This window comes from Lithobates pipiens, unplaced genomic scaffold (assembly GCF_037356315.1).
Source record: "Lithobates pipiens isolate NorthernLeopardFrog02 unplaced genomic scaffold, aLitPip1_a1.2 Scaffold_8, whole genome shotgun sequence".
NCBI lineage: Eukaryota > Metazoa > Chordata > Amphibia > Anura > Ranidae > Lithobates > Lithobates pipiens.
Window position 1 is genome coordinate 611602562 of NW_027507903.1, and position 72089 is coordinate 611674650.

At 44.4% G+C, this 72089-nt stretch overlaps 1 protein-coding gene across 1 annotated transcript; it reads right to left on the minus strand.

Annotated features, from left to right (window-relative positions):
* Positions 1-3407: 3407 nt before the first annotated feature.
* Positions 3408-42841, minus strand: LOC143962326 (uncharacterized). The gene is made up of 4 exons (XM_077471626.1): positions 42814-42841; positions 35390-35764; positions 18128-18502; positions 3408-5644 (listed from the first exon to the last, which is right to left on the minus strand). The coding sequence occupies exons 1-4, from the start codon at positions 42839-42841 to the stop codon at positions 5532-5534; spliced, it is 891 nt and encodes a 296-aa protein (XP_077327752.1). The 3' UTR covers positions 3408-5531.
* Between the last annotated feature and the right edge of the window lie 29248 nt (positions 42842-72089).

Below are 72089 nucleotides of genomic sequence, written 5' to 3' on the forward strand. Positions count from 1 at the left end.
TAAAGCCTGCTCCTGCTGCACTCTCTACATCTTGAATTCTCTCAGTGCCCCGGAAGCATGTGACCCCCAGCTTATATGCAAGTCCTGGCCCTGCAAATACAATTTAATGATTGGTCCAGAACTCTCCAGATAAGCTGCCTGCCACTCAGGTCCCAAATCCTGCCTCCCTTCTAGAACATTTCCACTGGAAGGATGAGGAGACTTCCTTGAGCCAGAGTGTAGATGGCCACACCTCCATCTATTCTAACATTCCCACCTCCCAAATAAACAACCAGGCCTAGAAAATGTGCAAGGCCCTGTCTAAATTTACCTATCACTATTTACAGAAACAGACTAAGCACCCACCTAAATGGGGTGGGTGCTACATATGTATAAGCCAAAAGGCTGAAGGTCTATTTCTTTGCACAAGTACAATGCTGAAAACCCCTGTGATGGAAACCTGTCATTTAGATTTTTTGAATTTTGAACAAGCCCTAAATGGAAATATTTTGTCTGGTCTGTACTTGCTAATGAGGGCTACATTTGAGCTGTACCGCTCCAATAGACAAGTAGACAGTCCAAAAAATATAGTCCAAAAAAAGCAACTAAAATAGCAGGCACTCGAGTAAAGCCCCGTACACACGACCAGACTTTTCAACATCCAAAGTCTGACGGAATGATTCCGGCAGACTATTCGATCGTGTGTGGGCTGCAACGGACTTTTGATTCGCAAAAGTCTGACAGACTTTAGAAATGGAACATGCTTCAAATTTTTCCGCCAGAACTCTGCCGGACCCAGAAATCCGCTCGTGTGTGTGGTAGTCTGATGGACTAAAACCGACGCTAGGGCAGCTATTGGCTACTGGCTATGAACTTCCTTATTCGAGTCCAGTCGTACGTCATCACGTTCGAATCCGTCGGAGTTTGGTGTGATTGTGTGTGGCCAAGTCCGCTCATTCGGAAAGTCCGTCAGAACTCTGTCAGAACTCCGGCAGAACTCCTTCGAAAGTCTGTCGGACATAAGTCTGGTCGTGTGTACGCGGCATAACAGGGCATGTATTGATAAATCCAAAGAAACAACAAAGAGGCTGCTCAAACCTCATATGAACTTGGGATGGAGATCACTCAGAACAGCTGCATTGCCAGTAAACTGCACTGCCATGCTCCATATCCTGGTCCTAGAGAGTGGGATAGTGCATAATAATGTGGTCCCAACGCAGGATATTATCCAAGAGAGTTCTGGCAGCCGCTGGAGTCCCACAATGGAGATGGGCAGGAACTAGAAGTGATATGGCCGTCCGACCAGATAAATTATCACAACCTAGAGGTAGAACCAAAATGGAGGAGGATACAGCTTCGGGATATGGAGCACAGCAGCTGTTGAGCAGCAGTGAGTCCTTCTTACAATGGTTGGCTATTTATTTTGTCACCTATGTGTACCAATTTGACATTCTTGATTGGGATTAATAAACTTGTGGATTTTAATTATTCCTTCTTTTTTTTTTATAAATTCTTTATTTTTTCATCTTTTCTTTCCATAGATTTCACATTACATTTCGTTATACATCTACAACTTCTTTAACAGCTATAACAGTCTTATAATATTTCAATCCATACCTCAATTCCACGTCATCCTCCCCCTTCCCTCACCCTTCCCTCCCAGAAAAATAAATAAATAAATATAAAAAAAAAAAAAAATGTTTGAATTTTCACTATAATCCCCCCCCTCACTCCCCCCCCCCCCCCACCACCACCCGCCTGCTCTATCATATTTCGAAATGTTTTACATCATACTTTCTCTATAATTTAGATATGGAGCCCAGATCTTCTGATATTTCTCATCTTGATCTCTCATTGTCATTGTTAAATTTTCCATTTGTTGGATTTCTGCAATTCTCTGAAACCACTGTGCTCTAGCTGGAGGGTTGCTTTTTTTCCACAGAACCGGGATACATGCCCTTGCTGCTATCAATAAATGTCTCAGCAAAGAATTTTTGAATCTTTCTATTGCCATTGGGATGTCCAGCAGCAGAAAAGTTGCCGGTTTATCTCCCAGGTCAATTCCTGTAATCCTTACAATAGTATCGGCTACCATCTCCCAGAACACTCTAATTTTTGGACATTCCCAAAATATATGTAATAATGTTCCTTCTGCTCCATGACATCTCCAACATGTCTCTGATATCTGGGGGTAAATTTGATGTAACACTTTTGGTGTTCTATACCACCTAGTAAGGATCTTGTATCCCCCTTCTTGATATCTGCTTGCCATCGAGGCCTTTTGATTAAACAACAGCATCTTATCCTTTTGTTCTGGGGAAAACGTAGTCCCTAAATCTCTTTCCCAAGCCTGTAAAAAGGGCAAATCTTGTGAAGTCTCCTGTTCTATTAACATACTATAAAAATAAGACATCAGATGTCTCAGTTCCTCTCCTTTCAAACAGATCTCTTCAAACTCAGTCAATGCCCTTATTTCTACGTATACCTTTGATTTAGATCTAATAAAGGCTTCTAATTGCCTCATTCTGAAAGGGTCTAGTCCTAATGTCATTCCTTTTTCAATATCTTTTTTAGTCATTAACCGATTGCCTACCGAGAAATGACAAATTCTACTCATACCTCTATCTTGTATTGTTTTAAACTTTGGATCTGTCATTCCCGGTAGAAATGCTGGGGTACCAAGGATAGGAAGGAGCGGACTGGGAATTCTTGAAATAGATGTTTTCCTGAATACTCTTTTAGTTATTCGTAATGTCTCCCCTAGTATTGGATGTTTTCTCAATCCCATTGGTATTTCTGTATCTGGAATCCACACTAATCCTTCCAATGGGATATCTGTCGCTGCTTGTTCTGTCTGTATCCACGGTTTTTAGTTTTTAAGCCTACACCATTCCACTACTCTAGTTAAGTGTGAAGCCTCCTGGTATTTTATTGGATCTGGAAGTCCTATCCCTCCTTTTCCTTTGGGGAGTACTAAAATATCTCGACGTACTCTTGCTGGTTTCCCAGCCCAGATGAACTTCATAAATCTTGATCTAAGATCCTTAAACAAACTTGAAGGGATCTTAATTGGTATAGTTTGAATTATATATAACAGTCTGGGCATCACATTCATCTTAATAATATTGGTTCTCCCGAACCATGTAAAAATCTCTTTGTCCCATTTTTGAAGATCACTTTTGATCTGTCTTACCAGTGGGATATAGTTAAGTTCGAACAGTTCATTTAGATTTTTTGACATTTTTGTTCCTAAGTAACTTATATATGAATTCGTCCATCTAAAATCAAATTGCGTGGACACTGCTTGCAACTGAGGCGAATCCATCTCTACTCCCATTGCCTCCGATTTTCCATAGTTTATTCTAAAGTTGGATATTTTCCCATATTCTCGTAGCTCCATTAGTAAAGATGGGAGAGATTATTCCTTCTGAATTGCCTGATTATCTTCTATTCCAGTGGTCTCCAATCTGCAGCCAGGGGGCTAGACGTGGCCCTTTTGCTTGCTTTTATCTGGTCCTTGGAACACTTTTTCTTTCACTGACAACCAGTGAAGGGGCACAGTTCCTCCACATGACACCAACAATGGGGCCCGATGACACCAATGGTGGGGCACAATTCATCTAGTTGAAACCAAAGATGAGGCATTGTTTACTTCAAATGAAGCATGTTATACTCCTGATGGCCACAGTATGGCCCCCTTAAAGTCTGAAGAACCGTAAACTGGCCCTTTGTTTAGAAGGTTTGGAGACCCTTGTTCTATGCAAAAGCTACTACTTTATAAGGACTGTGGAACATTACACAATGCGGACACTCATTTTTGTTTTTATATGTTTAGATAGATATCTAGATAGATAGATAGCAAGATATTGCACCTAAAATGCACTTTTTGATGTTGGTATAATGCAATGATAAATGCCTTGCCATCACCGCACTACCTTATTGAGAGAGCTGCTATTAACAATAACATTACCCAAAATGTGATTCCTCTTCTTGATTACAGTGTGTAGGGTAGACCAAGTGCACTCTTGCAAAAAGAGTAGGGGAGCATGTACATAATATCAAAAAAGGAAAATAAGTTCACAGGGTACCCTGCCATTAAAAAACAAAACAAAAAAAAAAAAAAACATAGGAAGGATTCAAAAAAGCTGAATTGGGCCATTCTGCAGGTACAGGTAAATTGGAGGAGTGGGTATACCAGGCATTTCTTGGATCATACAGAAAGGGAGTGAATATTCAGGTTGAGGACATTACACCCATAAGACCTGAATGTGGATTTTAAGATTACCTGCTACGTCTGATTAGAGTAGAAGTTATTGTAAGAGCCGGTTCACACAGGGGCGACTCGTCAGGCGATTTAGCCGCCTGACAAGTCGCGTCCCGATCTGTGCAATGGAACCGTTCTAATCAGAGCGACTCAAGTAGCTCTGACTTAGAAAAAGGTTTCTGTACGACTTTTGGGGCGACTTGCATTGACTTCTATACAGAAGTCATTTTTTGCAAGCCGCCGCTAAAGTCGGATCCCGGTCGCCTGAGACAGTCGCGCTGCAAGTCGTACTGCCTCAGTGTGAACCGGGTCTAAGGATCTAGCATGCTAAAAGAACTGGACATAGGTAATCAAAAATAATATTTAGGCATTTTTAATCTTTTAAGGCTTAGGTATTAGCGTTACCTAGCCCTCTAGAAACATATCCTATATACTATAATTATTATTTCTCTGCTAGAATTGGAGACATGGGGAAAAAAGGGTTGTTGAATTAGGTATGTTCCCTGGGTTCCTTTGGGGCTATGCACATTAGGAGAAGCAGCTGTACCTGTGCAGCCACTGAATCTCAATTGACAGCTGTTAATGCCTACATGGGGATGCCCAGAACACCTGCACATTCCCATGCAGGTAAAAACATCCCTCATGCAGGACACGGGTGCATACACCCAATGTGTATGAGGTCTTTCTATAAATGATTAAAAATTCTAAAAATGTATCCTGAAATATAAATAATTTTGCGCTTTCCATTTTACTGTTAAAATCCCACCTATATATGTTTAATAAATCACCATGCAAGAGAGTGGTCTGGATTTTAGGAACAGTATGGCCTGAGATTTTAAACTATTTGAGGTCTCACTGAAGAAGCGAGAGAGAGCACTGATTGCAGTGATATCATGAAGCTCCATAAAGAAATAGTTTGATGAGTTTGGTGTGGTGGAACTTCAGTAGCCTGCACAGAGCCCTGACCTCAACCCAACTAAACACCTTCAGGATGAATTGGAACTTGTGAACCAGGTCTTCTTGTCCAACATCATTATTACATGAGCTCATAAATGCTCTTTTGTCTAAATAAGAAACATTTCCACAAAACACTTCAACATCTTGTAAAAAGTCTTTCCAGAAGAGTGGAGGCTGTTATGATTACATAGTGGAGGCCAAGACTGTAATAGCCATGGTCTTGGAGTGGGACATCCAACAAGCATAGGGGCAATGGTTATATGGCCAAAAGTTTCTCGCTAGATAAATGAGATATACTTTCTTGTGCTTAAAGATCAATCTGTTGTTGTCATCAGTTTTTTTTCACATAGATGGCAGCCGGTATTGAAAGTAAAAGAATTAGGAAGGCTTTGAGCCCAACATAAGCTCCAAGTATTGCATCCCCTGTAAGACACAATGTATTCCCTGTAAGATAGAAACAAAAATGAATGTCAGGCAGCATAAAGATATTCATAAGCTTAAATATTGTAACATAACTCACCATCACTACTTTATTAAATTTTAAATTGATTCCTCCTCACTATGCCTGGTTGCCCATAGCCAATTTCTTTGATGCTCCATTAGTGGCAGACCCTCCGATGTCATCACATACAACGCAGGACCAGCAGTCCTAAATTGTATGTGAGGACATGGTGGGCTGACCACATTGGAGGGAAGAGGAAAGCTCCAAATATCAGGGGCGCAAGGGAGAAATTATGTTTAATTGCCTTTTAATGTTACCCTAGACAAAAAAAAAATGATTTAACCCTAGCATTGCAAGAGCAGTGCCCCCACGGCAAGGATAACTTCAGATTGTTTTTCTAGAGTTCTGTTCAAACACATCAAACATTATTTACCCATTTTATCAGCACACACAGCTATGGACTGGAATCATTTTTATGTTTTTTAGCCATGGGTCTATTTAGTCAATAACTCTGTTGCTGCTTATCATATTTTTAGAATGTGGGGGTGTAAGTTCTTGATTTTCAACTTCCTTTACAGACCAAACTATCCAGCAAAACTGGCAGCTAGAGGGTTCAGACAAACCATTTAACACTTATGCCGCGTACACACGGTCGGAGAATCCGTCGAAATGCGTCTTATCGGACCGTGTCGTCAGATAATCCGACTGTGTGTGGTATGCATCGGATTGATTCTGTCCGAATCTCCGTCGGACCCAATTTTCCAACATGTTGGAAATATTTCCTGGCCAACTGGGCCGGTCGGACATATTCCGATCATGTGTAGAGAATTTTGATCGGACCAAGTGCCACGCATGCTCAGATCAAATTCCTACATCAAAGCTATTGGCTACTAGCCTGAATGTAGTCCCATCGTAACGAAATTACGTCATCACGTTCTGAAAGATCGGATTTTTTGCCAACTTTGTCCGACCGTGTGTATGCAACAGTTTCGGACACAATCCGTCAGACTAAATCTGACGGACAAAATCCGACGGATTTGGTTGTGGAAATCTCCAACCGTGTGTACAGGGGCTTACAGGAATACTTTCAATGATCACCTTTTATCCCTTGTACTGGGGACATTTACTTTTTGGGCTATCTGGAACCTATTTTCCACCATACAGTTCCCTGGGGACCTTTGACATCATATAACCTGCTTTATTTGTTAGACTCCATAAGCTTTGTAAATCTATTATACTTTGAGAACTTTGTTATGAGCATGGGTGTAATTTTGTATATTTTTGCATATTTGTATATCCATTATACCTCTGTTTTAGAATTTTCCTGATCTGTGGTCCAAGGGCAAACCCCTGAAGAAGATAATTTAGGTTGAAACACGTCAGTGCCTTTTGGAAGTGTACAATCAGAAAATATTGCCATATGGTGTACTCTCTTTTTATCCACTGTTTACTGAAAATATGATGCCTATAAGGGATATTTTTATGATTTCAAAATAAAAATACAATTTTACTTTATTTAATGTGTTGCTTTCCTTTGCTCTTACAAGGCCCTGGTCCTTTCTATTCCCCATTTTCCTTGTGGATTCCTCTTCTAGGAAATGAATCATCTTTTTATACCTTGCTGTATATATTGCAATATGTTTCCTTTTTATATGTAGTGAATTTTTTATAATAATGAAAAATGTTAATGCAAAAAGAACCGGCTGATAACCCAAAGTCAAAGACTACTGCAAATTAATCCTATGAATACATTCATTACATTATTAAGTTGAATTTAACTCCACATTTCCAAAAGACTTTGTTGGGCCGTGTACATACAACATATACGAATGGTTTCCCAAGTTTAACCCCAATACAAAAAGAATCTTATTAGAATATTCAGACTATGCTCACAAGAAAAAAAATGAATGGATTCAAATGAATTTCAATCATTCGTTATGTCGTTACGTTTTTTTGGATGCTTGAAACATTAACAAAGTGCCCAAACTATCGCATTTTGTCAACTGTATGAAACAAATGAATATGAATGAATTTGTGTTTTCATTTCAATTTATTTTGGATTCATTACTATTGTGATTTGGATACGTCCAAATCCCCAAATCATGTAAATTTCTTCTGAATTTCAAAGAACAAATTGCATATGTCTACGGCTCACTGCACTCAGAAGTAGCCGGGTGACAGTTCAGGATTACCAGCAAGTCAGGCTGCAACTGAGAGACATAAAACACCTCCGCTCTGAAACAATGTCTAGGATAAGTTTCGTCCTTATAGAGTTATTTACATTTTCCCCTCCTCACATGTTGGTTTCTAGAAGCGGCAAATGGCTGCTAGAACTAAGCCCCGAATCACAGAGGGCGGTCATAAGTTACACCATACCCTGGTGCTCCAACAGACCAACCGAGAAGTGAGGGAAGGTATATATACATAGTGATATAGTTTATAGTTAAGGGCCTGGTAGACCATATTAAAGGAAAAACAAGACAAAAGTCCATCCAGGAATCCCACGCAGGGGTTTAACTTCATTAAGCACTCATAAATGAAAACATACCAAGCCACCTGGCTCTCTCATCAGCAGTTCATCTGCTTGCTCTCAACAGAGTTTATGCTTTCCAGCCCCCTGGACCCACTGATTTCCTTAGTCTTCCCGACTCTCAAAGCTGGCCAGCCTTTCCCAGTCCCTGGGCAAAGAATCCCCTTAAATGGGCTACAGTCTCCCACAGGGCAGACCACTCTCCAGACACTGGTCTGTCTTCACACAGCCACAGCAAGCTGCTCACACTTCACCTTCCTCCACCCTCTGCTCTCACCAGCCCCTCGTTATATAGGCTGTGTGCACCTGGACACACACCCTGTTGACTATCCACAAGACCCAGACACAGGGTTGGAGATCCCATCCCACCCAAGACTCTGAAGGATCTCCAAACTACAGAGCCCCATAGGGAACTAGCAAAACCTGGAGAAAACCTGGAGAAAACTGCCAGATATGTTTCAAATATACGCTCTGTAGCTCTACACTCAGCCAATATGCAGACTCTGTGTCCACTTTAACCCTATTTTCATAGGGTCAGAGCCTCGCTCTTCCACATATCCCCCCTCTTGTTTCAATCCGGAGAAACACCTGCACCCACCATAGCAGTTGGGACACCTCTGTGCTGGTCATCAGCCACATAGGCCCAACCCTTTTTTCGGATGCGCTTCCAGGCATGCCCTACCCTGGATCACAACGTGTTCCTACAGTTCTGTATCCTCAGCCTACTCCCTCTGTCCTTGGGGTTCCTGAGCTCACATTTCTTTTCTGGTGGCCCACTGCCTTTCCTGCTACTTCCTTTCAACTCAGTTTCCAGATTCTGTAGGGAACCTGCTCCAGACACTACACCAGATGAGGAACCACCTTTTCCCTCACTGGTACCTGCTTTCCCCATCACAATAGGTCTCTTGGGTTTACCAACTCCTTTGCCATTACCCTTGACCACCAACTGCCCAGAGCTCAACATCTGTGTATCACGTTCATTTTCTAAGAAATTATTCATGGTCATATGAAGGTCATTATTTACACTATTTAACATTCAGTAATGCGCCACCATTTCTCCAATTACCAATGCCGTCAGTTCTTTCTTGCTCGGGGTTTGTTAGGGCCAGGCCCACGGAGGGACAACACACAGGTGAGCAGATATCCCCTATGGGACCTTCACAAGGCTTCACTTCACCTGTTGTCCAAATCTCTGTGGGCAGTTGTCCTAACAATTGAACAACGCATGACCCATTTCAAGCAGTACCAATTTTTGCCAGCTCACACTTTTCCATGTCACAATTTATTTTCCTCTCTATACTATATTTGAGAGCGTCTCCGGGTACCCAAATTTGTACCTCTCTGCAGGTGACAAACAGAATCTCTGCTTTTGCCGTGCCCATATATGGCCCTTCCTTCTTAGGAGGTCTAGCGGGTAAGGCAGTACCCACGCCATTTACTATACCCTGCTCAGACGCACCTTGGACCGCACTAGCAGAAATGTCTATCACCGCATCAGGTAGAGAGACCTCTGATGTCTCCAGCAGCCCCCTAGAGCGCCTTCTGTACTGAACCGTATCCGGAAGCACCATCACAGGGAACTGTGAGATCACTTGCCAGACTACTAATAAGCACCGTACCACCTAGTTCCACTGGTGATTAATGTTACCCAGAACAGCTTGCATTACCTGGCTCCACCCTTTGGTAACATGCAGCACTACCACATCTGACTGTAATGGAGGCACCCAGGTATACAAGGAATGTGTTTTCATCAGTTCAAGCAGTTCCACTAGCGTATCTGTAATTTCTACACATGTCACATCAATATGCAAAACATGTTTGGGGACTTTTCCCTTATCAGAGACATGGAGGGGCTCATTCACTGCAGCTTGAGGCCGAGACATTTAAAGGGGCCTCCACCTCACTGGAGGTATCAATCACAGCCCGTTGCTCTTCTGGACCACTGTCAGACACATGTCTCCCACTCATCCCCTCTAACTCACCAATAAGCCTCTGCAAGTCAACATTTATTACCTTGTCACCTTGACACTTGAAATTTAGCGGCTGGGTTGTGAACACCACATCTGCCATGCATGTGCCCTAATCCAGCCCTTCCGACTGTAGGGAAAAAAAACCTTGCAGGGACCAACGCACCCTTAACCATCGGTTACTCTGCAATCTCCCTGTCTGGCATAGTAGTTGTTGTATTTACACCCCTGTCGCCCAACTGTCCCAATCCATTGCGGTTCCATTATGAGGGCTCAACAGTACCTCACCATCTGCTCTAGGAGGCACGTGGGATTCTGCTGCTTTTACTCTTTGCTAATGCTTCATCAAAAAAGGCAGGCTGCAATACACCATCACCACCTTGCTCTGGGGGCGCTAACACACTCAGCTGTTTACATCCAGCTTTGGCCAGCTGACTTAACCCCTTACCAACTGGGTTACACATATGGTAAATAGGGATGAGCTTCGAGTTCGACTCAAACTCATGTTCGACTCGAACATTGCCTGTTCGCCTGTTCGGTGAACAGTGAACAATTTGGGGTGTTCTCGGCAAATTCGAAAAACCGCAGAACACCCTGTACAAGTCTATGGGAGAAATCTAAAGTGCTAATTTTAAAGACTAATATGCAAGTTTTTGTCCTAAAAACTGAAGTTTTTTCGGGAGCAGTGACATAGACATAGACTTTAATAGGGTTCTAAAGTTCACACGAAGTTTAGGTCTGTTCGCAGGTTCTGGTGCGAACCGAACCGGGGGGGTGTTCAGCTCATCCTTAAAGCGGAGGTCCACCCTAAAATGGACCTCCGCTCATCGGAATCCCCCCCCCTCCGGTGCCACAATCGGCACCTTTCAGGGGGGAGGGGGGTGCAGTTACCTGGATAATCCAGGTAACTGCACCCACTTTCAGGCTAGCTCTCTGCGGAAAGGGGCGTACGTTACGCCCCTTTCCGCAAGCGCCCGCCCCCTTCAGCAAGTGCCCCGCTGCCTGCTGGGAAACACACAGCTCCCAGAGGCAGCGGGGACCGTCCGGATTGCGCCGCGCGGCTCGCGCATGCGCAGTAGGGAACCGGGAAATGAAGCCGAAAGGCTCCATTTCCTGATTCCCATACCCAAGATGGCGGCGGCACGAGCGAGCGATCGGCTTCGGGTGCCGACATCGCGGGGGCGCTGGACAGGTAAGTGTCACTATTTAAAAGTCAGCAGCTGCAGTATTTGTAGCTGCTGGCTTTTAAAAAAAAAAAAAAAAAACGCGGAGTCCCGGTGGACTCCCGCTTTAATGGTAAATGGACTGGTCACACAAACTCTCACTGCATGGTGTAGACCCAGTCTGTTCCACCAGAGCAAATTCAGTGCTGTCCTGTAAAATCTCTGGCTCAAACGCATGGAGAACCCCTAAGACTTCCATGGACAACCCTGTGGCTGTGTGTCTGGTTGCCAAGGGAGACATCCCTCTTTCCTCATTACTTTTGAACACATCACAATAAGAACATGTATCATCAGCAATACCTTTACCTTCAGCATTCATAGACATAGCAGTGTTATAAGCTTTAAGAGGCTGGTTTTGGTCAGAACACTTCCTCTCCCATGGCATTATTTTGCCTACTAGGGCAACTCCACAGTTGTCCTTGGAAACCACATGCCTCACCACTGCGGGCTCCTGGGAGGTTTCCCTGGGCATCTCTGCAGCACCTGTCACTAGGGAACTTGCACTCAAACTGTATTGGTCACCCCTAGGTTACCACTTCCAGCACATTACACCAGGAACATTCTTTTTTGAGTTCTTAACCTTGCTGCAGGTTGAGCTTCAACCTGTGTCTCCCCACTACTCAGGGTAGCACACTGCAGAAAGTCCATTTTTACACCTTCTGCCAATCTCCCAGCCAGATATACTCCCACTTCACTGGGATCAATCCCACAAACTGCAACAGTCTTACCATAATCTGTAGCAGGTAACTCTGGCTTCATTTGAGTACGTTGTCTATCCTTTATCGCACTTTTACATTGTTATACAAGCTTTGTAGCAAAGTGTTATTTTTTCCGTGTTGTCACATGAAAAGATAGGGGTGTACTCACTTTGGTGAGATACTGTATGTAACGAAACGTCCCTACACTCCACTTGAGTGCTTTTGTCATATACCACTTCCTCCCAGTCTGAATATAGATATCAGATATTCCAACCGCTTGCCGCAGTGCTGTATGGGCCGTGAGCGCCACTCGAATTTGGCGAGAACGGCCCATAATGTTCTGGTTTCGCCGAACGGGTGAACAGCCGGTGTTTGAGTTGAACATGGGTTCGACTCGAACACTCAGCTTATCCCTAGTGAGGAGTGCGGAGTGTACGGCGGTGGGTAGTATGTGCAGGATGGTCTCTTTATTTGTATTTATTTATTTTTTTTTACAATTAATTTTTTTTTCCCCAAAATGCTTTTTGGGGGCTTTTTGTAGGGCAATTGACAGTATCAGAATTTTTTCATTTTTTACATTTTTTTTTTTTTTTGGCCCAGCTCAAAACATTCCGATGGGGAACGAAGTTATAAAAGTTGTACGTCACAGCAAAAGCCTGTGAGGAGGTATTTGACAACCTCAGCGCTAACCAGGCCACGCCATCAAAGCAAATATTTAAAAAAATGGCAGTACTAAAAGATCAATGGGGGCAAACAGAAAGATGAACAATACAAATAAAGATGTATATCTAAATAGGAAGAAAAACAAGACAAAAGGCAGCTCAAAAAACAAAACTAAGGAAAAGGAGCATTCTATCCAATAGAGATAGTTCAGTTGACCCCCTTGTGTTCTCCACATGTTACAGTTCACAGTTTCAGGAGATAAAATGCATAATTTCTAGGTACCTCTCTGTCTTACATAGTGATTCTAGCTATAGAATGTTGATGAGAATAGGGGTCAGGTATATCGCAAGGAAAGCACACACTATTGGTAATATGGTCTGCCCTAGGATGTATGTTTCAAATCCATCTACCAACACATGGTTACATGGTTATGGTGTAATCATTGGAGCATGTGGTGATTGCATGATGATCACCCAAGTGTCTGCAACATGACCACTTGGCAGCTCCACACCTGAACATTCCAGTGGAATGTAACTTACTGTACATACCACTGGAATGTTCAGGTGTGGAGCAGGCAGGTGCTCATGTTGCAGACACTTGGGTGATCCTCATGCAATTATCTCATGCTCCAATGATTACTTCACCACCATAAGGCTCAGTTCATATGGTCATGACTTGGGATCGGATTTGTGAGACCCCAACTCACATGACATGTGAAATCCCATTTTATTCAATGAGAGCTGTCTTAATTAGCACTACTGAAGTCGCTCTGACTTTAAAAAAGGTTCCTGTACTACTTCAAGGCGACGTCTATCTGACGTGTGTCCAAAGACTTTGATAGAAGTCACCTCCAAGTCAGATCCTCATCTTAATTGATGCGATTTGGATCCAGCATTACAAGAAGATTACACATGTGATCCCTAAAATTGCTTCAAAGTTGCTTCAAACTCTCATCAAGTCGCACTCAAGTCGCCTGATAAAGTTGCACTGTAAGTCAAATGACTTTCAGGTTGCGGCAGTCTGAACCGAGCCTTACACAACTTATCAACTGCCAGATGAAATTTGCTGTATGTACACTATAGTGACATGCATTACATGCAACCTTCAATATGGAGGCAGGGACACCAGATGTCTTTGTGTCAGAATGAGAGCTAATTTTTCCAATATAAGTACCAATAAGTAGGGATGAGCCGAACACTCCCCGATTCGGTTCGCAGCAGAACATGTGAACATGAACAGGCAAAAGATTTGTTCGAACATGCGAATACCGTTAAAGTCTATGGGACATGAACATGAATAATCATAAGTGCTTATTTTAAAGACTTATATGCAAGTTATTGTCATAAAAAGTGTTTTTTGGACCTGGGTCCTGCCCCAGGGGACATGTATCAGTGTAAAAAAAAGTTTTAAAAACAGACGTTTTTTGGAAGCAGTGATTTTAATAATGCTTAAAGTGAAACAATAAAAGTGAAATATTCCTTTTACCTAAAGGGGCTGGTATGGAATTTGGGGGGACCCCCACACAATTTTTTTTTTTACATTTTGGTTTGGGGTTTCCCTTAATATTCATACCAGACCCAAAGGGCCTGGTAGTTGACTGTGAGGGAATCCCATGTTATTTTTTTCAATGACTTTTATCTGTATTGCCAAGACCAACAATTCATTATAGCCAGGAGTAGCCCTTTAACCCCAGTTCATTTGTTGTTTTTTTAATAACGTGTTTAATAAAATTCAACCTTTTTTTAGTTTTTTCATAACCCTTTATTACATGCTCGAGGGAGATTTTCTTAGTTTTAATTTTTTGAGCTATTTTTTGTCTTGTTTTTCTTCCATGTGGATATACATGTTTATTTTTCATCTTGCCATTCGACACCACTGGTCTTTTAGTACTGGTGTTTTTTGAATATTATTCTTCTTACATACACTCTTTTTGCTCTGTTATACCAGTACTAGACAAACGTTCAGCTGACACATTTTGTCTATCCCTAAGATCAGCCCGTGGTCCGAGAGCCCAGAGGAGGAAGGGGGCCAACCAGCACTGCCTGCTTGGACTTTTTTTGTCTTGGACAATCAATCTTTTTTGAGCCCGGCCGGGCCCCAGTGTGCACTAGCGAAGATTAAAGGGAGGGGGGCCTAGTCCGGGTAGAAGAAGCAGGGCTGCCTGATGTGACAACTTTCATAGAATCGCTGGGCGCCCACAGAAATTCACACAAAGTCCCACCTCCAGGATCGGCCCCTTTGATAGACACACTGGACCAATGGTGGGACCAGTGTGCAGGACTTTGTGTGACTGCGAGCACCGGAAACACAGAGCGATTAACACGCCGAGGCTTGGAGGAACGGCGTCTGTCCCCTTGCTGGAGAAGGGATCTCATGGCTCCAGGAGCACACATGCAGGCTGTAAACTGTCTCTTCAGCTGGGAAGCCACAGGTGCTGGCTATTACCACTAGCAACAGACAAAAAACAAGCTCGGGACTGCCGCACTCTTCAGAAGACCACTTTCTCTTATTGGAAAATCACATGACAGCTCAACGAACAAGGAAAAATTGCTGACATTTCGCACTAGCTGTAGTGCTTATTCATAGTGAATAAGCACTATAGCTAGTGCAAAACGTCAGCAATTTTTCCGTGTTCGTTGAGCTGTCATGTGATTTTCCAATAAAAGAAAGTGGTCTTCTGAAGAGTGCGGCAGTCCAGAGCTTGTTTTTCGTCTGTCTGTCCCCTTGCTATTTGCTGTACATGTTGGTGCTAACTTAATAACACCTCACAATGTAAGTGTGCACTTTATTATTATAGGCATTTGTTAATAAAAACATATTGTGATTTGCTTTGCTTTTACCAAGCTTTACTGTCATACAAACATAAGGATACACCAAGGGAAGTGAAAGATCATCTCTTTGAGGTATACTACCTTCCAAAGGATCTGAGCATACAATACTTGTTATACTTAGTTATCTGGTGAGTTTGTATTTCTCCTACACGAGTGATGGTGGCGCACCATAACTAAAATTACCTGTCACTACACAGACTATTTTTGGCGTTTGGATTTTTCTTTGAGGTCATTTACTGATTTTGGTGGTTATTTAATATGCACTAAATAAATGTATATGGTGTTATTTTCACTTTTTTTTTTTGAGTTACATGTAGCGCCAAACTTTTTATATAACTTTAAACTGTTTGGAAGGTGATACACTCACTCGAGAAAGGGGCAGCCCTACTCACATTCTACTGCACTTTTACATATATTGCTTGGAGCCATTACTTATTCATTTGAATTATACGATTAAAAACAAAGCTATCCTAGCGGCAATCCCTGCTCTGTGTGATGATCCGGCTGGCTCCTCTTCTGCACAGGTGAGGCTGCAATGATGGGCACAGGTGGGGCTGTGCTCATAAGCACAGATGAGGCTGAGTTGATGGGCACTGGTGAGGCTGTGCTTTTGAGCACATATTAGGCTTCGCTGATGGGTAAAGGTGAGGCTGCACTGATGGGCACAGGGGAGGCTGCACTGATGGCCACTGGTGAGGCTGCATTGATGGCCATTGGTGAGGCTGCATTGATGGCCACTGGTGAGGCTGCGCTGATGGGCACTGGTGAGGCTGCGCTGATGGACATTGGTGAGGCTGCGTTGCTGAGCACTAGTGAGGCTGCACTGATGGACATCGATCAGGCTTCACTGATAGGCATTGGTGAGGTTGCATTTATGGGCACTAATGAGGCTACGCTGATGGGCACTGGTGAGGCTGAATTGATGGGCACTGGTGGGGCTGAACTGATGGGCACCAGTAAGGCTGCATTGATGAGCACTGATCAGGCTGCATTGATGGGCACTGGTGATGCTGCATTGATGGGCACTGATCAGGCTGTGCTGATGGGCACTGGTGAGGCTGCATTGATGGGCACTGATGGTCACCATCTTTATAAAATTTCTGACTCTCAGATGGACACAGAGAGGACCCACACAAGCATACAACATCATTACATGTTGCACCATGTGCCCCCACACAGTGGACCTGCTGCAAACCTTCTAGTTCTACCATCCTGGATAGGGCAAAGGCCGCCACCTCCCTCTGAGTCCCTCCCTTGCCTCAGCATACAGTGCCCAGAACAGTAGAAGAGGAGAGGACACACCAGCCAGCCACAGCAAGCCCAGGGTGCCAGTCAGCCAGCCACCCATGCCAGTGACCCACCAAAAGCAGGGCCAGGGTACCAGCCACCCACCCATAGTGACCCACCCACAGCAGGGCCAAGGTTCCAGCCAGCCACCCATGGTGACCCACCCCCAGCAGGGCCAGGGTGCCAGACAGCCAGCCACCCACTGTGAACCACCCACAGCAGGGCTAGGATGCCAGCCAGCCACCCACAGGGACCCACCCAGAGCAGGGCCAGGGTGCCAGCCAGCCACACATGGTGACCCACCCCCAGCAGGGCCAAGGTGCCAGCCAGCCACCCATGGTGACCCACCCCCAGCAGGGCCAGGGTGCCAGCTAGCTAGCCACCCATGGTGACCCACCCACAGCAGGGCCAGGGTGCCAGCCACCCACGATGACCCACCCACACCAGGGAGCCAGCCAGCCACAGCAGGGTGCCAGCCACCCACAGGGCCAGGTACGGAGGACGCAGGCTCTAGCTACAGCTACAGTACCCATAGTTAAGGTAATAAGAGTGCTACACAGTGCCAATTTTATTTCTACTTTGTGAGAGGTTGGGACAGAGTTAATGAAGGTGTTAATTTTACACTCTGTTAGAAAGTGCCCCCCCTCCAGGTCCCATTATACTCCTTTGTAGTCTCTGATGGGACCTGGAGAGGACTATTTCTAACAGACTCTATAATGGACAGTGAAAGGGCCTCTGTTAGAGAGACCCCCCTCCAGGCCACATTAGATTCCTTTGTAGTCTCTAATGGACACTGTTAGAGAGAGACCCCACCTTCAGGTCCCATAAGACTCTGTTGAAAACTCTGATGGGGCCTGGGTGGGAAACTTTGTAACAGACTGTCTAATGGACACTATTAGAGAGAGACCCCCCTCCAGGTCCCATTAAAAAATAAGGCAGGTATTGTACATTGCGCAAAATGTAGGGGCGGGTCAGGGGTGGGGCCAGGGTGAGTCATGGACAGGGCCTGACAGAGGGCCCTTGCCTTATTCTGGTCCAGGGGCCCTAAGTGTTGGCAGTCTGCCCCTACCCATGATTAAGCGCAGAGGGCGAAGTGAAAAACGTTGGGGGGTGCAATCTGGTTGAAGCCCGGGCTGAGGCTGTCATACACTTCCTCACAGGATTTTGCTGTGATGTACAACTTTTAGGATTTCCTTTCCCTACAACATGTGACTGTGGTAGAATGAACTCTAAATACATCCTGTTTTGAATAATACTTTTAGACATTTTTGATGGTCAGTACGTACCTTTAACTATTAATCGTATTAATCGTGTCCCAGGACCTTCTTCTAAGATTGTATCTATGCGGTTTGGACTTTCTCGTCCCCCAAAGCATTGTCTAAAGATCACTCTGCAGTAGAAGGTGGTGTTATCTGGCCCATGGAAGTCTTGCAGGTGAAGGTTGGACCCATCCACCAATCTGGTCTTGCCCTTGTAATCCGGGTGTATGTAGTCCAGGTTTGGATGGTAGACGTAGCTCTCTCTAGCATCCCCAAAAATCCAATAGACTTCTGTTCGTAAGATATCATTGTTCTGTTGTAGAGTAAAGCTGCAGTTTATTGTAACAGGTTGATGGAATTCCACTTCCTCTGGCTGAATGATGTTTAAGGTGCTTGTTTTACCTTAAAAATAAACAAAGAAGTAATTAGAAAAGACCTCTGTGAAGCGCGTTGGCACGGACCAGATTGATTTTGATTGGTCACAATTGTCACATCATCAGAATCCATCTCTAGTCCATCAAGTAAGTGCTAACAAAGAAGAGCAGGGATTTCAAGTCACCAGACTACTAGAGCAGCTACCGGGGTGCTGACTGCTAGGCAACCCCGGAGGCAAGTAAAGCGGGGACCGGGGAAGGAGGGGAGCATGCCTAATGTTAGTTCACCTTTACATTTTTTTCAGTAAAGGTGAACTAACCCTCTAAAACAAACTCAGGTGAGTTTTGTCTTGATTTTTTTTTTGAGCTGGCAATCTAATTTCATTCTAAACTGATCTGGACAGCTGTACAGCCACCCCTCACTTTTAGGGCTCTTTTACATGAGCTTTAACCTCTGAAGAGCAATCCACTTTGGATTGTTTTTCAGCTGGCATTTGACAAGCAGTGAGGAGGTGTTACGCCACCTCCTCATTGCCTGTTTTAACCTCTAAAAAGTATTGCATGTTATTGCAGGGCTGCCCCATTCAGTTGAATAGATCATAATCAGTGGGCAGTATTGCCAGCTGAATGTGATGGGGAGATCATTTTTGCTGTGCTTTGCTTTTGTTTTGCATCATGACCAAATAGAAAATACTAATTTATTGCCTGGATCAACCATCAATTATCGATTAAAGTAAGAAAAAAAGTGTATAGTTTATCAATCTTTCATCTAGATGGTGTAACCAAAAAGATACATCATAACCACAACATGTGTAGCACCCTCTACTTAGGTAGGTGCTAGATATAGTTGTTTTGTTGTCGGTGCAGGTAAATTTAATCAGGAATAGCAGTAGGCTAGGCCTGTTTGTTTTTATCTGTGGGCTGGCAGTGGCCTAGAGTAGGCTGGTGACTAACAGGCAGCAGTCACTTCTTGGTTGCTCCCTCTGGCCTCCAGAAGTTTCTGGAAGCAGAGGAGGGGAAGAGAGGTGGAGCTGTCTGGGGTGTGTTAAGAAGCCCTGATCAATCCCCCGCCGATAAGGGAGGGGGCATAGTTATACTTGATAAGATCAAATATGAGGAGGAAATGGAGAATATTCTAAGTGAGCCAGATACATATTGCAAATTACCTAACAACCCTACTAATGTTTACAAAAAACAATTAAAAACCCTCATCGATAAGGGTTTTGAACAAAAAATTTTGAACAAAAAAGAAAAAGCCTTCTTGGTCCCGATATCCCCTAGAATACCTACCATCTACTATCTGCCTAAAATCCATAAGAGCTTGACGGCCCCCCCAGGCAGACCAATCGTGAGTGGCATTAATTCTGTCACAGCACGTATAGGCAGATACATAGATTTCTACCTTCAACCATTGGTTAGAAAGATGCCCTCATACATACAAGACACAGGGGATACCATTAGAAAACTGGAAGGCATGCAAATCCAAGGACAATACATCATAGCTACCGCGGATGTAGTATCCTTATACACCTGCATCCCACAGGATAAAGGAATCGAAGCGGTACGTTTCTTTTTAGATCAAGAACATACGTTAGTTCCCTGCCAACGTGACTACATTATAGAATTATTAGAATTTGCTACCAGCCACAGCTATTTTTGGTTTAACGGTCAGTATTACTCCCAACGAAGGGGCGTGGCCATGGGGGCCAAATTTGCGCCCAGCCTGGCCAATCTTTTCATGGCCAAATGGGAGGAGGATGTCGTCTATGCTCAACGGAGCCCATCATTGATGTTGTGGGTCCGGTACATAGACGACATCCTCCTCCTATGGGGGGGCACCCCCGAGGCACTTTGTGAATTTTTTAGCGGTCTGAACAACAATGACAGGGGAATTTCTTTAACCTATCAGACTAGTATGGAAAAAATACAATTTCTAGATTTAGAAATTGGAATTACAACACGGGGCTTTAGTTTTAAAACCCATTTTAAGTCTACCGACCGCAATAGCTATATTGCCATGGATAGCTGCCATCATAAAAGCTGGCTCACCTCCGTCCCTCGTAGTCAATTTATTAGACTACGTCGTAACTGTACTGATGATTTTACCTTCCTAGATCAGGCAAATTGCTTAAAACAACAGTTCTTGGATAAGGGGTACCATGCACCCACTCTGGAAAAACAACTACAGGAGGTCGCACATATAAATAGGGACACTCTTTTACAGGTTAAAACCACTCGGAATGACAATGATAAATTTAAGTGGTCTTTCATAACCACTTTTAACATGCAATATAGGCAAGTAAAAAAGATCTTTAATAAACATTGGGAGGTTTTAAAAAAGGATCCTGTGCTTGGCCCCAATCTTCCTGAAAGAGCAAATGTTTTATTTAGAGGGGCTCCAACTCTACAAGGCAAAATTGCCCCTAACATCATTAATCCTCCTATCCAGCCTACCTTTTTCCACAATTTGACAGGCTATTTTCCGTGCAGAAAATGTAGCGTGTGTCAACATAATGCATTGACACAACGTAAAATCTCAGAATTTACATCTACAGTAACTGGGAGAAGATATCCAATTAAATGTTTCTGCACCTGTAAAACCAAATATGTGGTTTATTTAATAACCTGCCCTTGTGGGAAGCAGTATGTCGGTCGTACCACCAGAACTTTTTCCACAAGGGTCGGTGAACATATCTCTTTGATCAGAAGTAAATTGTCCAAGCACACGGTGCCGAAACACTACAGGGAGTGTCATAATAATGATTTACGTGGCACACATTTCATTGCGATAGATAGATATACCCCACCTTGGAGAGGGGGGCCTCTGACTCGTGGGGTTTCTAGACTTGAGACTTTCTGGATCTATGAGCTTCAGTCCCACTCCCCATTCGGGATGAATGTGGAGTGGGACATTAACGCTTTCATAGACGATTCATAGGATCTTGTAGCATTATTGGTAATTTGCTATCCGGCATCACATATGTAAATCTGTGGGTATATTTATAAGTATTTTATTTTATATTTTATATTTTTTATTTCATTTACTCATTTTATGACCAGATTCATTTTATCTTATTCATATTTTTTTATTTTTTTGTCTTATGGTAAAACAGTTACTTAGATCAAACAATCACTATTGTATGGTATATTATGTACAATGCGATATATTTTATGTGTTGATTTTGTATTATTAAGTTTCATTTCATTAATGGCCACTAGGTGTCATCACGCCACCTTTTTAAGAGTACCAGAGAAGAAATAATTCTCTCTCGAGACTCAGGCTTTGTTTTCATTCCCTTTATGTACCGGAAGTGATGTTTATTCACTTCCGGTTCCGGTGTTCGCTGATGCACACTTCCGGTTCCGGTTCACAATTGGGGAAATAGTTGGTGACATCCCTCTACGTCCATTCGAATGGCAAAAAATTTATATAGAGGATTGGTCTCCTCCTTTTCTTGTTATTCAACACCGCAGTGTATAAAGGGGTTTTTCCTTTTTTCTTCATACACTGATGTAAATGGGCGGAACGCACATAATGTGAGGCGTGGAACGCACGCCAGGCCGAGGCGTGGAACGCACGCTAGGCCACCATTTTCATCTACACCGGAAGTGGGGCTATTTATCACTTCCTATTTCCAATTCCAACTTTAATTTTAAACAGATTGGACATATAGGTGGAATGCATAATAATCGAGGCGTGGAACGCACGCCCGTCCGCCATCTTGGAAATACCGGAAGTGGGCATAATTGCGACATATGGGGGAATGACTTCATTTTATGGTGTGAGTACCTATATAAGGCAGTATGGCAGTAGCGGTAGCCCACCCCAGATGATGACCCGTGGGTCGAAACGCGTCGGGAGGACTTCGCTACTGCCACCTTTTCTCTCTGACATGCTGTATTGCCCATCTTGGAAATGTGAGTTTTAGCAATATTTTCTTATTAAAGAGTTTTTTTAAAAAAAAAAAACGTTATTATGCCATGTTGGCTTTGTTTCTTCATCTTCCATGCCTGAGTTGTTGTTGGATTTGCACATGAAGAACTGTGACTACATCTAGTCGTTTGTTGGGATCGTAAATGCCATGATTGATACGTCCATTATACTGGCTGAGATCACAAGCTTTGATTGACCCCTGAGGCGTATGTCTACTAGGGTCATATAGATCTGGTAAGCTCGTGCCCTATAAGGTGGTGGGATCGTCACAGGGTGAAATATTACTTCCCTCGATCACAATATCACAGAATTCTTGTTGTCATCATAACACATCCGGATTGACATCTTGCACGCTTATTTGGACTATATATTCATATATGGACTTCATCACTGTGATTATCTATCTGTAGTTACCGGTTGTTTCACCACTGGGACAATTATTCACACAGCTTCTATACAATAATTTTTGTTTTTCTTGTTTACACACATATTTGGAAGTCACTTCATATGTACTTTCAAGTTTTGTTGCCACGTAGCACCACCCCCGTTTCTTTGGGGTATTTTTATATATTTTGATACACATGAGCACATACCATTTTGTATCACCTTAAGGTATATATATATATATAAGTAGAGCGCTTACACTACACTTTTGACATGTCTTTTAGCTGAAAGGGTCCCTAATTTTAGCGTGTCAGCAGCTGGTCGCTTATATCTTCTTATTATTTTTCATTTTTTATTTTTCCTTTTTCACTTTTTTATTTCCATTTGCGCAATATTGTTGTTGTATATCTCTTTATCTGTGGGCTGGCAGTGGCCTAGAGTAGGCTGGTGACTCACAGGCAGCAGTCACTTCTTGGTTGCTCCCTCTGGCCTCCAGAAGTTTCTGGAAGCAGAGGAGGGGAAGAGAGGTGGAGCTGTCTGGGGTGTGTTAAGAAGCCCTGATCAATCCCCAACCTGGATTGGCAGGGGGCAGGCATCCTTAAATACCTGGGGTCAGCCAGTTGTTTGGGTGGAAGAACTGAGGAGGAGTTGTTTGGGTGGAAGAACTGAGAGAAGGAGTGTTAGGCTGTCGGGGCCTTAGAAGGGGCCTCCCAGTTTGCGGGGGGGGGGGGGGGTGACCTTGGGCCAGGGGCTTGCAGCTGTGATGGAACCCCACACAACTTAAGGGGTGTCTTGAACAGGAGCAGGAGAGGACACTGCCATGCAAGTCTTCAGGAGTGATCCACCAGGTGTCTGTGAGCGACAGACACAGTCGATAGAGCTGGGAGAGGCATGCCAGGAGTGGATGTAGTGCCAGCAGGAGAGACTGAGATGTAACTGGTATTTAAGTGGGGAGGCTGCAGTTAGGAGGGCTGTCAGAGTCTGCATAGGACTGACTGGGATCAGTAGTCCACCTTATTGCAGCTAGTACTAAAAGACTTTCCTTTCAGCAAATGGCAGTTTCTAAGGTCTGACTGTGAGAGTTGGGCCTACCATGTCCTAGCTGTGCCAGGACCCAAGTATTGGAGAGAGAGAGAGAGAGAGAGGGAGGGGGGGAGAGAGAGAGAGAGAGAGAGACTGCAAATATGTGTTGTGCTGGTGGGAGCTGGAGCTCTAGAAAATGTAAATAGAGTTTCCAATTGATCATCATATTGATTTCTGCTATTGATTATGGGCATTCCATAATTCCCTTTACCCCATCCAAGTTCTAATCCTTCAATAAAAATACGAAAACAAAGCTGATTGACTGTTCATTGTCTGGACACCGGTGGCAAGAAAGCGCCCTGAGGCGATTCAGTTCGTATAGGTAGCGCTATACAAGTCATTCATTCATTCATGGAGAGTGACTGCAAGTGAATGCCAGGCTGGGTAGGACGACAGGTGGAAATACTAAATTCTGCAGTCCCTACGGGGGTACCGATACACATGCATATACCCCCATCCACTTCCTTTGCAGTCTAAGGAGGAGCAGTTGGGGGCTGTAAAAATGTAGCACAACTGTGTTTTTATTGCCCCCCCCAACCATAGGTGTAAACATAGCACTACAGCCAGGGCCAGAGGGAGGGGGCAGAAGGGACATGTCAAGGACACAAATGCCCTCTGAAAACTTTCAGCCCCCCTTCCTCCCTCAGATCCCCCCTAAATCTCTTTATTTCAAGCTGGAAAAAAAACGCTTATCGGATAACCATTGTGGTCATCAGGATTGGTGGGCAGGCACATGCCCAAAATCCAGTTGCCAGCCACTAGTACATCTCTTTAAACACTGTATACAGACATCTTAGACTTGAATCATCAAGAGGATTTTTCATTTGTCAAACCAAGCGTCTACATTGAGCACTTTGCCATACCTAAGAATTCTTTGCTTCTCTGGGCTCCAACTGCCGGTGAAGAAAATTGCAAGGCCTTGTATTCAGAATGCTGTTTCTTGATTGCTCTTAACGGGGACACGTTAGTGGTACCCATATTACTTAATCTCTTATTAGGATAAAAGGTAGTATAGGCCAACCCGGGGTATAGTAGTAGTAGTAGTAGTAGTAGTAGTAGTAGTAGTAGTAGTAGTAGTAGTAGTAGTAGTAGCTAATGACCCTTTAAAGAATCTGTTGGTCCGGCGGGCCAGACAATCCGTCCATGTGTGGGCTCCGGCTGACTTTTTATTCCCCAAAAGTCTGGCGGACTTAGAAAGTATTTTTGACTAAAAAATTGTCCGCCGGACTAATCCGGCCATCTGTGTGCTAGTCCGCCGGACTTTTGAAATGAACGGACTTTCCCACACAGGGAGGAAAGTCTGTTCATTTTGAACGTGGCTCCAGGTAACCGGGACTAGCGAAGGAAGTCAATGTTGCCGCCTACAACGGCGAGATTGACACGTCGCTGGCCCCGTCACCTGTTATGGACTTAAAGGAGAGGCCCTAAGCCATGGGAGTCCCCCCCGAGTCCATATCAGACCCTTATCCGAGCACGCAGCCTGGCCGGTCAGGAAAGGGGGTGGGGACGAGCGAGCACCCCCCCCTCCTGAGCTGTACCAGGCCACGTGCCCTCAACATGGGGGGTGCTTTGGGGAAGGGGGGCCGCGTGGCCCATCCACCAGGGTTAAGAGGGGGTTAATTGAAGAAGGCAGGTACTTCCCCTTCAGACCTGCTTATGGTCAGGTGTGCTGAAAGTGTCAGTGTGGAGCTGTTGAGTAGGAGAGAGAGAGACACAGCAGCGCGCTGTGTGGAAACGTCCATTGCTGGATGGTGTACCTGCTGGGTGAGCTTAAACCACAAAAAAAGACTTTAGCTCTGTTTGGAGCCAGGAACTGTTAACTCTAAGCCTGTGGGCTGATGAACTGTGAGCTGTATCTGTGTGCACATCCGTGTCATAAGACAAGTCTGTCTGGTCTTATGTTTTTTTTCTGTTTTTCTGAATAAAAGCCACTTTTATTTTACTGGACTGCCTCTGTGCCAGCTCCTCACCCCTCTGATCCCCTACAATTGGTGGAGAATGCGGGCAGTTTGAGGGTTCCAGTCTAATCCCATGTTCTGGGTTAAAGCTGCACAGACAGTGAAATCTTCTGAACAAGCCATGGAGGAGCTGGTTAAGCAGCTGGTACTGGCTAATACGCAAGTGCAGGCCCACCATCAGGAGGCCCAGGCTCGGCAGGAGCAGATCCTGATGCAGACAGTCGCTGTACAACAGGAAACAAATCGCTTACTGAGTGAACAGATAGGGATTACAAAAGATGGTGACCCAGCAAGCTGAAATTATGAAAGGTGACCCCGCTGTAAAGAGTGACCCCCGGAAGGCAGTGCAGCAGACCCTGCAAAAGATGACGGCCTTAGACAACGTGGAAGCATACTGTACCTAGCTATGTTTGAGTGGGTTGCAACAAGGGAGGGTCTGCCTGATAAAGACTGGGCAGATGTACTGGCTCCTCTCCTGACCGCAGACCCTCAACAAGCATACTGTGACATGGTCCCTGAATCAGCATGCAATTATAAGCTCCTGGAAGCAGAAATCCTAGCAAGGCTGGGAGTGACTGTTGCTTTAAGGGCGAGCTGAGTCCATGGCTGGTGGTTTGACAAGGCTAAGCCTGCCCGTGCACAGCTCTACCACCTGATGCACTTGTTCCAAGATTGGCTGAAACCTAAGGAAAGGACACCCTCTCAGATTGTGGAAAGAGTCGCACTCGATCATTTCCTGCATGGACTACCCAGGGAGCTCCATCGATGGGTGGCTCAGTCCGAGCCTCAGTCACTGGATGAGATGGCTACAGCTGTTGAGCACTACAGTTGTGCAGAAAAGTTCCAGGAGAGTCCCTCTGTCACAAAAAAGCTGGCCCGTTTCAAAGAAGTGCGTTCCAGCACCAGTGTGCCTCCCGGTGATCACATAGTGGCTGCTCGGAGGGATAATACAACTGCCAAGAGCACCCCAGGACCTAAGCTTCCAGGGAACCGTCAGGGGGAACCCTGTGAGGTTCGCCATTGGTCCTGCCATCAACTGGGTCATCTGGCGGCCTAGTGCCCAAGTCGGGAAGAATGGAGTGCGACATGGGTCGTCGTCGCTCCATGTATATCCATGCATTATGTGCTGCAACCAACCTAAATCCGCATGAGTCTGTGGTGCGGGTCAATGGACAGGAGCTGGTAGCACTCCTTGACTCTGGGAGTGACGTTACCCTGCTCCGATAGGACGGATTGCCAAGAAAGCTGGTACCAAGGGAACAGGTTGGGGTCATCTGTGTGCATGGTGATGTTAAAACTATCCGGTGACCTGTGTGACCCTGTGTACACCAGCAGGAATGGCTAAACTAAAAGTGGTGGTGGTCCTGGGACTACCTCATGATTTACTAATCGGGCGAGACTGCCTCATGTTTTGGGACTTGTATGGGCGAAAGCTCAAAGGTTCGGAGGTCTCCCCCAAAAAGCAAGAAACCACAGAGGTGGTGAATAATACTGTGTTGCAGGAGGTTGTTACTAAGGATCAGTACCAGGTTGCTGAACCTGCAGAAAGTGAGCCCGGTCCCCTGGAGGTGTTTGCGGGATTGGAAGCGGAAAGTACCTCCTCTGAGCCAGACATGTCAGATCTCGGGGGTTCCCGTAAATATTTCCTTAGTGCTCAGATGAGGGACCCCACTTTGATCCCTGCCAGGGAACAGGCCACGGTCTTAAACAGTGAACCACAGCACCCTGGGGTGGACGTGAAGTTCCCCCATTTTGCTGTGAATCATGACTTGTTGTACCGAGTAACTAAAGTCAATCAAGAAGTATTGGAACAACTAGTGGTAGCCAAACCATTTAGGTCTAAGGTGTTGCAATTGGCTCATAGTCATGTACTTGTGGGTCACCTTGGAGCGGCTAAAACTCAGGAACCGGTTTTACAGCGTTTTTTTGGCCTGGTGTATATCGAGAAATTAAGGACTACTGTGAGTCCTGCCCTACCTGTCAAAGAACCGCTCCAATACCCCATTTTCGCAGTCCGCTGGTACCGCTTCCAATTATCAAGGTTCCTTTTGATTGCATAGCCATGCACTTAGTGGGCCCCTTACCTAAGTCAGCTAGGGGTCACCAATACATTTTAGTTGTCCTTGACTATGCCACCAGGTATCCGGAAGAGGTCCCTTTAAGAAATTGCTCATCCAAGGTCATCACACAGGAGTTGTTTCAGATGTTCATGAGAACAGGGCTCCCAATCCGAGATCTTGACAGACCAAGGTACCCCGTTGATGTCAAAAGTAATGAAGTACCTATGTAAATCACGACATACATTTAATGGTAATATACATCGTAAACAGCTTTGTATTGTTACGTTTACTGTGTATTCTGTTATATGCTAAAACTTAATAAAAATTATAAAAAAAAAAAAAAAAAAAGTGATGAAGGAACTCTGTAACCTGTTTAAGATTAAACACTTGCGGACTTCAGTGTATCACCCACAAACTCATGGGTTAGTGGAGCGGTTCAACAAAACCTTAAAGGGAATGCTAAAGAAAGCAGTTGAGGAGGATGGTCGGGATTGGGATTGCTTGTTGCCTCCCTTGTTGTTTGCCATAAGAGAGGTATCCCAGGCCTCCACGGCGTTCTCCCCCTTTGAGCTGGTTTATGGGAGACACCCCCATGGACTACTGGATATAATAAAAGAGACATGGGAACAAGAAGCTTCCCCGTATCGGAGTGTGGTAGAACACGTGTCTCAAATGCAGGACCGAATAACAAAAGTTACGCCCATAGTACTGGAACATTTGCAGGCTGCGCAAAACGCCCAGAGTCGTGTATACAACCGATCTGCCAAAATTAGAGAGTTTAAATCTGGGGATCGGGTGCTGGTCTTAGTGCCTTCCATCGAGAGTAAATTTCTCGCCAAGTGGCAAGGACCCTTTGAGATAGTTGTGAGGGTGGGCAAGGTCAACTATAAAGTCAATCATCCCACCAAACGTAAACCCTACCAGATTTACCATGTCAACTTGATCAAACCATGGAAAGATAGACAGGTTTTGACAGTCAGTCTGAAAGTCCCAGAAGACCCTGATGCTCAGATTAAGAAGGTAGGGATTGCAGAGGCTCTCTCCCCTTCTCAAAAAACAGGAGTCCTGGGGGTTTTTGCAGAGGAATCGAGAAATTTTTTCAAACCTACCAGGCCTAACCTTGGTAATTGAACATAATGTCAGTACAGACCATGGCGTTTGAGTAAACCTCAAACCCTACCGCATACCTGAAGCTCACCGGAATATTGTTTCAGCCGAGCTTAAGAGCATGTTAGAGCTTGGAGTCATTGAGGAGTCTTCAAGTAGCTGGTCTAGCCCTATAGTCCTTGTACCCAAGCCGCATGGAACCTGGCGGTTCTGCAATCACTTTCGTAAGTTAAATGAAGTCTCCAAGCCAGACGCGTATCCCATGCCCCGGGTCGATGAATTAATCGAGAGATTAGGGCCGGCCCAGTACATCACCACTCTTGACTTGACCAAGGGATACTGGCAGATCCCCGCTTTCCCCAGAGGCTAAAGAAAAAAACTGCATCTGAAACACCCGAGGGCTTATGGCAGTATGCCCGAATGCCATTCAGGTTACATGGGGCCCCAGCCACTTTCCAGAGGGACATGGACTTCGCCCTGAGACCTCATAAGGAATTCTCAGGAGCCTAGCTAGATAACATTGTCATCTTTAGTAAGGACTGGGAGAGTCACTTACCGAAGGTCCAGTTTGTCTTGGATGCCCTCCAAAGGGCGGGGTTCACAGTGAACCCAGAAAAGAGCACGGTTGGGTTGAAGGAGGCCCGCTACCTGGGGTATGTTGTAGACAGGCGTGTGATTAATCCCAAACTAAACAAGGTGGAGGCTATTCAGTGCTCTGCCGGTTGAAACAAGCTTTGTGCCAAGAACCGGTGTTGGTAGCTCCCGGAGTTTCTGGTACAAACAGATGCCTCAAAATTGGGTCTGGGTGCAGTACTGTCCCAGATGATTGGGGGCAATGAGCACCCTGTTGTGTACTTGAGCCGGAAGCTCACCCCAGATGAGAGGAATTATTCCATTGTGGAAAGGGAGTGACTCGCAACAAACTGGGCTTTGGAGACACTCCGCTACTACTTGTTGGGCTGACCCTTCAAGTTAGTTTCAGATCATGCTCCCCTTAACTGGATGGCCCAAAATAAAGATAAAAACTCCAGAATCATCCGGTGGTTCCTTGCTCTACAGGACTTCAGGTTTGTACTGGTACATAGACCGGGAAAGGTATATCAGAATGCGGATGCCCTTTCCTGGCTCTACTGCCACTGGATTCGTGGTGTCCAGACCCCTGGCCTGGAACAGAGGGGGGGGATATATAGAGGGTCAGCCTGGGGCAGGGTTAAGAGGGGGTTAATTGAAGAAGGCAAGTACTTCCCCTTCAGGCCTGCTTATGGTCAGGTGTGCTGAAAGTGTGGAGCTGTTGAGTAGGAGAGAGAGAGAGACACAGCAGCACGCTGTGTGGAAACGTCCATTGCTGGATGGTGTACCTGCTGGGGGAGCTTAAACCACAAAAAAAAGACTTTAGCTCTGTTTGGAGCAATAAACTGTTACCTCTAAGCCTGTGGGCTGATGAACTGTGAGCTGTACCTGTGTGCACATCCGTGTGATAAGACAAGTCTGTCTGGTCTTATGTTTTTTTTCTGTTTTGCTGAATAAAAGCCACTTTTATTTTACTGGACTGCCTCTGAGCCAGCGCCTCACCCCTCTGATCCCCTACTATATATATATATATATATATGGGGGGGGGGGGGGTAGCACTACACAATCAAGAACAATCTGTGCTTGATTAGCTGCAGTGGAAAGCAGGGAAGACATTGAGGGTCTAATAGATCTCTGGTGTCTCTATGAAAAGTACCTGTCACCTGCCCATGCTATCACATCACACAAGGGGCTTGTTAGCTCCTTTATGATAGCAATAAAATGGAAAACTAAAAATTTAAATTAAAAACAAACAAAAAAAAAACAATAAAAATAATAAAAATAAATTGAAATCACCCCTATTTATTAAAAATAAATTGAAAGCATACTCACAAATGCAATGTATGTAAACTGTGATAGCGCCACACATTTGAAGTATCACACTGTGAATGTCAGAGTGAGAGCAATAATTCTGGGGACATAAATTATGGCAAGCTCTTAATTGATAACCTGTAGGCTTTTGATGCTTTCTCCATCACCACCATAAGAATTATGAAGGTGTCAGTAAGCAGTTTTACACACCCTCCCAGCAGCTGCAGCCTCCAGGAGTGTGTGTACCCTCCACAAGCCAACTGTTTTCTTTCTAAAGACCCCTGTAGTGCCCCCCCCCCCCCCAGGCATGACCCCCATGCCATGCTTCTGGGGCTATGTTGTTCCACCTGCATGCCAAGGACCTGCATGGCAGATGCCAACGGGTGAACAGGAGGGAGACCAGTGAACATCCATACACTGATCTCTCCTAGCTAGAATGAATCTGGAAGTGACGTATAAAACAGCAGTGAGCAACCAGTGGTCTGTGGACCACTGATTGTCCATAAAAAGATTTTGGTGGTCTCCAGGGGTTCTGCCGCAAATCAAATAGAAAAATTGGTGTATATCACGCTGACATATATCAAATAGCAGCCTGCACAACAATAAGACAAATGTAATTCAGAGATACGTGAAAGGTAAAATTTTGTGCAGCGCTCAAAAAATGAAAATTCACGCATATATAAACTAATATACACAGTGCAATAACCACAAAAATGTAAAATAATGAAAAAGAGAGTGGAATTCACACCAAAACTAAAGACCATGTGTCATCATATAAAGGTTTTTTAAAACATAAACATAGCAGTCCTTGAGTAGACAGTAAAAAGAAATGTAGCGGCGGCTCCTGAAGAGCACGCGCTATGCGTTTTTCTAAAGTTAAAGTTGCCTAAACTGTAGTTTGGTTTGGGTACAATTATCTAAATTGGGCCTTGGCATCAGTCTGACTGGGCTGTAAGATGTTCAGCCTGGCCACAGGGGGCACTGTCTCCTCTGGCAGGCATGGAACTATGGTCTGGTCAGTTGCTTAAGTTACTCTCTCTTGGAGCCCGTCCAGTGGGAGTGGCGCTCTCGCTGTGCTTTCTGGGAGAGGGTATTTAAGATGCGGACGTCACGTGGTTCGGGGTTCCGGTCCAGAATAATGTGCTGACTTCATGGTCCTGGTCCTCCTGACCAGCCCCCAGGAAGGCTATGGCCTGGGGTGCGGATACACCCACCTTCAATGTCTCGGGGCTGGCTAGCCCGAGGCAAGGAAACTAAAGGAAGGATTCTGAGGTGGTTGGGTGCCGTCTCCAGTTTGGGAGAGACTCAGTGTACTTCAAGCATTCCAGGGGAGGACTCTTTAGAAGAACACCATGTACAGGTTGGTTTTCTTAGCAAGAGCCTGGAAGGGCTGAAGTAACTGAGAGAATCCGATCGTATGGATATTGCCAATGCAGGCTGAGAGATCCAGGTATCCCACAAGTGTTCTCAAGCTTAGTTTTCCTACGGGTTCTACAACAACGTCTGTGGCAGAGACATTATCTTGTACGTTTCTACAACGTCTGTGGCAGGGACTTGTTCCTGAGTAAGCACCAAGTTGGCTGCTAGGCCTTGTGAGAGGGGGACTGTCCAACCTGAGTGATCATCCAGCTGCGAATGGCTATTCTCTGGATGCAGTCAAAGTAAGCAAGTTCTTCAACATTTTTTTTTACTTTGACACTAAGCCCCTGTACACACGGTCGGACATTCTGCCAACCAAATCCGTCGGATTTTGTCCGTCGGATCTTGTCCGAAACTGTTGCATACACACGGTCGGACTAAGTTGTCGAAAAAATCCGATCATTCAGAATGTGATGACGTAATTTCGTTACATGGGACTACGTTCAGGCTAGTAGCCAATAGCTTTGATGTAGGAATTTGATCTGAGCATGCGTGGCACTTGGTCCGATCAAAATTCTCTACACATGATCGGAGTATGTCCGATCGAACCAGTTGGTCGGAAAATATTTCCAACAAGTTCCAATGGAATCAGTCCGATGCATACCACACACAGTCGGCTTATCCGACATCACGGTCCGATAGGACACATTCCGATGGATTCTCCGACCGTGTGTACAAGGGCTAAGAGTACCCAAACTTCCTTTCCAACCCTCTGATCCCAAGTTGAAAGACTGTTCAATTGTCTGAGTTTTGCAAATAAAATCCATTCAAGTGGATCTATTGTCAGTCTCAAATTACTGGGCCATCCACCACGGGACATCCCCTAGATGTGCAACAAGGAGAACGGAAGGTAACGGTAAGCCCAAAAATAACCAGCAGCTCCTTCGGGGGTTAGTGCTACACAAATAAAGGTTTGTAGGTAATGCAATGACATCAGCAGGGCTCATATTTTCTTTTTTGGTCATGCTATTTTGAACATTTGAGAGGATTTGATCTGACAAGTTGGTTGCTTCTGAGGACTGACGGTGACATCTCTTGACCAATCGGATTGTCTTACAACTTGATCTGGAGCCCAGACGTAGAGGTCTCATATTTTGGTGGTTGCACCATAAGCCTTGTTGACACACTGAGCATATGCCCATTTGAGTCCTCTCACTCCGGTAAGCCTCCTCACTAACTGGTGGTGGTTCTCTTGTCTGTGTCTTTACCTCAACATTGATGTCACCTGGAATTCCACTTCTAGTTACCCACTTTGTTTTCACTGTCTACTCAAGGACTGTTATGTTTATGTTTTAAAAAATGTTATATGATGACACATGGACTTTAGTTTGGGTGTGAATTCCACATCTCTTTTTTTCAGTAAATTTAAATTTTTGTGGTCATTGCACTGTGTATATTAGCTTATATATACACGAGTTCTGCCGCAAATCAACATTGTGGAAGATGTATACCAACCAATGTTATTTCCAGTGTTCTCAATTTGCGTGTACAGTCATTGCCATCAGCACACACTGATACTCGATGCCTCCTCTGTAGTTCCGGCTCCTGTGAACTCAGAGAGAGGCATTGGGAGTAGTGCAGAGAGTGGGAGGTGCAGAAGGAGGAGACTTCCAAGGGCAGAACTGATCACAGAATGTGGGAGGGAAAACTGAGCTTGAGCACAAGGCTGGATAAGGAGGTGAGATCCAATGATGAGTCTGTGTAAGGCGGGAGTGTGATGCAGAGTGAGGGGGGGGAGGGGCAGAGAGCCGGAGCATTGTGTGTATAAGGCATGAGTGTGATCCAGGAGAGGGGGGCAGAGAGCCGGAGCATTGTGTGTATAAGGCATGAGTGTGATCCAGGAGAAGGGGGGCAAAGAGCCGGAGCATTGTGTGTGTATAAGGCAGCAGTGTGATCCAGGGGGAGGGGGGCAGAGAGCTGGAGCATTGTGTGTATAAGGCAGAAGTATGATCCAGGGGGAGGAGGGGAGAGAGACAGAATATTGCGTGTATAAGGCAGCCGTATGATCCAGGGGGAGGAGGGCAGAGAGCCAGAGCATTTTGTGTATAAGGCAGCAGTGTAATCCAGGGGGAGGAGGGCAGAGAGCCAGAGCATTGTGTGTGTATAAGGCAGCAGTGTGATCCAGGGGGAGGGGAGCAGAGAGCCGGAGCATTGTGTGTATTAGGCAGCCGTGTGATCCAGGGGGAGGAGGGCAGAGGGCCACAGCACTGTGTGTATTAGGCAGCAGTGTGATCCAGGGGGAGGAGGGTAGAGAGCCAGAGCATTGTGTGTATTAGGCAGCAGTGTGATCTAGGGGGAGGAGGGCAGAGGGCCAGAGCACTGTGTGTATAAGGCAGCAGTGTGATCCAGGGGGAGGAGGGCAGAGGGCCAGAGCACTGTGTGTATTAGGCAGCAGTGTGATCCAGGGGGAGGAGGGCAGATGGCCACAGCACTGTGTGTATTAGGCAGCCGTGTGATCCAGGGGGAGGAGGGCAGAGAGCCAGAGCACTGTGTGTATTAGGCAGCAGTGTGATCTAGGGGGAGGGGACAGATCGCTGAAGCCTTTTGCCTTGGGTGGCATTTTTCGGGGGAGCTCCGCTGCCCCCAGGCTCCCTTTTCCTGCCACTTCTTCCTGCTGCAGTGATTCCCTCCCTTTGCAAACCCAATACCCTGCAGCTTTCGGCTTCCCTCCACTGCCCTCCCGCCAACTTTGGGAGCTGGAGTGCAGCCTCAGAGGGATCCATTTGGCCAAATAATCTAAAAGACCCCTGATGTCTCATTAAAGAGAGCCTGTCTTAAATATATTATATCACATGGGGTCTGTTAAATGAAGTTGAAAAACAACAGACTTACTGGCCAAATCACTTAGTGAAATTAAAGAAAGGAAAGCCTCAAAAAAGAAAACAAATGCAGCCAATGTATTTAAGAATTGGTACGCTGCAATCTACCATAATAATTTTTGGGGGTTTTAATACCACTTTAATTTTCACTTTGACCTGTTAAAGATTATATAAGGTTGTAAAGATTGGATTAGGACAGCTACTGTATACAGATTTTAGAGATTTTCCTCTGAACACTGCTAATTGTTGAATTAAAAAAAAATCACCCACCTATAATAAGAAGTTGCGGTCCAAGATAGTAATATGTGTTTTTCTCTTCATTATTAGTAGATATGTGCACTTGCCAGCAATAAAAGGCATTATCCTCACTGGTAACTTGATTGATTTGGAAAGATAAAGAATTATTCTTATAGGTGCATTCTCCGATATTTGTGCCGTGGTCACATCCAGTAGCTCTGTCTGCGGTCCTCCGTACATGACAGGTGACGTCACTTGCAGATGTTAGGTTGTTACTTGTGAAGTGACCCAGAAGTGTCACATTATCTCCAGGAGCAGCAAAGATCACCGGTGTTGTCTCCAGACCGGGGTCATTCCTATCTGATATAGAATAAAATATTATTATAGACAAATGTGCCAAACAAAAACCTCAATGCCTGTTTAATTGTTTTTAAAGCTGAACTCAAGGAAAAAAGCCTAATATACAGATGAATGTAATGTATGGGAGCTGGTTTACCTGCCAAAGGATCTGTATTTCTGCCCATCCAGTCCTGAGATTTGCACCCCTCGACAAATAGCACAGCCCTGCCTGAAAGACCTAAAGACCTGGTTCTGTTTTTTCTCTCCTGCAGTTATGTAACGCTAGGGTCCATACAACATGTATGTGTCTAGAACCATCCAGCACCCAGATTGGGGGCTTCTGTCAGTATACAGCTTTCTCCAGTCTGGACCCAGGAACCAGCTATTATAGCTGAATATTGCACCCAATATATTAGACTACACTAGCTTAGGTGCGAACTGGAACTCTTTATTGTAAATTCACAGAATATATACCATGCAAGATCAGATAAGAGTTTATACAAACTGTGAACAGGAATATAATTAACCACTTCAATACTGGGCACTTCCCCCCCTTCCTGCCCAGGACAATTTTCAGCTTTCAGCGCTGTCGCACTTGGAATGACAATTGCACGGTCATAGCCCCCGTACACACAGTCGAACATTCTGCCAACCAAATCCGTCGGATTTTGTCCGTCGGATTGTGTCCGAAACTGTTGCATACACATGGTCGGACAAAGTTGTCGAAAAATCCGATCTTTCAGAACGTGATGACCTAATTTCGTTACGATGGGACTACGTTCAGGCTAGTAGCCAATAGCTTTGATGTAGGAATTTGATCTGAGCATGCGTGGCACTTTGTCCGATCGGAATTCTCTACACATGATCGGAGTATGTCCTATCGGACCAGTTGGTAGGAAAATATTTCCAACAAGTTGGAAAATTTGATCCGACGGATATTCCGACGGAAACAGTCCGATGCATACCACACACATTCGGATTATCCGACAACACGGTCCGACAGGACACATTCTGACGGATTCTCCGACCGTGTGTACGGGGGCTTACACTGTACAAAAACAAAATTTTTATCATTTTGTTCCCACAAATAGAGCTTTTTTTGGTGGTATTTGATCACCACTGGGGTTTTTTTTTGCTAAACAAATAAAAAATGACCGAAAAAGGAGGCGCTGGCTGGCATTACTGCTGAGCACTGATTGGCACCTCTAATGTCATACCTGGTGGTCCTGGGAGGCACCCCTGGTGGCCCTGGATGGGCATCCATGGTGGGCATCCCTGGTGGTCCTGGGTGGCATCCCTGGTGGTCCTGGGTGGGCATCCTTGGCTGGGAGGGGCTGCACTGATAATCCAATAAACGGCTCTTCCTATTAACATGTGGTAAAGAGTCTCCATCAGAGGCTCTTTACCCAGATAGGAGATACGATGTGCCAGACTGACACACCCCACTAATGATCGCTGGCATGCACGCCCCCGGGTTATCCTGTTTCACGTCATATGGTGTCCAGTCAGGATAACTGAACCACTTGGCAGGCAGGAAGTGGTTAACATAGCTAAGGAACAGCTAACATAAACTTAATGCTAATACACATCTAGCACCTAATAGCCGACAGTGATCTAAATGATCTATATGAATTAATTAACAACTAGTCACCTACAGTGCAACCGGAAAGTATTGACAGCGCTTCTTTTTCCACATTTTGTTATGTTACAGCCTTATTCCAAAATGGATTAAATACCGTAATTACTAGAGTATAAGGTAATTGTTTTCCTCAAAATTCTACAAACAATACCCCAAAATGACAACGTGAAAGAATTTTGTTTGAAATCTTTTTTATTTAAAAAAAAATAGAAAACGAAAAAAAAAATCCCATGTGCATAAGTATTCACAGCCTTTGCTCAATAATTTGTTGAAGCACCTTTGGTACCAATCACAGCCTCAAGTCTTTTTGAGTATGATGCTACAAGCTTGACACACCTATTTTTGGACAGTTTCTCCCATTGTTCTTTTCAGAACCTCTTAAGCTCCATCAGGTTGAATGGGGAGCATCTGTGCACAGCAATTTTCAGATCTCTCCGGAGATATTCAATTGGGTTCAAGTCTGGGCTTTGGAAGAATTTTGTCACCCAAAGGAGAAGTGAGACTGGTGCGAACCATAGCCAAAATATGATCAGTAGGAATCACAGGAACTGGAATCAACTCCATCTTGGAAGTGGAGGAAAATTGTCGTAACAAAGCGTCAGCCCTCACATTCTTAGTATCGGGTAAGAAAAAGACAATGTAATTGAAATTAGACAAGAAAAGAGCCCATCGCGCCCTTCTGGGAGAAAGACGTTTAGCCTCAGACAAGAATGTGAGATTCTTATGGTCAGTAAGAATGAGAACCGGCACAGTGGTACCTCAAAACAGATGTCTCCCGTCTTTCAGGGCTAAAATGATCGCTAACAGCTCTGTCACCAATCTCGTATTTGCACTCCGCAGGTCATAATTTCTTGGAAAAGTAGCCACAATGGTGCATAGCGCTCTCAGAGGTAGGGCATTGAGATAGAAGGGTGCCAACTTCAGTCTCAGAAGCATCAACCTCAAAGATAAAAGGTAACGTAGGATAGGGATGTACCAACACAGGAGCAGCCTTGAGACTCTCAAAGACATTAATGGACCCTGGAGACTAATTTCTGAGTTACCGTCCTTTCTGATCATATCAGTCAGGGGCTTGACCAGAGACAAGAAGTCCTGAATAAACTTCCAATAGTAGTTGGCAAAGCCAAGAAAAAACTGCAAAGGACGTAAACCCACAGGTCCGGGCCACTGTAGGACTGCTGAAAGTATCTCTGGGTCCATCAAAAAAACATCAGTGGAAATGACATAACCCAGAAATTTAACCTGTTCACAATGGAATTTTTGCATGTCTCCAATTTACAATAGAGATTGTTCTCTTAGTTTCTGAAGCACACAACATACATCTGTGTGGTGGCTCTTCAGGGACTTGGAAAATATGAGGATATCGTCGAGATAAACCACCACACATAACTGCAACAAATCTTGAAGGACATCGTTAATAAATTCCTGGAAAACTGCTGGGACGTTAGTAAGGCCAAAAGGCATTACGAGGTACTCATAATGGCCTGTTCTGGTATTAAATGCAGTTTTCCACTCGTCGCCCTCCTTAATCCTCATGAGATTGTATACCCCTCTCAAATCAAGCTTTGTGAAAACTGTTGCTCCCTTGAGGTGGTCAAATAACTCCGTAATCAACTGAATTGGATAGGCATTCTTAATCGTGAAATGATTGAGACCCCTATAATCAATACAAGGTCTCAGTTCACCACTCTTCTTCTTCACAAAGAAGAGACCAGCACCAGCAGGAGACGAGGATTTGCAGATGAAACCTCGAGAAAGTGCATCTGTAACATACTCCTTCATGGCCTTATCCTCCAAGACTGACAAAGGGTAAACCCAGCCATGAGGGGATATGGCACCAGGTTGAAGGTCAATTGCGCAATCATATGACCGATGTGGAGACAAACTACTGACTTGACCTTTGTCAAAAACATCGCTAAAATCACGGTACTTCTCCGGCAGGGAGGAGAGTGAAGAAGTGCATAGGATCTTGGCTACCTTCTGGTAGCATGACTTAATGCATTGTGGCGACCAGGCAAGAATCTCAGCATGGAGCCAATCAAAAGAGGGGTTGTGCCTCTGTAACCAAGGATAACCAATAACCAGTGGAAATTTAGGTGAGGAAATAACTTGGAATTGGATTATCTTATGGTGAAGAGCCCCTCCGACAATGGAACAGTCTCATGAGTCACATGGGCAGACTGTAGAGCTCTCCCATCAAGAGCCTCAATGGCAAGTGGAGTGTCACACAGCTGCAGTGGAATCGAATGATTTGATACAAAGGCACCATCAATTAACAGGCCTGCAGCCCCAGAGTCGATTAGAGCCTGTATCTCGATGGATGACTCAGCTGAAGAAAGGGTAACCGAAAGCAGGGGCTTATCCTTCTGTATAACTGGGGATGAAACAACGCCACCTAAGGTCTGTTCATGACAGGTCCTGTTCAGGCATTCCCTGGACGGGTAGGACAAGACTTCAAAAAGTGACCTGCCTGGCCACAATCTCTCCCTCCTCCTAAGGGTTCTCTCATCTGCAGAGAGAAGCGTGAAGCTCAAGTGCATGGGTTCACTTTAACTGACCGACTCGGTACCAGGAGTCATGGGAGGCAAGGGGGGCAAGGGAGGGACTGCAAAGCTTGGAGACAAATGTACAGGAGGCTTCCTCATGCGCTCCTTAAAAAGGAATTCTTTCTCTGAGTCTGGAGTTAATAAGGATGGCAAACGTGATTAACTTCTCCAGCTCAATATATCTCGGGCTGCTATCTTATCCTTGATGGTATCCGAGAGACCATGAGAAAAAGCAGCCACGTGGGCCTCATTGTTCCAAGCAACCTCTGCTGCCAGTGTATGGAATTAAATGGCGTAATCAGCAACAGTCTGATAGACATGAGGCAATTGGCAGCAGAAGCAGAGTGCGTGGGAACGTCAAATACCATTTTTAAAGAAGCCACAAACTTAGGGTAACTCAAGACAACAGGCTTTTGCATCTCCCATAGAGGGTTTGCCCAGGCCAAGGTTCTCTTAGAAAGCAAAGATATCACGAAACCTACTTTGCTTCTGTCCATGGGAAACACCTGGGGCAGCATCTCAAAGTATATCTCAACCTGTTTGAGAAACCCTCTGCATTGGACTGGATCACCCCCAAATCACTGGGGAAGCGGAGCGGAACCAGACATACCTCTTATAGAGGTAATACTCGAGACGGGTGCCTGCACAGAGTCTGGAGCAGCAGCAGGGACAGCATGCAACACAGGTTGTACCGGAGTAGCCACAGTGGGAGATTCCAGGTGAGCCGTGTGACTCAGGAGCATTTTTAACGCCATGGCAAACTGATTTATGCAGCAATTGTGCTCATCCAATCTGGAAAAAATATTACCGACAAGTGAATTGACTGCATCTTCTGAATTCATGGCCTTCGCCTACTGTCAGAAACCATGAATCAGATTGAGACAGAAGTACAGTTAAAATAGACTTGTTTAGTTATAAAAGTAAAGAGAACAAACATAGTCAAAACACAGTGAAAGTTCAGTAACTAGAACGGGTAGTCAGACAAACCAGAAAGTCAGGGAGCCAGGGATCAGCGTAGTGGAAAACCAATGAAATTTTTAACAGGAACGCAGGAGATAATCTCTGTGATGTTGACCAAGGAAAAAGCAGAGATCATCTGGGCTGATGGCTTAAAGTAGTTGTAAACCCGATACAACCACTTTTACCTACAGGTAAGCCTAGATTAAGGCTTACTTGTAGGTGTTCGAAATATCTCCCAAACCTCCACAGTTTAGGAGATATTTAGAAATTAGACAAGCACTGATGTCTATAGCGCATGGGCCATAGACAAACAGCGAGTGTGTCGTTTCTAAATGAGTTTGTGCCGTGACTGGCGGCTTCCGTGCGCATGTGCATGATTGACGTCATTACGGCTCCGGCCAATTAAAGCACCAGAGCCACGATACCCGGAAGGAAGATGGATGCTTCATGAAAAAAGGGACAGCGGTGACATCACAGGCTTCTTTTTCAATGCATAGTAGCCCATTATGCTTTACCTTTGCAGGGAAACAAAGAGGAAGTAAAACCCATCAGGGTTTGCTTCCTCTTTAAGTAGGCAGGATTGATGAGCAGGATATCATCAACAGGTGAGACACTGTGGAGAAATAGGAGGTGGCAATTAGCTAACAGCTGAGTGGCCAGCTCAGAGAAGGAAGGGCCAAGCCCAGTCCTGACAGTGTGCTGTGCTGCCCCGGCTGCTAGACCAGAGCCTGAGGCCTATCCCAGGGACTGCTGTCTGTGGGACCTATCCAGAAGCACAAGAGCAGCGTAGGGTAGGGACTGTGGCTTGCAGTCCAACTAGAAGTGGTGGTTCTGCCTTCCAGGGAATCTGTCGTGGTCCGAGGTAGAGGGGAAACTGGTGCTACTAAAGGAGCATCCACCTTTTTACCAGGGGCCAATGTAAGTAGCTGAAGCAAGTACCAGAGAAGTATTCTCTGCAGCCGGGGATGGTGAAGAATTGGGAAACTTCAGCAGGTGCCAAGCCAGGGACCCAGCCAGTGGAGGTGATATAGGAGCAATATAGTTTGTCAAACCAGGGACCGAGCAGGCCAGAGGGGTGATGATTGAGGAGTATCTGTGAGTGCAAAGCTAGGGACCCAGCAGGGACACGGGGTTGAAGATCAGGGGATGCAGTGGATCAGCAAGTCTAGTGAGAGAGACTGGTAGCACAGTTGAGTGAAGATCTACAGGAGGAAATAGTAGAGGAAGTAAAGGAGTTCATTACAACTTGTGTTAAAAACTGTTACAAGCCTGTTGCCATAGGAGACAGCGATCCTACTCGTGCAGATGTGGTCTCTAGCTGGATGGCTTTCCCTGCATGGCTGCATACCTATAGAGATCTCGGAGTCTGCCAATTAACATTGCAACTGTAGCAAGGCCTCCTGCAGTCTAATGAGGACCTCTAGGGCCAAAAATAGCTGACATCCTGCTGTATGTGGTGGGTTGTGAGGCATAGTGGAAGTTATTGGGCGCCAGACACTTCTTGAATGCAAAAGAGATGTTTATTTCTCTTACACATTTTTATGGGGGAAAGAGGGTTAGGGCCAGGACACCCTTGAGTAGTTGCAAGTTCCATTAGCAGACTCGAGACAGGAGGACAGCCGTGCAGGGAAAGGCCTTCAGCAAGAAGCAACATCTGCACGTGCAGGAATGCTGTGTCCTATGGCAACAGTCTTTAACAGTTCCTAACACAAAATGTAACAGTTCTTTCACCTTCACTACAACTTCTCCTTGTAGTCTCTCACTAGACCCTCTGATTCACTGCCACTGAATCCCTGGAACACCTCCAATCTTCATGGTGGTATCTTCCTCATGCGCCTCTCTGCTGGGTTCCTAGCTTGGCACTCCAGATACTTCTCAAGCTTCACCCCCGCTGGCCTGCTCGGTCCCTGGCTTGACATACAAGGCTGCTCTGCAAGCGGCACCTCTGCTGGCTGGGTCCCCGATTTGATTACCATCTGAAGTTTCCCAATTCTCCACCATGCCTATTCCGGTACTTGTTTCCCTGGTAATAAGGTGGATGGTCCCTTTGTGTTTGTTCATTCATTCATTCATTCATATAGGTGCTCCCAGCAGGCCAAGGGATTCAAGAAAACCCCTGCCCATAGGCTGAGATACCCCTTATACCCATAACCTGACCTTGAGCTACCCTTCTAATATCAAGTACCACCAAGTATCCTGCGACCTAGTGGTAGAAGAGAAAAGTGCAACAAGGCCAAGCTTAGGAAGAATCATTAGATCTCTAATAATTGACCAGGTTACTACTCCTGGCGAGTAAATTTATGAGGAGCTCCATGCCTAAACTCCAGGGTGCTACATCCTCCCCCTGCCCAAAAAACTAAGTCTCAGAGTTTGCAGAAAAAATAATTTGAGCTCCCAAGCCTGAGAGTGAATTCCTGGCAAAACTGGGATAGGTGGGGAAAGGGAAAGATTAACAAAGTAACAATATAAAAATATAAAACGTATGTGTGGCATACCACTTGAAATAAACATGTTATCAGACACATAAAAATGGTAAGTCATGTATGACACTCAAGTATCAAAATAGTTATGTATAATTGTAAAGACAAGCAGAGCAATAATATTGCTTCCTAACTATCTATACAATATATACAGTAATAACAAAATATACAGAGGGTTAGTGTTGTCATCAGGTTAGTTCCCTGTCTCTCCTTAGCCAAGGAAGATGCACCGATACAGCAACACCTGAAAGAGAAAGATCAAAACAAGCTGTTCACAACCATGGACATTTCTCATTTGGCATTTTGCAAATTTTTATCAGCCTGCATTACCATAGTAAAAACAAAACAAAAATAAGAAACTTATCAATTGTCATTCATATATATTGAGAAATTTGGATTTTGTAAAGTCTGACCTTGGCTTACCTTTCACTGTAAGCCTTGTACCACCAGGGCTTCCCCATTTCTGGCTGTCCCTATTGGGAAAACCCAGTTCTAAGCGGCAGCAATAGTGTGTAGCGTCCTCCTTCTTTACATTGTTTATGGTTATTGAGGCATTTTTGTGTCTTAGATCGAATGTCACATTTAGCCTTCCCCGATACTTGGGGGAGAAGGATCCTGTACTGGTGTTATAAATGATCCTATTATCCCCTCCACAGAAATTTCGATCAGCTGCCCTCAAAATGAAAGTTGTGGATACAGTGCTGCTCTTTGGTTCTGGAAATGAAAATTGGCACGGGATGGTGACCGACTTCCCTTCTATCGATTCAGTTCTTGGAGGCTGATCAACACATAGCTGTCCAGAGGTTTCATGAAATCTGTCTGAGAACAAAACACATGTAACTTATTTAAAGCTGAATTCAAGGCAAACAGTAAATGATGAAATACGTACTGTATAAGAGAAAAGTTTAACGCCAACTGCATAAATTACATTTAAGTGGACCTTTACCCCCCCCCCCCATACTTAAAGTGGTTGTAAACCCTTACAACACACTTTGACCTACAGGTAAGCCTAGATTATATGCCGCGCGTGGCAGCTCCCGTGCGCATGCGCGGGAGTGACATCATAGCGGCTTCGCCGAATGACAGCGGCGGAGCTGCGAGACCCACCAAGAAGATGGATGCGCCAGACTACAGAGGACAGCGGTGACATTGCTGGCTCCTGTGTCAGTTACCTTTGCAGGGAATGAAAGAGGAAGTAAAATCAGGGTTTACTTCCTCTTTAAAATCTCTTGTATAGGCAGCTCTATATAAACTGTCCAACACATTTACAAGCCATTTTGTAAACAAAAATATTTTTTAAGTTATTTACATGTCCTTGAATTGCACTTTCTGTTTAACCACTTCACTAAAGGGCACTTTCCCCCCTTCCTGCCCAGGCCAATTTTCAGCTAAGCAAATAAAAAAAGACTGAAAATTTAGAAAAAAATAATTTTCTTCGTTTCTGTTATACAATTTTGTAAATAAGTAAGTTTTCTCCTTCACTGAGGGGCACTGATTAGGTGGCACTTATGGGCACTGATGAGGTAGCACCAATGAGGTCGCACTGAAGAGGTGGCACTGATGGGCACTGATAGGTGGCACTGATGGGGATTCATAGGCCGCACAGATGGGCACTAATAGGCTGCACTGATGGGTACGTATGGGTGGTACTGATGGGCACCTAAAGGCGGCACTGATGGGCACGGATGGGCACTGATAGTTGGCATTGATGGGCATCGCTGATATGGAGGAACTGTCAGGCATCGCTGGTAGGCAGTGATTGGCATCATATATATAGGCAGTGATTGGCATCATATGTGGGCACTGATTGGCATCCCTGGTGGCCAAGAGTTGCATACCTTGTGGTCATCAGTGGTGAACATCCCCGTTGGTCTTGGTGACATCCCTGGTGGTCCTGGTGGGCATTCTTGGGGGAGCTACACTTATAATCAATCAGCGCAGACCCCCCTGTGAGGAGAGCCGCCGATTGGCTCTCCTCTGCTCGCGTCTGTCAGACCCGATTCATGGCTTTTCCTGTTTACATCGTGATCAGCTGTGATTTGACACAGCTGATCACATGGTAAAGAGCCTCCATCAGAAGCTCCGTCAGAAGCTCTTTACCGAGATTAATGTTGCAGTGTGTCAGACTGATACACAGCATCACCGAGCGGGCGCATGCTGGCCTGTTATCCTGATCACGTCATATGACGTCATATGACGGTCAGGATAACACAAGAACTTTGCGCACCTCATATTGATATACAGCGGGCGGGAAGTGGTTAAGAATGCCCTGTAGAAGTTTTACAGCTACAGGGCGGCTCTCCTGCACAGAATCACATATGCACTATATTACTAAAAGTATTGGGACGCCCGTCTTTACACGCACATGAACTTTAATGGCATCCCAGTCTTAGTCCGTAGGGTTCAATATTGAGTTGGCCCACCCTTTGCAGCTATAACAGCTTCAACTCTTCTGGGAAGGCCGTCCACAAGGTTTAGGAGTGTGTCTATGGGAATGTTTGACCATTCTTCCAGAAGAGCATTTGTGAGGTCAGGCACTGATGTTGGTTGATAAATAATAAAGAGAAAATAAGCAGTGCTCCAAATAATGCAACAATATATAACATTAAAAAAAAAGTGTCCATGTGCAAAATAGAACTCAATCTTAATAATGTAACAATAAAAAAAATCATAAAGAGTCCATAAGTGCAAAAAAATCCAATGAAGGGATGATCCGTGCAGAATGAAAGTGTTCGTCACCAGCAACACCCTCACACTCATGCCGCGTACACACAATAGGTTTTTCCGTCAGAATAAACTCTAAAGGTTTTTTTCGACCGCGTTCCAACGGAGTACCTCTGAAATGGACTTGCCTACACACGATCACACCAAAGTCCGATCATTTAGAATGCGGTGACGTAAAAGGCATACGATGGGACTAGAAAAAGGAAGTTCAATATCCAGTAGCCAATAGCTTACCTTGCGTCGTTTTTGGTCAGTCGGAACAGCACACAGACAAACGGTTTTCCTGATAGAAATTGATTCTGTCGGAAAGATTTAAAACATGTTCTATTTCTAGGTCCATCAGAATTTTCGAAAAAAAAAAAAAGTCAGCTGAAGCCCACACATGATCGGAATATCCGATGAAATCATTCCGTCTGACTTTTTCTCCCGGAAAGTCCGACCGTGTGTACACGGCATAAGACTTCTTACCAGATGTCCAGGACCACAAATTATAATGGTCAAACAAGTAGCAGCAAGTTTATCCATCACATGGTTCACAAATCACATAGAGGAGACTCACATAAAAAAAAAGGAAAGCTCCCATAGTGAAGCCCATCATGATGTGAAAAAGTTTATGGACCGTGCTTTGTGTATTGGTGTGCAGTCATGTTGGAACAGGAAGGGGCCATCCCCAAACTGCTCCCACAAAGTTGGGAGCATAAAATTGTCCAAAATATCTTGGTATGCTGATGCCTTAAGAGTTCCCTTCACTGGAACTAAGGGGCCAAACCCAACCCCTGAAAAGCAACCCCACACTGTAATCCCCCTCCATCAAATGATTTGGACCAGTGCACAAGGCAAGGTCCATAAAGACATGGATGAGTGAGTTTGGGGTGGAGGAACTTGACTGACCTGCACAGAATCCTGACCTCAACCCGATAGAACACCTTTGGGATGAATTAGAGTGGAGACTGCGAATAAGTGCCTGACCTCACAAATGCGCTTCTGGAAGAATAGTCAAACATTCCCATAGACACACTCCTAAACCTTGTGGACAGCCTTTCCAGAAGAGTTGAAGCTGTTATAGCTGCAAAGGGTGCGCCAACTCAATATTGAACCCTACGGACTAAGATTGTGATGCCATTAAAGTTTATGTGCCTGTAAAGACAGATGTCCCAATATTTTTTGTAATATAGAGTATATATATATATATATATATATATATATATATATATATATATATATATATATATATATATATATATATATATAAACACTCACTTACACACAGTATATACGTAATTCTGCAATTCAAAGCCCCTGCAGCTGTGCCCAGTCACTGCTGAGGGGGCTGACACGTTCCCTCTGTGTCTCTTCCGGGTTCGTGGGCTCCGCCGCTGTTAATGGCCGGAGACGCCATGACGTCACTCCTGCGAATGCGCTCAGGAAGCCCTCCGTTCCGGCAAGGAGCTCTAAAGTTCTGGCACGATACGCCGGACCTTCAGAGCACATGCATCTCTGACGTCAGTGTGAAGATCTCCTAAACCATGCAGGTTTAGGAAATATTCATTTTACCTACAGGTAAGCCTTAATATAGGCTTACCTGTAGGTAAAAATCACCAAGCTGGCAATACAACTGCTAATAAAAATCTTTCCAACCGCTTTAACCCTTTGATCTCCCTAGATGATTAACCCCTTCCCTGCCAGTGTCATTAGTACAGTGATAGTGTATATTTTTAGCAGTGATCACTGCATTAGTGTCACTGCTTCCCAAAAAGTGTCAGGTGTCAGATTGACCGCCGCAATATAGCAGTCCTGCTATAAATCGCTGATCGCCGACATTACTAATTAAATATTTTTTAAAAATCCATAAATCCCATATTTTGCTGCTGCTATAAGGTTCAGGTAAACCAATCAATATACGCTTATTAACAAAAATATATAGCAGAATACATATTGGTCTAAATTTATAAAGAAATTAGATTGTTTTACATTTTTTTTTTCATTGGATATATTTTATAACAAAAAGTTAAAAATATTGTTTCCTGACAGACTCCATGGCAGCCTACGTATGGGTTAATCCTGCCTCTCATACCTCATACGACCCCACTCCCATAAATCTTTGCTTCTGAACAGAGACTGTGTTCCTTTTTTGTCCTCCTCCTAGGACCAAGGTGTTTGCTTACTTTACGAAGAGTTCCGGTCCAGTCCTGTTTGCACGAAGATCCTGAGGGTGATTGTGATTCCAGCAGTCCCAGCTATTAGCCGGGTGGAAACGGGCGATATATGCGATGCCATGAAGAGCTTACTAACCTGCCATTGGCAGGCAAGCGGCAATTTGGCCATACGTCCTTTGCTATTAGCAGGAGGCCTCTATTTTGATGTCCCGTTCGTGCAGTGGGTGGGGTACCCCCAGTCAGGATGGATCGGGATCGTGCCGTGGCGGTATCGTATTGATTTTAATCATTATCATTATGGCAGCCTGTTTATGTGTGTTGTTTGTCATCTCCTTCTTTCCATTTCCTGGTATGTATGGCGGCTGGAGCGCATTTGCGTTCCAATCCACTGCCTCTTCCGTTCGTTCTGCGCAGGCGCGTGCCTCGTTCGGATCGAGGCTTGGTCCGAACGTGCGCAGTTTTTCGGAAGACGGCGGTGATCGTGCATGCGCACGAACTCCGCTGACCGACGCCAGGGGGGCATGGTGACGTCACCATCGGCGCCAACTTTTAAATAGCTGTCAGATACAGCTATGGTTGGGATCGCTCTGCGAGAGTGTGCTGTGTGTCTTGCTTGGAGGTATGTTCTGTTTGCCAGGAAGCTCTATTATTTGATTCCTGTCAGGTGCTTATGGTGTTTTCAAATCTCTTCAGCATACAGACTTTCTCATTATGGACGTATCATCGCCCCCCAGTGGCCAACCCTTACGCTGCAGGTAGGAATATTATTTCCTTCTGCTGGGTTGTTTTCGGTAATTACTTTTGGTTTTCTTGCTGTAGTTTTTTCTTTCTATTTAGCCCTTCTAGGTCTGAACGTCATTTATCGGCACGCAAAGATACTGACCAGTCTAGGTTACATCATCGTCAGTCTACGTCAAGTTCTAGACGCTCTAGATCACCCTCCAGACACCATAGATCAAGATCTGGATCTGGTCGTCATTCAACCCACCGTTCCAGCCGCTTAGAGAAAGCCTGCTGGGGTTGTAAATCTCACGTTCCAGAGGGTAAATCTCTCTGTGAGTCTTGTTATTCCAGAGCTATGAAGGAAAGGGGAGCCGGAGACCAGCAAGTGGATGCATTGGTCAGGAAGGTGGTTCAAGAATCTCTGAACAAGGCCGAGTCTGATCGGATGTTTAATCCTCCTTCCGTTACAGCTCCTGTCGATGTAGATGCAGACCCCGTAATTCCGGGTCCCTCCAGACACAGTGTCTCTCCAAGTGAATCTTCAGACAGTGAGATTGATGATTCAACTGCAGGTTTTGATTTTTCTCTTGTCCCGCAGTTAGTCAGAGCAGTCAAGGACACTCTAAAATGGGAAGAGCCAGTTGAAGCACCCTCTAAACAGAGGAAGTACTTTAAACACCTTAAGAAGGACCGCCCGAATTTCCCCTTCTTGGGTGAGCTCGGTGAGATTATTTCAGACGAATGGGGAAAAGTGGAGAGGAAGAACTCCTTAATTTCCAAGATTGCCAAAATGTACCCGTTTAAAAGCGAGGAAGTTAAATATCTGGATTCAGCCCCTCTTATTGATGCGGCTCTAATGCGTCTAGTCAGACATGTTACACTCCCTCTTGAAGATTCCGTTTCGTTCAAGGATGGTTTAGAGAGGAAGATTGACACCGACCTGAAGCGCATTTATATCACCGCAGGCATGGCTTGTAAGCCAGCTCTGGCTCTTGCAGCATTATCTAAAGCCATGGAGTCTTGGACGGATGATGTTGGTGCGGCTTTGGGAAGCGTTTCGGAAGAACTTATCCGGAATTCACCAGTACATGAACTGAAGTTAGCATCAGTCTTTTGGGGGAAGCATCCCTTGATATTATCCGCCTAGTGGCACGTGTCATGCTCTCCTCCGTTACTGCGAAGCGCGCTCTGTGGCTTCGTCCGTGGGTTGCAGATCCTGCCCCTAAACAGGCATGGTGTAAGATTCCCTGTGAGGGACCCTCCCTCTTCGGGAACAAACTTGATTCTGCCATTTCCAGTGCTACTGGGGGTAAATCAGGGATCCTTCCCCAGGATCGTCGCCTCTTGGGTCAGAGGAAAGTTCAGCCCAGACAAGAACAAGAGCCTGCTAGAGATGCTTGCCGTTACAGGCCTGGTCGGGAATTTAGGAAGAATTGGAGAAGGGCTCAGTCTTCAAGCCAAAAATCCTCTAAGTCAACTACATCAAGGTACAATCCTACCACTTGTGGAAGAAAAAAAAAAAAAAAGGTACTCCTGTCTTACACAGATTCCCTGTTGGCTCAAGGCGCTGCCATTCCGGTCCCAACCAGAGAGAGATTTCAAGGGGTCTACTCCCCCCTCTTTATGGTCCTCAAAAGAATGGCTCCTGGAGACCAGTTATCGACCTAACGCATCTGAATTCCTTCATCAAGAAGGAAAAATTCAAGATGGAGACATTACTAACAATACGTCAGTCAATACAACCAGGCGACTGGTTGATTTCCATAGACTTGAAGGATGCTTATTTCCATGTTCTGATCGCAAAAGAGTTTCAGAGGTACCTTCGGTTTGTAGTGGGCGAATTACATCTTCAATTTGTATGTCTCCCGTTCGGGCTTACAACATCGCCTCGAGTGTTTTCGAAGCTCTTACTGGCTGTGGTAGCACTAATCAGGATCAAAGGTATTCGATTACACCATTACCTAGACGATCTACTATTGCTTTCCCAAGACAGAGAACAGCTACTGTTACATCGAACTCAAGTCATCTCGACACTCACGGAATTCGGTTGACTGTTGAACCGGGGAAAAAAGTCATGTGGACCCAACTCAGTCTTTGATTTTTCTCGGAGCCCAGTTCAACACGGTCGAATGTACCATCTCCCTTCCGGTGGAGAAAATTCCGGTGATCCGAGACAGGATTCAGCCTGCATTGCATTCTCTTCTTCTCAGGGCCTCACAGTGCCTCAAGATAATTGGCACTATGGTATCCACAGCCCCATGATAAAGTGGGCACAATGGAGGATGTGTCCCTTTCAGAAGGGTTTTCTTCTACAATGGGACCAGGGGTCTCGAGACCATCTGGTCAGGATAACCCCCTCCATGCGGGAGAGTCTCTTCTGGTGGCTCCAACGAAAGAACCTCCTCAATTGCCATTCCATAGCTTCCGTCTCTTGGATCACAGTAACGACGGACGCCAGCAACATGGGCTGGGGCGCCCTGTGTCTGTCAGAAATAGCCAAGGGCGTGTGGGAATTTCCAGCCCAAGAGGTAGTATCCAATGTTCTAGAGCTTTGTGCTGCTCTCCGTGCTCTTCAAGCCTTTTCTCACCTGATTTCAGGGACCTCGGTTCTCCTAAGGATGGACAACACGACAGCAGTGTATTATATCAAGAGACAAGGAGGCACCCGCAGTCTCTCTCTGCCGAGGGAAGTGAGCCCGATCATGTCTTGGGCTCAGATGAACTTGTCAAATCTGATGGCGGTTTATCTCCCCGGAATTCAGAATGTCCAGGCGGACTTCCTATTAAGGTTCTCCCTGGACAACGAGTGGTCTTTCCATCCCGAGATATTCACATGGATTCTGTCTCTGGGGATCCTGCCAGAAGTGGACCTGTTTGCCTCCCCGTGCAATTTCAATCCGGAGAAATATTATACGAGGTGTCGTTGTCCTCAGGCCTTCGGTATGGATGCACTGACGGATCAGTGGAGGTTTCGCACGGCTTATGCCTTTCCCCTAGTCCCGGTCATCCTGCGATTCCTTTCAAGGCTCAGGTGGGAGAAAGTTATGGTGGTGACGGTTGCTCCATTTTGGCCCAACAGGCCGTGGTTTCCGCTCCTAATGCAGCTGAGTTTTCGGGATCCAGTTCCTCTCCCTTCCAGGGCAGATCTCCTGCTACAGGGAACATCTCTTCACCCATGCCCGGCCCATCTTCATCTGATGGTTTGGTTCTTGAAAGGGGAAGGTTGGAAGCATTAGGGTGTCCAAGTACTGCCATCGCTACTCTACTGAATGCTAGAAGGCCAGGTACTAATAAAGTCTATCAAAGAATTTGGGTGAAGTTTGCTGACTATACTTCTTCCGTTGGCAGTTCCTGTAGTGATCCGAAGATTCAAGACATTTTGGGTTTCCTACAGACGGGACTAGACCTGTCACTATCAGTGAGTTCCTTACGAGTTCAAATTTCGGCAATTTCAGCATTTACTGGCGTTTCCTGGGCCAAACACCGTCTTGTCAGACAGTTTTTCAGGGGAGCAATAAGACTCAGACCCCAGAAAAAAAACAAGATTCTCCAAATAGGATCTTCCTTTTGTCCGGGATTCCTTTTCAGAGGAAAGACCTGAGCATATGGTTCAATCATCTATCAAGGCTCTTTCTCTCAAAGCCGCCTTTCTGGTGGCTATAACATCGGCCAAGAGGGTCTCCGAGATCAGCTCTCTGGGTTGCAAAGAACCTTTTCTGACGTTTTTCCCGGATCGTGTGGTCTTGGTTCCCATGTTAGGGTCAAATCCTAAGGTCACATCTGTATTTCATGAGAACCAGGAGATTGTTCTTCCTACTTTTCGGACTTCCGGAGATTCTAACATTCATCCTTTAGATGTTGGAGAAGTTCTAAAACAGTACTTGGAATCCACAGCTCCTTTTCGGACTTCTGACCATCTCTTTGTTTACTTCCATGGAAAGAATAAGGGATCACGTGCTTCTTCAAGAACCATTGCAGCTTGGATTGTTCAGGCTATTCAAGGGGCTTATAAAGCTAAGGGTTTGGCTCCTCCAGAGGCGGTGACAGCTCATTCTACCAGGAGTGTTTCAACATCATGGGCGGCTGCTCGTCATGTTTCTCCAGAAGTAATCTGTAAAGCGGCCTCATGGTCATCAATTAATACCTTTTATGACACATTATTGTGTTGAGCCGGCTTCTTTATCGTCGGTTAATTTTGGTTTGCATGTCTTATCTGTTGACGGTGCCAATTAAACCTTTTTCTGTTAACCAGCAATTTCCCACCCGGTGTGTATGGCTAGTTATTTCCCATACGTAGGCTGTCATGGAGTCTGTCAGGAAAAAGGAAAATTTATATCAAATACTTACCGTAATTTTCCTTTCCTGATGGACTCAATGGCAGCAGGAGTTCCCTCCCATTTGCTGGAGTAGGCTAAGTTACGGAACACAGTCTCTGTTCAGAAGCAAAGATTTATGGGAGTGGGGTCCTATGAGGTATGAGAGGCAGGATTAACCCATACGTAGGCTGCCATGGAGTCCATCAGGAAAGAAAAATTACGGTAAGTATTTGATATAAATTTTCCTTTTTTTTTTTTTTACAAAATGATCTATATTTTTTTTGTTTATAGCGCAAAAAATTAAAAAACGCAAAAGGTGATCAAATACTACCAAAAGAAAGCTCTATTTGTTGACATAAAAGGACATAAATGTTATTTGGGTACAGCATCGCATGACCGCACAATTTTCAGTTAAAGTAATGCAGTGCCGTATCGCAAAAAAATAGCCTGGTCGGGAAGAGGGGGTAAATCTTCCGGCGGTAAAGTGGTTAAATGAGGCACAGGTGATGGACCCAAATGCACCTTGTAAAAGATACATCACCATTTTCCAGGAAGATCTTGTCTGTACACTGAGATTTCATGACATCCGTCCCATTCAGAATTGATTCAGCAGTGGATTTGTTCATGAATCCCCTGCTAAATGGAACAGAGCTGCTCCATGTGAAGGAGCTTTATTTTCTTTAACCGCTTCAATACCGGACACTTTTACCCCCTTCCCGCTCAATAATCTTTCTTCATAAATTTAGGCCAATATATATTCTGCTACATTTCTTTGGTAAAAATAACCAAAATCAGTGTATATTATTTAGTCTGTAGGAAAGTTAGCGTCTACAAACTATGGTATATATTTGAAAATTGATCAATCCTGGTGTACTGATGGCCTATTTCCTTTCTTGAGGACCGAAAATATCACGACAGTACATATATTCCCCAAATGACCTTTTTTTTTTTTTTTTAAAGTAGACAGTCCAAGGTATTTAGTAGGAGGCATGGACAATTTAGTCTTTTTTTGTCACAATTTTTTAGGGCTGTTACTGATTTAAATTTTCGTGTTCGAGTAATCGATTTTCTTTAAAATCAATGAATCGACTAATTTCGATTAATTATAAGGCACATACAGATCCTACTACTTTTAGCTGATCTCCTTGCATTGCAACTCTGCATTAGTCAGTGGTAAATGTGGTATACACTATATACAATCACCCAACACTAGTGCGTTTCCACAATCCATGACTTAACTTCACAGTTCACACAAATATGTTTTAAATTCAAACTGATTTAAGTCATTTTTTTTCCCACAGTAGCATGACAATCCCTCCACCTCCGGTTTAATCACTCTCACCTTATGGCATGGACCCCTGTGCAAACAGATGGTCATGCAAGCGGGTATCAAAAGGGTTAACATGGACCATAAACTTCTCTCACATCTCTTAAGATCTCAGCAAGGATGCCGGGTCATGGGTAGAAAGAAAAGATCTAAGTGATCACCGCTTACGTTTAAGATTAAATTTTTGTGTTCAGACACAAACTACTCATCTAAAGCCGACAATTGTGTTAGTTCCGTAGGACAGCAGAGGGTGACGTCATGCGTAGCTCCTCCCCGTACGTGTTCAATCAGAACTTCAACGTCACCGGACTCCTCCCCTCTTCCCTTTCGTTAGCAAACATAGGCACTTGGGAAAGTGGGGAGGAGTCTGGTGACGTCGATGTCCATGACGTCACCAGATCTCCGACGGAACTCCCTGAAGACCCGGAAGTCGGCAGAGTACCTGTCAAAAGAATTTTGATCAATCAAAAAAATTTATGAGTAATCAAGGAATTCATCTTTAATTTCCACAGCCCTACATTTTTTTCTTGAAAAATTAAGAATTTATATAAAATTTAAGAAATTTTTTTTTTTTTTTTTTTACATTCTGTTACCGGTGGAAGTGATCAGGGATACTGACTGGTGATAGCATGTAAAAATAACTAACTAAATAAATATGTACAATGTTTATTTTTATTTTTTACAATTTATTTCCTTTTTAATCATTTTTTTTTCTTACATACTATGACAAAAGCAGTGCAGTGTTATGACACTGTGTAACTCTGGGGGGGGGGTCAGAATTTTTTTTTTACACCACGACTAACAGCAATGGTCATTATTATAAGCAATCATTTTTATAAATGCATTAGTCATATACAGCACTGTATATGTGGAAAGAATAAACAAATAAGTCCACAGAAAAAAAGTATAAACAGTTCCTTTGGGTCCTGTGTTAAATAGAAAATATCCTCCTGTGGTTCTAATTGACAGACGTGAAGAGTAAGAATATTCTGCCAGTGGTTAGTATCAGAGTCTTACCAGAAATATTTGCATAAGGAGAGGGCTTGAGACTTTATATAAAGCATGAGACCCAACTGGCAACATGAACAAGGAGTGTCTGGTGAGTACATAGTCGGAGATAACTTTATAACATTGTGTCATATCATATACATAATATCATGATCAAGCTTTTCTTTGTTTCTGTCTGTACATTTTGTAAATAAGTAATTTTTCTCCTTCACTGATGTGTGCTGATGAGCACTGATAGGTGGCACTGATGAGCTATGATGGGCGCCTCCGTGGGCGCAAGAATGGTGACAATGGGGCGACGTCATATGAAGTTGCCCCAGAATGAGAGGGGATCCTGCCCACTGTCATTTACTATATGGCGGGGGCAGGAGTTAGTTAAAGAAGAACTACGGTCAGTAACAATAAAAATTAAATGTCAACAGCAACAAATACTGTAGCTGCCGACTTTTAATATTCAGACACTTACCAGCCCAGGGATCTATTCCTGTCATCACCTGGGCTGATTCTTAAATAATCTTTGGATCCCCGTTATACAATGCACTTTCTGATTGGTCCCACAGTCACATGTCCCAGGAAGTTACGGGTAGACATGTGCATTAGTTTTCGTCCGAATGCATTATCGTCAGATTTTCAGGTATTTTCGTTATCTCTTTAACAAACGATAACGAACATGCAGAATCCGAAAACTGAAAGATTAGACAGAAACAAATGCTTTATTTTCACTTTTGTTGCAACAATTCGATATAGATAGGAGATTCGACATGACCCTGACAATAGCTATCTGTGTCCATCGAACCTGTGGCCGAATGTGCCTAACCTTAGCTCTATTAGTTCAAGATTATTCTACATAGAGAGAAAAGATTCGACCTAGAGAGAAAAGATTCAACATTATAGAGACAATAGCAAAAAAGGTCGAATGTGCCTAACCTAACTCTATTAGTCCAAGATTATTGGGCATAGAGAGAAAAGATTTGACATGAAGACAGATTCAACCTTAATTATTTTGGATTTTCGGACAAATGCATTTTTTAACAAAGCAAAATAAATAAAAATGAATTTCGTGAGTAACTAAATAAACTTATTTTTCGGCCGAAAACTAAATTCTGAAACAAAATATTTCAATGTGCACATGTCTAGTTAAGGGTGGGGAGGGAGGGCAAAACTCCAGTTCCCCTAAGTGAGGAGAGCAGAAGTAGGAGTAGGTATCTGTCAAGCATGGGTAGCTACTCTCAGAAAGATATAATCCAAAAGTGGTAAGTAGGAGGAGGATCATCAGAACTTCCCCTTTCAGGGGAAGTTCTGCTTTAACCATGTTCCTTTGGGCCACGTCCAATATCTGGAACAATTTAGCCACATTTCACCATGGTATGCTCTGTGCCGTGCATGTTTTCTTCTTTGCAGGCTGTATTTCTTTCTCAACTTCTGATATTGGGAGGTATTATATAATAAAAATAAAAAAATATATCCCTACAGATTTCATATATATATATATATATATACACACTAAGGATGAGCTTTGTGTTCGAGTCAAACGTATGTTCGACTCGAACATCGGCTGTTCGCACGTTCGGCGAATACCAAACGTTATGGGCCATTTGTGCCAAATTCGTGTGGTGCTCATGGCCCACAATGCACTGTGCCATCACAGTGCATTGCTGGCTCATGATTGGCCAAGCATGCACCGTGACCCCGCATGCTTGGCCAATCACAGCTCCAGCAGCGAGGAGAGCCATGATTGGCCACAGGCAGTTTAGTACACGCCCCACACTATATAAGGCCGCCAGTGCGGCGGCCTTGTGTAGTGTTCCGGCGTCTGCAGGAGTTAGTGGGTGTGGTGTGCCTTCAGCGCAGTATATACATGTATCTACCCTTTATTGCTGTTCTCTAATTGAGCCATCTGCAGGAGTTAGTTAGTGTTGTGTGCCTCTTGCGCAGTATACACCTGTAGCTACCTATATTGCTGTTCTCTAATTGAGCCATCTGCATGAGTTAGTTGGTGTTGTGTGCCTCCAGGGCAGTATACACCTGTAGCTACCTATATTGCTGTTCTCTAATTGAGCCATCTGCATGAGTTAGTGGGTGTTGTGTTCTTCCAGCGCAGTATACACCTGTATCTACCTATATTGCTGTTCTCTAATTGAGCCATCTGCAGGAGTTAGTGGGTGTTGTGTGCTTCCAGCGCAGTATACACCTGTATCTACCTATATTGCTGTTCTCTAATTGAGCCATCTGCAGGAGTTAGTTGGTGTTGTGTGCCTCCAGCACAGTATACACCTGTAGCTACCTATATTGCTGTTCTCTAATTGAGCCATCTGCAGGAGTTAGTTGGTGTTGTGTGACTCCAGCGCAGTATACACCTGTAGCTACCTATATTACTGTTCTCTAATTGAGACATCTGCAGGAGTTAGTGTGCATTGTGTGCTTCCAGCGCAGTGTACACCTGTATCTACCTATATTGCTGTTCTCTAATTGAGCCATCTGCAGGAGTTAGTGGGTGTTGTGTGCCTCCAGCACAGCACAATACACACCTGTATCTACCCTTTATTGCTGGTGTTCTATAATAAAGGCATCTGCAGGAGTTAGTGGGTGTTGTGTGCCTCCAGCACAGCACAATATACTCCTGTATCTACCCTTTATTGCTGGTGTTCTCTAATACAGCCAACTGCAGGAGTTAGTTGGTGTTGTGTGCCTCCAGTGCAGTATACACCTGTACCTACCCTTTATTGCTGTTCTCTAATAGAGCCATCTGCAGTAGTTAGTGGGTGTTGTGTGCCTCCAGCACAGCACAGTATACACCTGTATCTACTCTTTAATTGCTGGTGTTCTCTAATACAGCCATCTGCAGGAGTTAGTTGGTGTTGTGTACCTCCAGCGTAGTATACACCTGTATCTATCCTTTATTGCTGTTATCTAATAGAGCCATCTGTAGTAGTTAGTGGGTGTTGTGTGCCTCTAGCACAGCACAGTATACACCTGTATCTACCCTTTAATTGCTGGTGTTCTATAATAAAGGCATCTGCAGGAGTTAGTGGGTGTTGTGTGCCTCCAGCACAGCACAATATACACCTGTATCTACCCTTTATTGCTTATGTTCTCTAATACAGCCACCTTCAGGAGTTAGTTTGCAGCAGGGCTCATTCCTGCAATCCAACTAGAGTATATGGTAGAGGTTGCAGTGTATAGGCCCAATTTTTCAGCCCCTGTTTAACAGGGGCATGTAATACAAATTTTTATGCAATGCTTTGCAGCAGGGCTCATTCCTGTACTCCAACTAGAGTATCTGGGAGTGGTTGCAGTGTCGTGGCACCAGCAAGCAATGCCTAAGGCCCAATTTTTCAGCCCCTGTTTAACAGGGGCATGTAATTACAATTCTTGATATAATATTTCACAGCAGAGCCCGTTCCTGTGCCCACCGAGAGTAAATGTGAGGACTTATAGTGTTGAAGCACCAGCACCACAACCACCAAAGGCCCAATTTTTCTACCACTGTTCAACAATGGCATGTAATTACAATTCTTGATATAATCGTTCACAGCAGGGCGCTCCAGCAAGAGTCACTTCGAGCAACACCAACACCTTATTTTCAAACACCCAACTTACGTCTCCTACTTGCAAACGGAAGGAGACAACAGGAAGTGAGAGAAAAAAAGACGGACGGCAAAACAAATTATACAGTGGTGATAACCCTTCCCTATGTTTTCCTAAAAGCTTAAAAATAGATTTTTTGACTGGAGCTACACTTTAAAAATGTACCAGTTCAAAATTACAAACAGATTCTACTTAACACAACAAACCTACACAGTCCTTGTCTTGTTTGCACCGCCTGTATACTGCTGTTCTGAGTATTTAGGGCCTGGGGGCCCCACGCCTTTCCTTTTTTTAATATGGGTACGGGGTTCCCCTTAATATGCGTACAAGACCCAAATGGGGCTGGTAATGGGCAGGGGGGCTACCTATGCCATTTTTCTCAATGATTTTCATCCATATTGCCGAAACCAGATATTACATTAAAACCGCAAGCAGTTTTAAATGACTTTTTTTCGTTAAATGTCATTTTGTGCAGGGACTGTTCTAAACACAGGAAACACATGCCACTTCACAGGCATACTATAGACACCCCCCCCCCCCCCCAGGCACAATATTTAAAGGAATATTTCACTTATTTTTTTCACTTTTATCGTCATTAAAATCAGTGCTCCCGAAAGAATGGCAATTTTTAAAAACATTTTAGGCATTGACCCATGTCCCCTGGGGCAGGAGCCAGGTCCCCAAACCCCTTTTAGGACAATATCTTGCATATTGGCCATTAAAATTAGCACTTTTTATTTCGAACGTTCAAGTCCCATAGACTTCAATGGGGTTCTAAAGTTCGCACAAATTTTCGGTCCGTTCGAAAGTTCTGGTGCAAACCAAACCGGGGGGGGGGGGGGGGGGGGTTCGGCTCATCCCTAATATACACTAGATACCCCATAGACACAGCATGAGCAGGACCAGTACAGTGTATATAATAATACTACAGACTGTATACAGTCCCTTGAAAAAGTATTCACATCCCTTGAAATTTTCCACATTTTGTCGTGATGTTACAACCAAAAACGTAAATATATTTTATTGGGATTTTATGTGATTGACCAACCCAAAGTGAAATGATAAATGGTTTTCAATTTGTTTTACAAATAAATATCTGAAAAGTGTGGCGTGCATTTGAATTCAGCCCCCTTTACTCTGATACCCCTAAATCTAAAATCTAGTGGAACCAATTGCCTTCAGAAGTCACCTAATTACTAAATAGAGTCCACCTGTGTGTAATTTAATCTCAGTATGAATACAACTGTTCTGTGAAGCCCTTGGAGGATTGTTAGAGAAGCTTAGTGAACAAACAGCATCATGGAGGCCAAGGAACACACCAGACAGGTCAGGGATAAATCTGTGGAGAAGTTTAAAGCACAGGCTTTAAACATCTCACAGAGCACTGTTCACTCCATCATCCGAAAATGGAAAGAGTATGGCACAACTGCAAACCTACCAAGACATGGCCGTCCACCTAAACTGACAGAACAGGCAAGGTGGGCATTAATTAGAGAAGCAGCCAAGAGGCACATGGTAACTCTGGAGGAGCTGCAGAGATCCACAGCTCAGGTGGGAGAATCTGTCCACAGGACAACTATTATGCCCCGTACACACGATCAGAAATTCCGTCAGAAAAAACATAAAATACACAGTTTTCCCCATAAGGGTGGAACTTTAAAGGCATGGATTAGTCCCGCCTTTATGGGGAAAACTGTGTACAAATTTGGGATGTTGGCTGGTAAATAGCAGTTTAGTATGTTAAAGCTCCACTTTTTTATATCTGTCAGAAAAAACTTGGATATTTTTTCCAACGGAATTCCGCTCAAGCTTGGCTTGCATACACATGGTCACACAAAAGTTCTCTGAACTTTCGACCGTCAAGAACACGATGATGTACAACACTACGACAAGCCGAGAAAATGAAGTTCAATGCTTCCGAGCATGCGTCGAATTGTTTCCGAGTATGCGTGATTTTTGCATACAAACGCATTTTCAGCTAGGAGCTTTTTCTAACCTAAAAATAGAGAACCTGCTCTCAATCTTTTGCTGGCTGGAATTCTGCCAGCAAAAGTCTGATAGAGCATACACATGGTTGGAATTTCTGACTAAAAGCTCATATCCGACATTTGCAGGCAGAATATACTTGCAGCTGTAATTCCAGTGAAAGGTGGTTCTACAAAGTGTTGACTCCGGGGGGCTGAATACAAATGCACCCCACACTTTTCCACATCACAATTATGTGCCACTTTGTGTTGGTCTATCACATAAAATCACAATAAAATACATTTAAGTTTTTGGTTTTAATATGACAAAATGTGAGCAGGACCAGTACACTATATATAATAATACTACAGACTGTATATATACTACATACCCCTTAGACACAACATGCGCAGGACCAGTACACTGTATGTAATAATACGACAGACTCTATATATACTACGTACCCCATAGACACAGCATGAGCAGGACCAGCACAGGGGAAATCATGATTCGTAGCTAAAGACAAGCTTTGCAGATTAAACGATATACTCTATAAAGAGGAACTTACTTCATACATTTTAGATGTCTTCAGCATGCACAGGAAGACTTGATACCAGAAAACTTCCCCTTTTATTGTTAATTCCTCTGTAAATTTGAAGCAGATTACACAAAATAATGTCAAATAGTAAGGAAATTGCAAATTGTATCTTTATGCTTTTCTAAAGTGTATATATTGTGACCGTCTCAAATCCCACCACCAGTGACATACTGTATCATCCATGTGTGCAGGGTATTCACTGCACACGGGTCCCCAAGGGGGGGCACTGTAACCCACCCTGCACACATGGGTGGTCCCCTGGTTCACAGCTGAGGATAATCAGTGCAGCGGGAGGGACAGTTGCGAACACCGATCTAAGTGATCTCTCTGCATGACTTTTCAGCTAACAGATGCTTTTCCTCCACTCCCTCCCATGGCTGTCAGCTGAAAAGCTATGCAGGGAGAATACTCAGATCAGTGCTTTAAGCTGTCCCGCTGCCGCAGTGATCATCCCTGGCTGTTTCCTGTGTCCTCTTCCTACAGCCCCCCTCCATGTCCTCCCCCTCTACCCTGTGTGCACCTCTGGCCGTACCTGTGGTCCCCCTCGGTGCCCTCCTCCTCTGCCCCCTCTGGTCCCCCGTGGCCAGCTTGCCTCCTCTCCTCCTCAGCTGGCTGCTGTCTGGGGATGTGTCAGGATGAATGAGGAGGAAGGGATCAGTAAATATGTCATTTACTGGCCCCTTCCTTTTCTGAATTGGTCACAGAGAGCTACCGATTAAGGATGAGCCCCATGTTCGAGGCGAACGTAAGTGAACAATATGTGGTGTTCGCAGGAAATTCGAAAGCCACCGGAACACCGTTAAGGTCTATGGGAGACTAACATAAAAAATGTAAGTGCTAATTTTAAAGGCTTATATGCAAGTTATTGTCATAAAAAGCGTTTGGGGACCCGAGTCCTGCCCCAGGGGACATGTATCACTGCAAAAATTATTTTTAAAAAACAGATTTTTTTTGCGAGCAGTGATTTTTTTTTTTTAATGCTTAAAGTAAAACAATAAAAATGAAATATTCTTATATCCACTTCAGCACCGGACCATTTTGCTGGCCAAAGACCAGACCACTTTTTGCGATTTGGCACTACGTCGATTTAACTGACAATTGCACGGTCATGCGACGTGGCTCCCAAACAAAATGAACGTCCTTTTTTTCCCACAAATAGAGCTTTCTTTTGGTGGTATTTGATCACCCCTGCGTTTTTTATTTTTTGCGCTATAAACAAAAATAGAGCGACAATTTTGAAAAAAACGCATTATTTTTTACTTTTTGTTATAATAAATATCCCCCAAAAATGTATATAAAAAAAAAAAATTTCCCTCAGTTTAGGCCGATACGTATTCTTCTACATATTTTTGGTAAAAAAAAATCGCAATAAGCGATTGATTGGTTTGCACAAAAGTTATAGCTTTTAAAAAATAGGGGATAGTTTTATGGCATTTTTATTAATAATTTTTTTTTAACTAGTAATGGCGGCGATCAGAGATTTTTATTGTGACTGCGAAATTATGGCAGACACATCGGACATTTTTGACACATTTTTGGGACTATTGTCATTTATACAGCAATCACTGCTATATAAATGACACTGGCAGTGAAGGGGTTAACCAGTGGGAGGCAGTGTAGGAGTTAAGTGTTCCTAGGGGTGTGTTACTAACTGTTGGGGGCTGGGCTTTAATTTAGTGGACACTGATCTCTGCTCCAATCACATGTTGCTAGGCAGAACGGAGAGATGCTATTTACAACGGCATTTCCTCGTTCAGCCACCCCGTGAGGCGATGGCGCGGGTATGCCCGGTATGACCGGACTCACGGGGTCCCGACCAGCACGCGAGCACACTGCCGGCGGCTTGGCAGGGTGGCAAATTTAAAGGGACATACAGGTCACACCCATTTTGCCGACGTACATCAGCGCGCGCTGGTCAGGAACCGGTTATATATCATGCCTGGGGGTATGCCTATAAAGTGGCACATTTTTTCCCGTGTTTAGAACAGTACCACAGCAAAATGACATTTCTAAAGGAAAAATTGTCATTTAAAAATGATCGCTACATTAATGAATTCTCGGGGCTCGGCAATAGGGATAAAATTCATTGAAAAAAAGACAGCATGGGGTCCCCCCAGTCCATTACCAGGCCCTTTGGGTCTGGTATGAACATTAACCACTTAACAACCGGGCCATAGCCAAATGACGGCTACAAGGCGGTCTGATAACTCTGAGAGGGTGTACTATGACCTCCTCCCAGAATCGCGCTCCCACGCTCCCCCTGGACCTGGCACATCACGGATCACTGTAAATGGCCACTGACTGTGGGCGTTTACCACGTGATTGCCCGTCAAATGGCAGAGTGATCACATGTAAACAAACCAGCATGATATCCGGTGTCTCTTTCCCCACTCTGTCCAGTGTGAGGGGAGAGTGAGGGGAGAGGGGAGAGATCGGATGCAGCAGCGATGTGGGCTGGATGTGTAGTGCCCACAGCACTGCTCGGTGAAAAATCCAGCACTCATCCATGCTTCCATCCTTCTGTATAAGCCATCCACACTCAGCAATCCCGCCATCCACGCTCTGCCATCCCGCCATCTACGCTCAGCCATCCCACCATCCACACTCAGCAATCCTGTGTGAAGTGGTAATGGGGTACATTGTATCCCTATCATGTCACAAAAAAGTGTCAAAAATGGTAAAAAAGAAAAGAGACAGCTTGGGACCAGTCCTTTATTAAAAAATAAAAATTTCCCACGATGTCCATTCATCTTCTATCACGATGCTCGACGTACCGAAAAATCCGGTGACTCCGCCCCTTCTGATGCCATGGGGGCTTCCCTGTGACATCAGAGGGGGCTGGGTCACCGGATTTTTCGGTACGTCGAGCATCGTGATAGAAGATGAATGGACATCGTGGGAAATGCAGTCGGCTTTATAAGAACTGTCACAGAGAAGAAGCGTCATTAGACAGGAGCCTCCCATGGAGACGGATCGGTTGCGTTTTTTTCTTTTTTTGGTCCGTCGGGCGGTATGATAGAAGATGAATGGACATTTTGGGACATTTTTATTATTTAGTTTTTTTAATAAAGGACTTGTCCCAAGATGTCTCTTGTCTTTTTTACCATTTTTGACACTTTTTTGTGAAATGGTAGGGGTACAATGTACCCCATTACCATTTCCCACAGAGGGGGAGGCCGGGATCTGGGGGTCCCCTTGTTAAAGGGGGCTTCCAGTTTCTGATAAGCCCCGCGCCCGCATACCCCCACAACCACCGGGCAAGGGTTGTGGGGATGAGCCCCTTGTCCCCATCAACAGGAGGACAAGGTGCTTTGGGGTCAGACGCCAAAGCACCCTACCCATGTTGAGGGCATGTGGACTGGTACTGTTCAGGATGGGGGGTGCTCTCTCGTCCCCCCTCTTTTCCTGCGGCCTGCCAGGTTGCTTGCTCAGATAAGGGTCTGTTATGGATTTTGAGGGACCCCTATGCCATTTTTATTTTAATTTTGGGGCAGGGTTCCCCTTAATTTCCATATCTGACCTGAAGGCCCTGGTATGGATTTTAGGGGCACCCCAATGCAATTTATTTTTTTAAATGTTGGTTCGGGGTTCTCCTTAATATTCAAACCAGACCCAAAGGGCCTGATAATGAACTAGGGGGAAGGGCATGCTGTTTTTATCATGTGAGTTTTATCTATATTGCCGAGACCCGACAATTCATTACAGCCGCGATCAGTTTTAAATGACGATTTTTCCTTTAGAAATGTCATTTTGCTGCAGTGCTGTTCTAAACATGGGAAAAATGCGGCACTTTACAGGCATACTATAGACACCCCCAGTCACTATATTTAAAGGAAAATTTAATTTTTATTGTTTCACTTTAAGCATTAAAAAAAAAATCACTGCTTCCAAAAAAACAGCTGTTTAAAAAAAAAAAAATTACATTGATACATGTCCCCGGGGCAGGATCCGGGTCCCCAAACACTTTTTTATGACAATAACTTGCATATAACCTTTTAAAACGAACACTTTTGATTTTTCACGCTCATGTCCCATAGATTTAACGGTGTTCGTGTGTTCTGCCAAATTTTTTGCCTGTTCGCAAGTTCTGGTGCGAACCGAACTGGGAGGTGTTCAGCTCATCCCTACTACAGAACACTCCTGTGTCCTCTGATAACTGAGCAGAGTAAACTAGTGCAGCTTCGTGCCGACCACCATACACTCCACACTGTACATTCCTTATTTAACATTACTGCATTCTGCAATATGTAAGTCATCTCAGACTCTATAAAACCACACCCCCTTTAAGCCACACCCAATATGTAGCACAATTTAAGCCATGCCCACACTACGCACGCCACATTTGATTTTTTGCAATGCCTAGGGCCCACTTTTTATCTTGCAAACAGGCCCACTCATTTCATGATACGCCCCTGCCCACCACTGAAAACAGAATGTAAGAATGCAGTCTAAAATGCCATCACTGCTACCAGAATGTTCTGTTCGCACTCTCGGCATCACTCTCGGCAGATTTTCCAGCTCATGGCATAACAAACTTAATGCCAGCAGACTGGGGGGAAATACAGCAGCGGGGCTGTGTTTTTGAAGCACCAAATCACCCTGGTGTGTTAGAACAGTGCTTTTCTATTCTATTTTATTCTCTTTGGAAATTGGAAACCTATTTGAATTTGAAAACTTTTCGAATTCAAATTTAATTTGAAAACTATTTGAGTTGTTGCCCTTGTCCCGGATGGGGAAGCTTGCTATCTTCTTTGCAAAGTATTCTCCCAATGTTGAAGGCATTTTGACAAATGGAGGGTGGGGTGGCACATGCTTGCCCCCTTTCCAGATGACTAGCAAGGCTAATTGTCTGGATAAGGGTCCTTTATGTATTTTAAGGGTTGAAAAAATATATATAGAGTGGACCTTATCAACACATCCTATCTACCAAAAGAAATGCAGAGGCCTGTGGGGGAAAATAAGGGGGCCCCATATATCCCCCTTTGGTAAATGAGTATGGGGAACATAGTGATCCCTTGTTACTCATTCACAAAAAAGTCAAAAGTGAATAAAACATATACACGAACATCACATAAAACAGGCAACACAGTTACAGTATTTCACAAAAGTGAGTACATTTTTGTAAATATTTTATTATATCTTTTCATTTATATCTTTTCATTTCAAAAGTGAGTCACATTTTTGTAAATATTTTATTATATCTTTTAATGTGACAACACAGCAGAAGTTAGAGAGCACTCCTCCACCTTGCGTTTTAGGGTGCCCCACAGATACTCAATAGGGTTTGGGTCTGGAGACATGTTTGGCCAGTCCATCATCATTACCCTCAGCTTCTTTAGCAAGGCAGTGGTCGTCTCTGAGTTGTTTTTTGGTCGTTATCATGTTGGAATACTGCCATGCAGCCCAGTCTTCGAAGGGAGGGGAACATGTTTGCTTCAGTATATTATAGTACATTTTGGTGTTCATGGTTCCCTCAATGAACTGTCGCTCCCCAGTGTCGACAGAAATCATGCAGCCTCAGACATTGACACGCCTACCACCATGCTTGACATTGTAGCAAAGTGTAATTTCTTCAGTGTTGTCACATGAAAAGATACAATAAAATATTTACAAAAATGTGAGGGGTGTACTCACTTTTGTGAGATACTGTATGTATGTATTTATTTTATTTACTAGCGTGGGCATCACTAAATGGCGGACCGTGGGCCAAATCCGGACCGCGTCACATTACCATTCGGACTGTCACGGTACCGCCATTTAGCAGCCTTTTCTTCCCCCTGCCGTCACTCTATAATCCTCACAGTGCGGACAATGTAAGGTGGGACAGTTCTGGATGGAGGGCAGAGCTGACTGAGGTTAACAAGCAGATGATTGGCTGCTAGGATGAAGGGCAGTCTTAGTAACCATTCAACATCTTGCAACAACCGCCCTCCAAAATGTACAGATGTACAAAGTTAGCCCCTCGATACCTGTACAATAGCAAATATAGCATGTAGAAAGAAAAAATGCATGAATGTAAATAAAAATGAAACGAGAATGAAATTACGTTTGCGACCTCAGCCTACAGAGCTGGCATCTGAGCATGGACACAGGAAACAAAATAAAAGTAAAGTCATTAGTGAATGACAACACCAGAAAAAAACAAAAAAACTTTAGTTGAATTCCTGAGATATAGCCATATACCCAGGTGGCCCTGAAAACCATCAGAGGCCAGGTAGGGACACATGAAGACCACCTCCAGGGGAAATCCAAAGAGAGAGGGAGGGGATCCGTCTACTGTCCTTATGAACATGGCAGTAGCTGTATTTGTCAGGCAGGATGTATCCTGATAGATCAAAAATAAAATCAGCAAAAAGTAAAAAGAAATAAAACAAGGTCAACTATCAATACAATGTTGTGACAATGATCTAAGCAGTAGAGTCCCATGGGTTGGGAAAAAATTACCCCGGGTAAAACGTGGGGTAACTTATAAACCTTTAGTTCAGAGTACTAATCTGAGTTTCTCTTGGACTATGAAGAAATCAAACACAAATTTGAGCCCGAGAGTCCCTGAAAGGGCATCAACGAGGTTAGTTGGAGAAACAAGAGCATTGAGGTGTGGATAGCTGTTTCTTTGCTGACTCCTCATCGGGGTTTAGACACGACTAGGAGTGGTGGGGAATGAACGAGCTGGTGCCTGAGGAGGTAGTAGGTCCTCTTCCGGTATAGGGGGAGACCCAGGCTTTTTATGAAGGCTTCCCCTTCTTGGAGCTCCCGAAGACTGTGTTGGACACCATCTTTGGAGACAATAAGGAGAAAGGAAAAACCCCAATAATAAGGCACTTGATGACGTTGCAGGTGGGAAGTGATTGGGCGCAGATTCCTCCATTTGGTAAGGTTGATAGGAGAGAGGTCACTAAAAATTTGTAGTTTTGCCCCTTTACACACAAGCTGAGATTTGGTTTGTGTGGCTAGGGTCAGTACCACCTTGCTCTCATAATAGTGAAATCTCACAATAACGTCTCCGGGCCTAGCTCCAGCCAGAGTTTTTGGGCCCAGAGAGCGATGGGCCCTGTCAAGGTGCCAGTCCTCATCCACCCCAGTGGGGACCATGTTCTTAAAGAGACCCAGGAGGAAAGGGCGTAATGCGGAGTCCCCCACTGTTTTAGGGATACCTCTAAAATGCAATTTTTGCCTTCTATCCCTATTTTCTAAGTCCTCTTGCTGCAATTGTAGCTGGGACACTGAATGCCTCTGATTGTGATTTTCCTCCTCAATAGCCTGCACATAGTTAACCATTTCATTGAATTTGTATTCAAGGGCATCAATACATTCCCCAATTTGATTTATTTCCCCTCTTAATTCTGCTGACAACTTGCTCTCTGTAGAAACAGTATGGGCGATCTGCTGGAGAAGAAGCTGCAGCTTTGCATCGAGCTTTGTATCCAGGATGGCTGGTGTAAGTATCTCTTGTGGAGGAGAAGGGGAGAGGGCCGGGCTCTGGGTGGTAGCTGGCAGGTGGTTTTCAGCCTAATCCGTCCCTAGGAGCAGATCCATTGCGGCAAAAGGGTTCTGCGGGCGAAATCGAGGCTGCGGATTGCGGCCTAGTAATGAACTGTTCCTTGTGCGTCCCGGTGTGTGGCCCAAACAGCGGGTTATAATGCTTTTGCTGCTGGCCAATTTTTCCCATGGGGTGCCCACCAGGTGTAGTGATCTATTAGGCTTACCCCCAGAGCTGAAAGAAGCGAGTGTAGCTACTCCGAGGTCTCAGAGGCTTGACGGATCCCAGAGCACACTCAGCAGATGTCCTTCATGTTAGAAGCCGCGCATGCGCCCCTCATTAATTGAGATTTTGAAAAAGGGTTAGGAACTTTCTTCCGCATTTCTAGCACATAGAGCAGCCCGTTGAAACGAATAGGCTGCCCTACATCTTTATCCACCCTGTCAGTACACCTTTGCATCCTAAAACCCCTGCTAACCTCTGCACACCAAACCTTCACCATCCTCTCCACTCCAACCCTTCCCTCGTTTAACTCTACCTGCCTCCTCTGCTTATACTTGCACCCACCTTTCTTACCTCTATACATCGCCTCCTTTCTTACCTGTGCACCCCAAAGGTGAAGGTAATTCCTTCTCTGCCTACCTCTGCACACCCCACACTACCCTCCCCCCACCAATTTGTTTACCTTTGCAGAACAGGCTGATAATAGGCTTAATTATCATAGTTGCGGGCAGGACTTTTAAGCATGCCCCTTTACCTCCCCAGTGGGCAGCATTCAGTATAGGTTATGGTGGATATGACCTCAGGAGACATGATATACATATGAATTCCACCTTTATTTACATATCATCGCTTCCAGCCACAGCTATTTACATGGAATGTATGTAATGGAATTGAATGCCGCCACTATTTACATATCAATGCAGGCTATTTACATGTAAGCATGGTCTGCAGGTGAGTACACAATAGGGCAGAGCTGGGCAGCATTAGAAGCAGCATATTACACTGAGATACCAGGACACAGCACGGGACTAAAACTTCAAGGGACAAGGGAATTTACTGTGTGGAGGTTCCAGGTAAAAGGTGATAGCAGGTATGGTTAGTGATTAAAATATTGATCAAAAGAAAGGAGACTGTAAAGGAAATTTGTAAGTTCTGTATATAATTGTATTCTATTTTGTATTTATTGCACACTGGCCTCACTGTGCACATGGCACAAATTGTCAGGGCTGGCTTAGCCCTTCCTTCTCTGGGCTGGCCGCTCAGCTGTCAGCTAATTGCCAGCTCTCTTCTCTCTCCACAGTTACCAGCTGTTCCTGATGATGCTCATCTGACCTGCCTACTTAAAGCCTTCCAGCTCACTTCACCTCTGCCTTCACCTTGGTCACATCACTAGAAACCATCTCCTGCGATTTGTTTAAAGACTGTCTTGCTGGCATCCCTTCTGGCTCCTTATCCTGCTTGCTGTTGCTCTACTTGGATCCCCGACTTCTGGCCTGGCTGACTACCCGATCTGGTTGCTGGACTCTGGCTATGCCTGACTACGCTTTTTCTATTTACCTTTTTATTTTTATTAATAAACAAGTGTGATTTAATTGTACTTCTGTCTCAGTCTGATTCATGGTTTCTGACACTAATAATGTTTTCATTACATGTTTGCATTCTTTTGAGTCCTAATTAGAATTAGCCTGCCTATGTTACGCCCCTTGTTACCATAAAAGTACAATTGTAAAATGAATGTGATACCTACATAATCATGTGTATAAAAACCTTCAATTGCATCATAATAAAGCAGAACAGTTATTTGAAAAGATGCAGAGTGTATCTTTTGTGTCTGTTCCCTACTGCAGTAGTTATTAATAATTTGGAACCGCTAATCAGTATGAGGATAGGAGTTGCCTATCTATAAATTTCCATGTCAATGGTCCCAAAAATGTGTCAAAAGTGTCCAACCTTTTGCCACAATGTCATAGTCCCGCTGAAAATCACAGATCATTACTAGTAAAAAATAAATAAATGATTAAAATGGCATAAAAATGCCATAAATCTTTTCCCTATTTTGTAGAAGCTATAACTTTTGCACAAACCAATCAATATACGCACTTTTTTTTTACTAAAAAATATGTAGAAGAATACATATAGACCTAAACTGATGAAGAAATTTATTTTTCAATTTTTTGGGGGGATATTTATTATAGCAAAAAGTATAAAATATATATATTTTTTGTTTATAGCACAAAAAATAAAAACTGCAGAGGTGATTGCATAATACCAAAAGAAAGCTCTATTTGTAGGAAAGAAGAACGTCAGTTTTGTTTGGGTGCAGCGTTGCACGGCCACACAATTGACAGTTAAAGCCAAGCAGTGACGTATCGCAAAAAGGGGACATTTTTCCGGTCCATAATTCAATACCCCTGTACTAATGTCAAATAATATTTCTGTAATGTGATAGTATGTTTAACTTAACCTGAGCAACTATGACATCTACTGGCAACACTCACATACTGCAATTTAATATTCCAAAAATCTATCAGAGCCTATTGTAAGAAAGAGATATTAAAAAAAAAATTATAGCTTGTTTAAAAAAGTATTAAAGAGTACCCAGATCCCCCCCCCCCTTCCCCTTTGTGAATGAGTATGGGGTACATAATGCCTCTACCCATTCACCAAAAAGTGTAAAAAATGTATAAAAATACAAAGACAGTTTTTGACAATTTCTTTATTAAGAGTAAATAAATGAAAAAACAATGTCCCCCACTATAAAGCCATCGTCAATCATGCTGTCCGCCACACCCGAAAAAGAAGAAAAAAAAAACGATCCCACCATCCATGTTTAAGAGTTGTTATATAGGTAAGGGCGGGCCACCTGACGATGTCCCCTGGT

Coding starts and splice junctions, on each gene's coding strand:
- LOC143962326 (XM_077471626.1), bottom strand. CDS start 42,841: ATGGTGGAGAATTGGGAAACTTCAGATG. Junction 35,765..42,813: donor GAATTGGGAAACTTCAGATG/GTAATCAAATCG, acceptor ACAGGCATTGAG/GTTTTTGTTTGGCACATTTG. Junction 5,645..18,127: donor AATACGATTAATAGTTAAAG/GTACGTACTGAC, acceptor TCTATCTTACAG/GGAATACATTGTGTCTTACA.